This window comes from Bombina bombina, chromosome 9 (genome assembly GCF_027579735.1).
Source record: "Bombina bombina isolate aBomBom1 chromosome 9, aBomBom1.pri, whole genome shotgun sequence".
Taxonomy (NCBI): Eukaryota; Metazoa; Chordata; class Amphibia; order Anura; family Bombinatoridae; genus Bombina; species Bombina bombina.
In genome coordinates this window covers 128424389-128474881 of record NC_069507.1, presented here as the reverse complement: position 1 = coordinate 128474881, position 50493 = coordinate 128424389, and the positions used below count along the sequence as shown (strand labels likewise).

Sequence of the window (50493 nt, the reverse complement as noted above, 5' to 3'; positions counted from 1 at the left end):
CTTTCAAAGGGCAGACCTTATTCGGGCCCGGTTTGAAGGAAATTATCGCTGACATTACAGGAGGTAAAGGCCATGCTCTGCCTCAAGACAGAGCCAAACCTAAGGCTAGACAGTCTAATTTTCGTTCCTTTCGTAATTTCAAGGCAGGAGCAGCATCAACTTCCTCTGCTCCAAAACAAGAAGGAGCTGTTGCTCGCTACAGACAAGGCTGGAGACCTAACCAGTCCTGGAACAAGGGCAAGCAGGCCAGAAAACCTGCTGCTGCCCCTAAGACAGCATGAATCGAGGGCCCCCGATCCGGAAACGGATCTAGTGGGGGGCAGACTTTCTCTCTTCGCCCAGGCTTGGGCAAGAGATGTCCAGGATCCCTGGGCGTTAGAGATCATATCTCAGGGATATCTTCTGGACTTCAAATCCTCTCCCCCAAAAGGGAGATTTCATCTGTCAAGGTTGTCAACAAACCAAATAAAGAAAGAGGCGTTTCTACGCTGTGTACAAGATCTTTTACTAATGGGAGTGATCCATCCGGTTCCGCGGTCGGAACATGGACAGGGGTTTTACTCGAATCTGTTTGTGGTTCCCAAAAAAGAGGGAACCTTCAGGCCAATCTTGGATTTAAAGATCCTAAACAAATTCCTAAGAGTTCCATCGTTCAAAATGGAAACTATTCGGACAATCCTACCCATGATCCAAAAGGGTCAGTACATGACCACAGTGGATTTAAAGGATGCTTACCTTCACATACCGATTCACAAAGATCATTACCAGTTACCTAGACAGGCATTACCAGTTTGTAGCTCTTCCATTCGGATTGGCTACGGCTCCAAGAATCTTCACAAAGGTTCTGGGTGCTCTTCTGGCGGTACTAAGACCGCGAGGAATTTCGGTAGCTCCGTACCTAGACGACATTCTGATACAAGCTTCAAGCTTTCAAACTGCAAAGTCTCATACAGAGTTAGTACTGGCATTTCTAAGGTCGCATGGATGGAAGGTGAACGAAAAGAAGAGTTCTCTCTTTCCACTCACAAGAGTTCCCTTCTTGGGGACTCTTATAGATTCTGTAGAAATGAAGATTTACCTGACAGAAGACAGGTTAACAAAGCTTCAAAATGCATGCCGTGTCCTTCATTCCATTCAACACCCGTCAGTAGCTCAATGCATGGAGGTGATCGGCTTAATGGTAGCGGCAATGGACATAGTACCCTTTGCACGCTTACATCTCAGACCGCTGCAATTGTGCATGCTAAGTCAGTGGAATGGGGATTACTCAGATTTGTCCCCTACTCTGAATCTGGATCAAGAGACCAGAAATTCTCTTCTGTGGTGGCTTCTTGGCCACATCTGTCCAGGGGGATGCCATTCAGCAGGCCGGATTGGACAATTGTAACAACAGACGCCAGCCTACTAGGTTGGGGCGCTGTCTGGAATTCTCTGAAGGCTCAGGGATCATGGACTCGGGAGGAGAGTCTCCTGCCTATAAACATTCTGGAATTGAGAGCAGTTCTCAATGCTCTTCTGGCTTGGCCCCAGTTAACAACTCGGGGGTTCATCAGGTTTCAGTCGGACAACATCACGACTGTAGCCTACATCAACCATCAAGGAGGGACAAGAAGCTCCCTAGCGATGATGGAAGTATCAAAGATAATTCGCTGGGCAGAGTTTCACTCTTGCCACCTCTCAGCAATCCACATCCCGGGAGTGGAGAACTGGGAGGCGGATTTCCTAAGTCGTCAGACTTTTCATCCGGGGGAGTGGGAACTTCATCCGGAGGTCTTTGCCCAAATACTTCGACTTTGGGGCAAACCAGAGATAGATCTCATGGCGTCTCGACAGAACGCCAAGCTTCCTTGTTACGGGTCCAGATCCAGGGATCCGGGAGCGGTCCTGATAGATGCTTTGACAGCACCTTGGACCTTCGGGATGGCTTATGTGTTTCCACCCTTCCCGATGCTTCCTCGATTGATTGCCAGAATCAAACAGGAGAGAGCTTCGGTGATTCTAATAGCGCCTGCGTGGCCACGCAGGACCTGGTATGCAGATCTAGTGGACATGTCATCCTGTCCTCCTTGGTCTCTGCTTCTGAGACAGGACCTTCTAATTCAGGGTCCCTTCAAACATCAAAACCTAATTTCTCTGAAGCTGACTGCATGGAAATTGAACGCTTGATTTTATCAAAGCGTGGATTTTCTGAATCAGTAATTGATACCTTAATACAGGCTAGGAAGCCTGTTACCAGAAAAATTTACCATAAAATATGGCGTAAATACTTATATTGGTGCGAATCCAAAAGTTACTCATGGAGTAAGGTTAGGATTCCTAGGATATTGTCTTTTCTACAAGAAGGTTTAGAAAAGGGTTTATCCGCTAGTTCCTTAAAGGGACAGATTTCAGCTCTGTCCATTCTTTTACTCAAACGTCTGTCAGAGGTTCCGGACGTTCAAGCTTTTTGTCAGGCTTTGGCTAGGATCAAGCCTGTGTTTAAAACTGTTGCTCCACCATGGAGTTTGAACTTAGTTCTTAATGTTTTACAGGGTGTTCCGTTTGAACCCCTTCATTCCATTGATATCAAGCTGTTATCTTGGAAAGTTCTGTTTTCAATGGCTATTTCCTCGGCTCGAAGAGTCTCTGAGTTATCTGCCTTACATTGTGATTCTCCTTATCTGATTTTTCATTCAGACAAGGTAGTTCTGCGTACTAAACCTGGGTTCTTACCTAAGGTGGTCACTAACAGGAATATCAATCAAGAGATTGTTGTTCCATCTTTGTGTCCTAATCCTTCTTCGAAGAAGGAACGTCTTCTACACAATCTAGATGTAGTCCGTGCCCTGAAATTTTATCTTCAGGCAACTAAGGATTTTCGACAAACGTCTTCCCTGTTTGTCGTTTATTCTGGACAGAGGAGAGGTCAAAAAGCATCTGCTACCTCTCTCTCTTTTTGGCTTCGTAGCATAATACGTTTAGCCTATGAGACTGCTGGACAGCAGCCTCCTGAAAGAATTACAGCTCATTCTACGAGAGCTGTGGCTTCCACGTGGGCCTTTAAGAATGAGGCCTCTGTTGAACAGATTTGCAAGGCTGCAACTTGGTCTTCTCTTCATACTTTTTACAAATTTGACACTTTTGCTTCTTCGGAGGCTGTTTTTGGGAGAAAGGTTCTTCAGGCAGTGGTTCCTTCCGTATAAAGAGCCTGCCTGTCCCTCCCGTCATCCGTGTACTTTAGCTTTGGTATTGGTATCCCAGAAGTAATGATGACCCGTGGACTGACCACACTTAACAGGAGTAAACAAAATTTATGCTTACCTGATAAATTCCTTTCTCCTGTAGTGTGGTCAGTCCACGGCCCGCCCTGTTTTTATGGCAGGTCTAAATTTTTAAATTATACTCCAGTCACCACTGCACCCTTTGGCTTCTCCTTTCTCGTTGGTTCTCGGTCGAATGACTGGGTGTGACGTAGAGGGGAGGAGCTATATAGCAGCTCTGCTGGGTGATCCTCTTGCACTTCCTGTTGGGGAGGAGTTAATATCCCAGAAGTAATGATGACCCGTGGACTGACCACACTACAGGAGAAAGGAATTTATCAGGTAAGCATAAATTTTGTTATCTTTAAAATTTAAAACAGCAATCAATTGACCTTACAATCAAATCTTTATACATAAATTGACCCTGTGTAATTCTCTGCCAAAGGGCCTAATCAAAAACTTGCCGCCATGGAAAGCTCCATATGGCATTCACACACAAAAAAATTACTTTTAAAGTGGGTGGCAGGAGAGAAGGGTCTTTGAATTTTAATACTTTATTAAAAAGTAAGTTATAGCGCTTCTTCATTACAACTGATTAATTAAACCCCATCCATTGAAGATCACAGAAAAAGCCTTATGTAAACCACTAAAGTCCTTAGCAGAAACAAGGTCCATGAGACACTGGTGTATGATTAGAGTAGCACAGAATAATTATAAGGTACAGCAGGCACAGTTGATCTGAAGAAGGCTGTCAATGGTGTGGTACACACAGGTTTCTCAGCAGGCAAAGGATACCCAGTGGGCACTGTTGGTGAGACGGTTACAGGATACCAGATAGGTACAGCTGGATTGAAGAAGGTATGGTATGGTAGACACAGGTTTCTCAGCAGGCACAGGATACCCAGCGGGTACTGTTAGTGAGACTGTCACGAGATACTAGATACATACAGCTGGTTTGGAGAAAGCTGTCACTGGTATGGTTCACACAGGTTTCTCAGCAGGCAAAGGCTAACCACCGAGTACTGTTGGTGAGACGGTTACAGGATACCAAGATGGGTACAGCTGGATTGAAGAAGGCTGTTACTGGTATGGTAGACAAAGGTTTCTCAGCAGGCACAGGATAACCAGCGGGTACTGTTGGTAAGACTGTCACGAGATACCAGATACGTACAGCTGGTTTAGAGAAAGCTTTCACTGGTATGGTAGGCACAGAATACCCAGCAGGTACTGTTTGGGAGACAGTTACGAGGTACCAGATAAGTACAGCAGACACAGCTTCAGGAACAGGGTGAGCATACACCAGTATCAGGATATTCTGCTTGACTTTCAGAATCCAGGAGAGTATATGTGGGAGCAAGGTAAGAATACTTAGTCTCAGGAGCAAGGTGAGCATACACAGGTATCCAGGTGAGTATGCTTGGTCTCAGGAGCAAGGTGAGTATACTCCGGTATTGTCAGGGTGCCAGGAATCAGACTGAGACGAGAAGTGCAAAAATAATCACACCTTTATTAATAGCAAAAAATAATAAAAAGTCCACAAGTCAAATAACAAGCCAGGAATCAAAACCAGAGCTGGTAGTCAGACAACGCAAAGGCAAAGCATACTGAACAGAGGCCCTTTAAATAATAAGTAATGACATCACAATTCTGAGACTGCATCCTGTCTCACATGAATGATGCACACCAGTCTGGCCCTAAAAGGAAGTGCAGGAATTTAGCAGCATCCCCCACAATGCACCATAGTCAGGAAGAGAGGTGAGTAAATGGCAAACACAACAGGGAAAAAACCCTGACAGTACCCTCCCCTCAACGACCCCTCCCCCGCGGGAGGACAAAAGGCTTATTGGGGAAACGGGCATGGAAGGCACGGAGGAGGGAGGGAGCATGAACATCAGGGGCGCGATCCGATAAACGGCATAGTTTGCGGCGCAAGCGAGGGAACCCGCGTCGCCCGCAGTTTCAGCTCGCAACTCGAGCTATCCAATATGCAGCGCCGTCAGTTGCTAAAGTGGCGCAAGTCTGACAAAGTAGCGATGTCCAGAAATCTGCGTAAGTACAGATTTTTGGAGTCGCCAGTGACTTGCGCCACGTTAGAAACTGCCGGCGCCTACAAAACCTGACTAAAGTCTAAATCACCCGCACTGTCTAACACGCCTCCTAAACATAGCCCGACACGTCTAACCCTCTATCCGCTATCCCCCCTCACTAGCCTAACAATAAAAAAAGTTATTAACCCCTAAACCGCCACTCCCGTAGCCCGCCGCAACCTAATAAAGTTATTAACCCCTAAACCGCCGCTCACGTACCCCGCCGCCAGCTATATTAAATCTATAACCCCCTAAAGTGAGCCCCTAACACCGCCGCCATCTATTTTAAAATTATTAACCCCTAATTTAATCTACCTACCCCGCCGCCAGCTATGTTATCTATATTAACCCTAAGTATGTTATAGTTAATATAGTTATTACATTATATATATTAACTATATTAACCCTAAATATATTAGGGTTAATATAGTTACTATAGTATTTATATTAACTATATTAACTCTATCTAACCCTAATACCCCTAACTAAATCCTTATTAAATTAATCTAATTCATATTATAAACTAAAATATTCCTATTTAAATCTAAATACTTACCTATAAAATAAACCCTAAGATGGCTACAATATAATTAATAATTACATTGTAGCTATGTTAGGGTTTATATTTATTTTACAGGTAAATTGTTAATTATTTTAACTAGGTATAATAGCTATTAAATAGTTATTAACTATTTAATATCTACCTAGTTAAAATAATTACCCAATTACCTGTAAAATAAATCCTAACCTAAGTTACAAATACACCTACACTATCCATAAATTAAATAAACTACAAATATCTATCTAAAAATACAATTAAATAAACTAAACTAAATTACAAAAACAAACAAACACTAAATTACAAAAAATAAAAAAAAGATTATTAAAAAAAGTTCAAAGCTCTTTACCTTACCAGCCCTAAAAAAGGGCCTTTTGTGGGGCATGCCCCAAAGAATTCAGCTCTTTTGCATTTCAATAAATATACAATACCCCCCCAACATTACAACCCACCACCCACATACCCCTATTCTAAACCCACCCAAACCCCCCTTAAAAAAGCCTAACACTACCCCCCTGAAGATCTCCCTACCTTGTCTTCACCACACCGGGCCGAACTCCTCATCCGATCCGGGCGATGTCTTCCTCCAAGCGGCAAAGAAGAATTCTTCATCCCGGCAATGTCTTCCTCCAAGCGGCAGCAACGTCTTCTTCCTTCCGGCAGCATCTTCCATCAAGCGGCATCTTCAATCTTCTTTCTTCGCTCCGCCGCTGCAGAGCATCCATCCCGGCCGACGACTGAAAGACGAATGAGGTATCTTTAAATGACGTCATCCAAGATGGCGTCCGCCGAATTCCGATTGGCTGATAGGATTCTATCAGCCAATCGGAATTAAGGTAGAAAAATCTGATTGGCTGATTGAATCAGCCAATCAGATTTAAGTTCAATCCGATTGGCTGATTGTTTTTTTTTGTAATTTAGTTTAGTTTATTTAATTGTATTTTTAGATAGATATTTGTAGTTTATTTAATTTATTGATAGTGTAGGTGTATTTGTAACTTAGGTTAGGATTTATTTTACAGGTAATTGGGTAATTATTTTAACTAGGTAGATATTAAATAGTTAATAACTATTTAATAGCTATTATACCTAGTTAAAATAATTAACAATTTACCTGTAAAATAAATATAAACCCTAACATAGCTACAATGTAATTATTAATTATATTGTAGCTATCTTAGGGTTTATTTTATAGGTAAGTATTTAGATTTAAATAGGAATATTTTAGTTTATAATATGAATTAGATTAATTTAATAAGAATTTAGTTAGGGGTGTTAGGGTTAGATAGAGTTAATATAGTTAATATAAATACTATAGTAACTATATTAACTATATTAACCCTAATATAATTAGGGTTAATATAGTTAATATATATAATGTAATAACTATATTAACTATAATATACTTAGGGTTAATATAGATAACATAGCTGGCGGCGGGGTAGGTAGATTAAATTAGGGGTTAATAATTTTAATATAGATGGCGGCGGTGTAAGGGGCTTATATTAGGGGTTAATACTATTAATATAGGTGGCGGCGGTATAGGGGAATTAGATTAGGGGTTAATAATTTTTATATAGGTGGCGGCAGTGTAAGGGGTCAGATTAGTGGATAGATAAGGTAGATGGCAGCGGTGTAAGGTGTTCACATTAGGGGATAGATAAGGTAGGTGGCGGCGGTTTTAGGGGCTCACAGTAGGGGGTTAGTTTATGTAGATGGCGGCGGGGTCCTGGAGCGGCGGTTTAGGGGTTAATAACTTTATTAGGGATTGCGGCGGGGGATCGCGGTTGACAGGTAGATAGACATTGCGCATGCGTTAGGTGTTAGGTTTTATTTAGCAGATCGCGGGTGACAGCTAGGTAGACATTGCGCATGCGTTAGGTGTTAGGTTTATTTTCTAGCTAGTTTAGGGAGTTACGCGGCTCCAATAGTCAGCGTAAGGCTTCTTACGGCTGCTTTTTGTGGCGAGATGAAAATGGAGTAAGATTTCTCCATTTTCGCCACGTAAGTCCTTACGCTGCATATTGGATACCAAACTGCGCTGGTTTGGTATACCTGCCTATAGCCCAAAAAACTACGGGCGACGGCAGAAATATACGCGCGTAACTTTTAGGTTACGCCGTATATAGGATACCAAACCAGCGCAAATATTGGCGTCGCCGGCTTTTGCGGGCGACGATTTTTATCGGATCGACCCCCTGAGGAGGGAACCCAAGAACGCTCCTCCGGACCGTAGCCTCTCCAGTGAACCAAATACTGTACACGGCCCCTGGACATACGAGAGTCAATAATGCTGCTGACCTCATACTCCTCATGGTTGTCAACAAAGATAGGACGGGGATGAGGCAACACAGTGGTAAACCGATTACAAACCAATGGTTTCAAGAGGGAGACATGAAAAACATTGGAGATGCGCATAGCAGGAGGAAGGTCAAGAGCGTAGGCCACAGGATTAACCCGTCGGAGTATTCGAAAAGGACCAACATAACGGGGAGCCAATTTATTGGAAGGCACACGAAGGTTCAAGTTGCGGGAGGACAGCCAAACTCTCTCACCAACCTGGTAGGAAGGTGCGGCCAGACACCTACGATCAGCCTGGAACTTTTGGCGCTGCATAGAACGATGAAGGCAATCTTGAATCTGCACCCACGTGGAACGGAGTTGCCGGAGATGCTCCTCCAAAGCCGGAATACCCTGAGACAGGAATGAATCGGGCAACAAGGATGGTTGAAACCCATAATTCGCCATGAACGGGGATATCTTGGAGGAAGCATTAATAGCACTATTACGAGCAAACTCTGTCCAAGGTAACAGTTCAGACCAATTATTGTGGTTATCTAAGACATAGCAACGGAGGAACTGTTCCAGAGCTTGATTAGACCGTTCCGCAGCCCCATTGGATTGAGGGTTATATGCCGAGGAGAAGGAAAGCTGAATCCCCATTTGAGCACAAAAGGAACGCCAAAATCTGGAGACAAACTGGCTACCCCGGTCCGACACTATCTCCTTGGGTAAACCATGTAAACGGAAGACCTCCCGGGCAAAAATTGAAGCAAGCTCCTGAGCGGTAGGCAGCTTCATCAAGGGAATGCAATGTGACATTTTAGAAAAACGGTCAACCACCATAAGGATAACAGTATTGCCATTGGAAACAGGGAGCTCGACAATGAAGTCCATGGAAAGATGTGTCCAAGGACGCTCACCATTAGCAATAGGTTGAAGAAGACCCACAGGAAGACGTCGCGGAGTCTTATTCTGTTCACAAACTGAGCAGGAGGCAACATACGCAGCAACATCAGAATGAAGACCTGGCCACCAGAATTGTCGAGTGACAGACCAAATCATTTGGTTCTTGCCTGGGTGACCTGCGGCTTTAGGATAGTGGTAAGTGTGCAAAAGTTTAGTTCGAAGATTCTCAGGAACAAAACACTTACCACTAGGTTTCTCAGGAGGTGCATTGGTTTGTGCAGCCAGAATCTCCTCCCCCAAGGGAGAAGTCAAATTAGTATGTATGGTAGCCAAAATATGGTCAGGAGGTATAACAGGAGTAGGTACAGACTCCTCCGTGGACAGAGGCAAAAATTGTCGAGAGAGGGCATCAGCCCTAACATTCTTACTACCAGGCAGGTAGGAGACCACATAATTAAACCGAGACAAAAATAGCGCCCATCTGGCCTGTCGGGGCGACAAACGTTTTGCTTCAGATAGATAAGTTAAATTCTTGTGGTCAGTAAGAATGAGCACTGGCACACTAGTACCCTCGAGAAGAGGCCTCCATTCCTTAAGTGCCAAAATTATCATAATTGCACTCCGCTGGAGACAATTTATTAGAGAAGAAACCACACGGATGCAAGGAAACGTCAGGCGTAGGACGTTGAGACAAGAGGGCACCTACTCCAGTCTCAGACGCATCAGCCTCAAGAACGAAAGGCAGGACAGGGTTAGGATGAGCCAGAACTGGAGTGGCAGCAAAGGCAGTCTTAAGACTATCAAAGGCCTTAGTGGCAGTAGGTGACCAATGGAGTGGATCATTCTCTTTACGGGTCATGTCTGTGATAGGTTTGACCAAGGAAGAAAAGTTTTTAATAAACTTTTAATAGTAATTTGCGAACCCCCCAAAAATTGAATAGAGCGATGACCAACTGGGCGAGGCCACTGCAGAACTGCAGATAACTTGTCAGGATCCATGGAGAACCCTGCAACGGAGATAACATAACGGAAGGTTACTTGAGTCTGATGGAACTCGCATTTCTCGAGTTTACAAAACAGGCCGTTCTCACGTAGTCTCTGAAGAACCGTGTAACATCAGAACGATGAGCCTCAAGTGTGGGTGAGTGTATGAGGATGTTGTCTAAGTACACCACAACACACTGTTGCAACATATCTCGTAGGACATCATTAATAAATTCCAGAAAAACAGCAGGAGCATTACATAGGCCAAAGGGCATTACAAGATACTCATAATGCCCGCTCCTGGTGTTAAATGCTGTTTTCTATTCGTGGCCCTCCTTAATCCTAACGAGATTGTACGCTCCTCTCAAATCAAGTTTAGTAAAGACCGTAGCTCCCTTGAGGCGGTCAAAAAGTTCCGTAATAAGCGGAATAGGGTAAGCATTCTTAATGGTAAGACGATTAAGACCCCTATAATCGATACATGGTCTTAACTCGCCACCCTTTTTCTTCACAAAGAAGAAGCCAGCCCCTGCAGGAGAGCAGGATTTGCGGATGATCCCCCACGACAGAGCATCGGCAACATACTCCTCCATAGCACAATACTCTGCAACAGACAGAGGGTACACCCGACCCCGAGGAGGAATGGCTCCGGGTTGCAGGTCTATGGCACAATCGTAAGACCGGTGAGGAGGCAACGTACCGGCACGCACCTTGTCAAACACGTCTAGGAACTCTCGGTACTCCTCTGGCAATTGAGAAACCGAAGAAGTGCACAAGACTTTAACTGGTTTCCGAAGACAAGTGAAAATACATTGCGGGGACCACAACAAAATTTCGGACCTGCGCCAGTCGAGACTGGGATTGTGCTTTTGTAGCCAGGGATAACCCAGAACAACCGGAAAATGTGGAGAGTTTATCACCTGGAACTGGAGGGTTTCAAAATGGAGAGCACCAACAGCCATGGACAATGGAGCAGTTTCGTGAGTAACAATTGTTGGCTGAAGGGGCCAGCCATCAATGGCCTCAATAGCAAGCGGAACGGACCGAGGCAAAACAGGAATGGAGTGCTTTGATACAAAAGCACTGTCAATGAAATAGCCCGCAGCACCGGAGTCAACAAGAGCCTGGGTGACTATGGAGGAGTCCACCCAGGAAAGGACAACCGTGACCAAAGGTTTCTCCTTAAGCGGTTCCGGGGACGAGAATAAACCACCCAAGGTCTGCCTCCGACAGGACCTTAGGTGTGATCGTCTCTTGGCCGTGTAGGACAAGACTTCAAAAGGTGACCCTGTAACCCACAATAGAGGCAGAGCCCCTTCCTCCTTCTAAAGGCCCTCTCTGCCGCGGAGAGATGCGTGAATCCCAGCTGCATCAGCTCAGCAGTACCTGGTGACTCGGGACCTGGAGGCATGGGAGGAGAGGGAGGCATGGGTGGGAACGAACACGTAGGAGACAACGGAACAGGAGGCTTCCGCAAGCGTTCCTTGAAAGAGTGCCTCTCTCTGAGTCTGATGTCAATTAGGATAAAAAAAGACACCAATGCCTCGAGATCCTCTGGTAAATCTCTGGCAGCAACTTCGTCTTTAATCGCATCAGAGAGCCCATGAAAGAAGGCGGCAACAAGGGCTTCATTGTTCCAACCTACCTCTGCGACATGCGTACGGAACTCAATAGCATACTGAGCAACAGATCTTGTACCTTGCTGAATGGACATGAGTTGTTTAGCAGCAGAGGAGGAGCGAGCCGAAACATCAAATACCCTTCGAAAGGAGGCCACAAATTCAGGGTAATTTGAAATGACAGGTTTATTAGTCTCCCACAAGGGATTAGCCCAGGCAAGAGCTGTGTCAGAGAGTAACGAGATGAGAAATCCCACCTTAGCTCTGTCAGAGGGAAACGCCTGAGGTAACATATCAAAGTAAATGCCCACCTGGTTCAAAAACCCTCTGCACTGAATAGGATCGCCTCCATATCGCTGAGGTAGAGGTGCAGAACCGGACATGCTCCTTGTAGACATAGGTGCAGCAGCGGAAACAGGAGCAGCCATAACTTGCGGGACACTTTGGTCCAAATGTGCAGTGCGAGTCAGCAGGGTTTGCAGGGCTAGTGCAAATTGATCCAAGCAGTGATCCTGTACATTCATCCTGGAAATGATGGCAGGTAAAGGTGGATTATTAGCACCATCAGGATTCATGGCCTTTGCGTAATGTCAGGGTGCCAGGAATCAGACTGAGATGAGAAGTGCAAAAATAATCACACCTTTATTAATAGCAAAAAATAATAAAAAGTCCACAAGTCAAATAACAAGCCAGGAATCAAACCAGAGCTGGTAGTCAGACGAGCCGAGTCAGGAGCCAAAGCGAATAGTCAGACGAGCCGGAATCAGGAACAAGGAAAACAGCAGAGTCAGGAACAAGCCAGGGATCAGGAACCAGGAAGGACGTCAGGCAGCCAGGTAATACACAGGAACTCTCACAAACAGGTCTGAGACAACGCAAAGGCAAAGCATACTGAACAGAGGCCCTTTAAATAATAAGTGATGACATCACAATTCTGAGACTGCATCCTGTCTCACATGAATGATGCACACCAGTCTGGTCATAAAAGGAAGTGCAGGAATTGAGCAGCATCCCCCACAATGCACCATAGTCAGGAAGAGAGGTGAGTAAAATGGCTGCCAGCAGCACATGGCAAACACAACAGGGAAAAAACCCTGACAGGTATCAAGGTAAGTTTGCTTGGTCTCAGGAGCAAGTTGAGTATACACAGGAGCCAGGTATGTATGCTTTGTATAGAGCAATACCTCAGCTCAGAGTGAAGGACTTGTTGAGCTTTTATAGGAACTATCACACCTGAATCTTCCAGGTGGGAGTTCCTATAATTAGAGGATGGCCCTTTAAATTTAAGCAGCGCACGGCCATGAACGCCTAGAGATCTTCAGCTGATTCAGACAGATCTCGGCAAAGGAGCGTGGCACCCTTGCGTTTGTCGAGATCGTGTCCTCCAACCCGGTGCAGGTAAGAGTCCTGACAGTGGGGATCTTTCAAAAGCATAAATCTGGGTCCAAAAAGAGGAGCCGCCTACTTCAGCAACCAGTCACCGAACACCTAAGGAACCTTCATTGGCTCCCCATCAACAAGAGAATAACCTTCAAGCTCCTTACCCACGCGTTCAAGGCCCTACACAACATCGGACCCGAATACATAAACCACTGCGTAAATTTCTACACCCCCGCCAGAAAACTACGATCGGCCGACCAAGCATTCGCAGTCATCCCCCGCATCAGCAAATCCACAGTAGGCGGAAGATCCTTCTCCCACATAGCAGCAAAGACATGGAACACCCTTCTGCTGCACCTCAGACAATCCACCTTCCTTACAAAGTTCAGAAAGGACCTCAAAACCTGGCTCTTCGACTGAACGCCCATCCCCTCCCCCCTCCTCCTATCTGCTTTTCCTTAGCGCCTTGAGACCCTCACGGGTGATTAGTTTGCGCTCTATAAGTACCCAATAGATAGATAGATAGATAGATAGATAGATAGATAGATAGATAGATAGAACTAAGCTGCCAAATAGCCCTTTTCTAGAGCTTACAATTACAGAACATAAGTTCTACTGTCACATGATTTTTGCATCAAAAGTCCTCTACTGAGCATGAGCAATAAACTGACTAGCTAGAGCATGTGTCTCCTAGCAACCACATGAAAGGAACAGCTATTCTTCGGGGGGGGGGGGGGGGTTACAATTTTTTTTTGTGGGGCTTTTTACTGCTTACTGTAGCAAATTATATGTGGTCAATGCGTTGCCTTCCTGTAGAGACCACAGCCCACTTGTGGGGCTGTGACAGGAAGAAATGGACCCTGCATAAATGAAGTTAAAAAGAAATGAAATGTAAAATTATTTTAAAATTATAAATTATACATATTTAAGTATATCTCATTGCTTAGTGTTTTTTGATTACAATGAAACAGACTGTTATATATTCCTTTAAACCTTGTTCAAGCAGACCCGTGAAGTATCTTCTTTTGTAGTAAAGTATTGTCATTTCAAAGCTAATGAGGTTGCTTTGTTTTTATTTTATTTTTTGTCCTCTTGAACTTTTTAAAAGTTTTTTTTTTGTGCATATATTGGAGTGGGCTGTTTTATAGAGGGTGTGTTTTTTTCCAATTTGCATTCTTGAGGGTCAAAATCTTTATGCAGTGGGAAGTTTGCGAGACAGATGTATCTCCACTGATTATGATCTTTACAGTTTTTCACAATGGGCCAATACATATTGTTTGGCAATTTTGCAATTTCAAGTCTAGATGATGTGAGTAAGTTTTTATTTTAGCAAGATGCTAGTTTCACAGGCAAGTTTTATTGAATCAAGGTCAATGACTTCCTTTTCTATTGCGCTCCAATAAATTAGAACTGTTATCTGAATTAGTTAAGATGCTTAAAGGGACACTGAACCCAAATTTTTTCTTTTGTGATTCAGATAGAGCATGAAATTTTAAGCAACTTTCTAATATACTCCTATTATCAAATTTTCTTCATTCTCTTGGAATCTTTATTTGAAATGCAAGAATGTAAGTTTAGATGCTGGCCCAACACATTCGAAGAGCTGCCATCCAAATTGGTTAAGATGCCTGAATTGAATCACGGAAGCCATGGTTTTCATGCACTCAGGTTGAGTAAACGGGTTGAGTTAAATTTTATATATATATATGAAGCAATTTTTCTTTCTTTTTTTTAATATAATTTTTTTGTGGGGCTTTTCACTGCCTATATGAAGCAAATTTGCGTGCTGGCAAAAAGGGGTTTAGCACAGCTCTTTGAACGCGTCTGAAGTAGGTTGCTAATTACAGGTTGAAAGTAAACGTGTTCGCTCAATGGCAGTTGAATTACAGTGGGACAGGATAGCGCGACTTTAGAGCTCTTGTTAACTGTTACACTTGACTAAAAAGTTGCACAAAACACATCAAAATTATATCTAAACGTACAGTTACAATCATAATATCACTATCTAATAAAAATTATTAAAAAATTGCATAAAAATGTTATAAGAAATCAAAGATATGAAGACTGCGAAGGGCTTTAACATAGAGATACATACATGTCTAAATATGTATATATATATATGTATATATGTGTGTACATATTATGTATTTATATGTGTATACAGTATATGTATTTACAGACATTTATACATATATAAACATATTAATATATATGTATACATATGCAAAACAGAATGAGAAGCAGTCTGCCAGGAACGAACAGCAGCATCAATAGCTTGTTCTATGGCCCGGTTGCCACCTGGAAGTAGCTTCTTTCTGCCCAATTGTGCTTTTCACAGAGGAAAACTTTCCTGTAGTATATCAGTCTGATCCCGCCAATATGGTCAGTCCAGCCCCGAAATACCAGGCAATTCTCCTCTGAACAAGGAACATGACAACCCCAGACGATCATTTCGGCCTCCTTTGGGCCCCGTCAGTGAGGTGCAGCCATCTCCCTCTAAGCACATTGGGCAAGGAGTCCACGTCTGGTTTCCCCCATCACCCTTAGGGAGACTATCCCCAGGGTCATATTTACATATGCAAAACAGAATGAGAAGCAGTCTGCCAGGAACGAACAGCAGCATCAATAGCTTGTTCTATGGCCCGGTTGCCATCTGGAAGTAGCTTCTTTCTGCCCAATTGTGCTTTTCACAGAGGAAAACTTTCCTGTAGTATATCAGTCTGATCCCGCCAATATGGTCAGTCCAGCCCCGAAATACCAGGCAATTCTCCTCTGAACAAGGAACATGACAACCCCAGACGATCGTTTCGGCCTCCTTTGGGCCTCGTCAGTGAGGTGCAGCCATCTCCCTCTAAGCACATTGGGCAAGGAGTCCACGTCTGGTTTCCCCCATCACCCTTAGGGAGACTATCCCCAGGGTCATATTTACATATGCAAAACAGAATGAGAAGCAGTCTGCCAGGAACGAACAGCAGCATCAATAGCTTGTTCTATGGCCCGGTTGCCACCTGGAAGTAGCTTATTTCTGCCCAATTGTGCTTTTCACAGAGGAAAACTTTCCTGTAGTATATCAGTCTGATCCCGCCAATATGGTCAGTCCAGCCCCGAAATACCAGTCAATTCTCCTCTGAACAAGGAACATGACAACCCCAGACGATCGTTTCGGCCTCCTTTGGGCCCCGTCAGTGAGGTGCAGCCATCTCCCTCTAAGCACATTGGGCAAGGAGTCCACGTCTGGTTTCCCCCATCACCCTTAGGGAGACTATCCCCAGGGTCATATTTACATATGCAAAACAGAATGAGAAGCAGTCTGCCAGGAACGAACAGCAGCATCAATAGCTTGTTCTATGGCCCGGTTGCCATCTGGAAGTAGCTTCTTTCTGCCCAATTGTGCTTTTCACAGAGGAAAACTTTCCTGTAGTATATCAGTCTGATCCCGCCAATATGGTCAGTCCAGCCCCGAAATACCAGGCAATTCTCCTCTGAACAAGGAACATGACAACCCCAGACGATCGTTTCGGCCTCCTTTGGGCCTCGTCAGTGAGGTGCAGCCATCTCCCTCTAAGCACATTGGGCAAGGAGTCCACGTCTGGTTTCCCCCATCACCCTTAGGGAGACTATCCCCAGGGTCATATTTACATATGCAAAACAGAATGAGAAGCAGTCTGCCAGGAACGAACAGCAGCATCAATAGCTTGTTCTATGGCCCGGTTGCCACCTGGAAGTAGCTTCTTTCTGCCCAATTGTGCTTTTCACAGAGGAAAACTTTCCTGTAGTATATCAGTCTGATCCTGCCAATATGGTCAGTCCAGCCCCGAAATACCAGGCAATTCTCCTCTGAACAAGGAACATGACAACCCCAGACGATCGTTTCGGCCTCCTTTGGGCCTCGTCAGTGAGGTGCAGCCATCTCCCTCTAAGCACATTGGGCAAGGAGTCCACGTCTGGTTTCCCCCATCACCCTTAGGGAGACTATCCCCAGGGTCATATTTACATATGCAAAACAAAATGAGAAGCAGTCTGCCAGGAACGAACAGCAGCATCAATAGCTTGTTCTATGGCCCGGTTGCCACCTGGAAGTAGCTTCTTTCTGCCCAATTGTGCTTTTCACAGAGGAAAACTTTCCTGTAGTATATCAGTCTGATCCCGCCAATATGATCAGTCCAGCCTCGAAATACCAGGCAATTCTCCTCTGAACAAGGAACATGACAACCCCAGACGATCGTTTCGGCCTCCTTTGGGCCTCGTCAGTGAGGTGCAGCCATCTCCCTCTAAGCATATTGGGCAAGGAGTCCACGTCTGGTTTCCCCCATCACCCTTAGGGAGACTATCCTCAGGGTCATATTTACATATGCAAAATAGAATGAGAAGCAGTCTGCCAGGAACGAACAGCAGCATCAATAGCTTGTTCTATGGCCCGGTTGCCACCTGGAAGTAGCTTCTTTCTGGCTGCACCTCACTGACGAGGCCCATAGGAGGCCGAAACGATCGTCTGGGGTTGTCATGTTCCTTGTTCAGAGGAGAATTGCCTGGTATTTCGGGGCTGGACTGACCTTACTTGGAGGGATCAGACTGATATACTTCAGGAAAGTTTTCTTCTGTGAAAAGCACACTGGTCTAAAAGAGGCTGCTTCCGGGTGGTAAATCGCCATAGAACAAGCCACTGAGCTGTTGTTCGTTCCTGGTAGAGCGATTCTCTCTTCGTATGCAATATATGTATATATACAGGAAAAGGCAAGGTGTCCGTACACGGACACTGGTGTCCGTGACTAACCCTTGCAGTGTCCGCCACAACCTTAGTGTATCTTTTCTTTCTGATTAAATAATAGGAAAAAAAATGTAGTGTGAATAAAGTTAGTGGCTTGTCAACAGACTGCTAGCGATATTGGGTGATAAGTTATGGAATAAATAAAGCCTGAGTGAAATATTGGATGTGTATCTGCATCTGTATAATAACACCCAGCTCTATACAAAGACACAGTAGTGACACTGGCACATGCGTATAGCCAGACAAGGGCTGGTTATTGGGTCAGTGGTATCTGCATCAGTATAATAACACCCAGCACTATATAATGACACAGTAGTGACACTAGCACATGGATATCGCCAGAGGAGGGCTGGTTATACAATCAGTGGTATCTGCATCAGTATAATAACACCCAGCACTATATAATGACACAGTAGTGACACTAGCACATGGATATCGCCAGAGGAGGGCTGATTATAGGATCAGTGGTATCTGCATCAGTATAATAACACCAAGCACTATAAAATAATGTTTTTAATTTCAAATGTACCTTGGTGTCCTTCACTAAGGTCTGTACTTGGGAAAATGATCGCCACAGCCTTTGTCTGTGCCTATCCCTGATACATATATATATCTACAATTTTGGAATCAACCTTCTGAGAATAGATCACCTGAATAAGGAATAGGTTAGAAGAAGTCCTAACAACTGCCATAATCTTCTTGAAAAAAATAATCTTGACCTTTATGATGACCAAAATATATTCTGACTTTCTGATGTCTTTAGGGCTGTCCAAATAATAGTGCAGGCATTGAAGAACAACCAACATATACAGTGGTTTTCCATCTACGACTAGTGAACAAAAACTAGGGCAGTAATTTCTTCTATAAAGATAAGACGAGTCCACGGATTCATCCTTTACTTGTGGGATATTATCCTTCCCTACAGGAAGTGGCAAAGAGCACCACAGCAGAGCTGTCTATATAGCTCCTCCCTTAGCTCCACCCCCCAGTCATTCTCTTTGCCTACTCTAAGTACTAGGAAGGGTAAAGTGAAAGAGGTGATAAAATATTAGTTTTTAATTTCTTCAAGCAAGAGTTTGTCATTTTAAATGGTACCGGTTTGTACTATTTACTCTCAGGCAGCAGATGGATGAAGACTGCTGCCTGGAGGATGATGATCTTAGCATTTGTAACTAAGGTCCATTGCTGTTCCCACAGAGGCTGAGGAGTACAGGAAACTTCAGTGTGAGGAACGGTTTCATGCTATGCAGCAATGAGGTATGTTTTCATATTTTTTCTGGAGAGACTGTGTATTTCAGAAAGGCTGACATTATACCCAGGAGGGTAAGGGTAAGCAGTAATCCTAGAGCTAAAAGAAGGGCATTACTTAGCTTGCATATGGGGCCAATTACATATATGGTTGACACTGAATGGCAAATGTTTGTGAGCAAACGTTTTTTTGGATGGGAGTGCTTTAACGTTTTTGTGGGCAATAAACGTTTTGGGCAACTTTATTAGGGCACACATGGCTAAACTGTCGGGTCTTAGAACCCACATGGCTAGTTATAACCGCTCTGGTGCAGTTCTTTAAGGCTGAGGACACATCGAGTGAGATGGGCGGGGCCTATTTTCGCACCTCAGATACGGAGTTAGTTTTGTCAGCAAGCAGCAAGCTCTAACTCCTGAGGGCCCTGGTGTATGTTTTGGGCCAGATCAAAGCTTTTACCCCACACTTTCGATCCCTGAGGGCAGGTAGGGCCACAGCAGGGCTGTGGCAAGGTGCTGAGGTTTTTTTTCCGGATCTGGGCCTATTTTCGATCCGGTTTGGAAATTAAGGGGTTAATTGTTAAAAAAATTTATGGTGCAATCTTAACTACCTATAGTGTGTCTACATACAAAATTTTGAAAAATTTGGTGCATGTTTAGGCTGTTTTGCAGAATGTGTATGCTTTTTTTCTCTTAAAGGCGCAGTACCGTTTTTTAAGATTGTTATTTTTTTCACTAAATAAACTTTTTTCATGCTTGTTTGTAGTCATTACTAGCCTGTTCAACATGTCTGACATTGAGGAAAGTCAATGTTCAATATGTTTAGAAGCCATTGTGCAACCTCCACTTAGAATGTGTCCCTCATGCACTGAAAGGTCAATAAATTGTAAAGAACATATTTTAGCTACTAAAAGTATGTCGCAGGATGATTCTCAGTCAGAAGAGAATCAGGTTATGCCATCTAATTCTCCCCAAGTGTCACAACCGTTAACGCCCGCACAAGCGACGCCAAGTACTTCTAGTGCGTCTAATTCTTTCACCCTGCAAGATATGGCCGCAGTTATGAATACTACCCTGCAGAGGAAGCGCAGCAGGTCTGGTGTGAGAACAAACGCTGAGCCCTCTGACGCTTTATTAGCCATATCCAATGTACCCTCACAATGTTCTGAAGTGAGGGATTTGCTGGCTGAGGGAGCGATTTCTGACTTAGGAAATATGTTCCCTCAGACAGATTCAGATATGATGGCTTTTAAATTTAAACTAGAACACCTCCGCTTATTGCTCAGGGAGGTTTTAGCGACTCTGGATGATTGTGACCCTATTGTAGTTCCAGAGAAATTGTGTAAAATGGACAAATTCCTAGAGGTTCCTGCCTACACTGATGTTTTTCCGGTCCCTAAGAGGATTTCGGAAATTGTTACTAAGGAGTGGGATAGATCAGGTATTCCGTTCGCTCCCCCTCCTACTTTTAAGAAAATGTTTCCCATATCAGACGCCGTGCGGGACTTGTGGCAGACGGTCCCTAAGGTGGAGGGAGCTATTTCTACCCTGGCTAAGCGTACAACTATACCTATTGAGGACAGTTGTACTTTCAAAGATCCTATGGATAAAAAATTAGAGGGTCTCCTGAAGAAAATATTTGTTCATCAAGGTTTTCTTCTCCAACCTATAGCGTGCATTGTTCCAGTAACTACTGCAGCGTCCTTTTGGTTCGAGGCTCTGGAAGAGGCTCTTCAGGTTGAGACTCCATTAGAGGATATTCTGGATAGAATTAGGGCTCTCAAGCTAGCTAATTCTTTCATTACAGATGCCGCTTTTCAATTGGCTAAATTAGCGGCGAAGAATTCAGGTTTTGCCATTTTAGTGCGTAGAGCGTTATGGCTTAAGTCCTGGTCTGCTGATGTGTCATCAAAAGCTAAGCTTTTAGCCATCCCTTTCAAGGGTAAGACCCTATTCGGGCCTGAACTGAAAGAGATCATTTCAGACATCACTGGAGGGAAAGGCCATGCCCTTCCTCAGGATAAGACGAATAAGATGAGGACCAAACAAAATAATTTTTGTTCCTTTCGAAACTTCAAAGGTGGTCCCTCTTCCTCTTCCCCTGCCGCAAAGCAAGAGGGGAATCTTGCTCAATCTAAGTCAGTCTGGAGACCTAACCAGACTTGGAACAAGGGTAAACAGGCCAAGAAGCCCGCTGCTGCCACCAAGACAGCATGAAGGGGTAGCCCCCGATCCGGGACCTGATCTAGTAGGGGGTAGACTTTCTCTCTTCGCTCAGGCTTGGGAAAGAGACGTTCAGGACTCCTGGGCTTTAGAAATAGTAACCCAGGGGTATCTTCTAGATTTCAAAGATTCTCCCCCAAGGGGGAGATTCCATCTTTCTCAATTGTCTGTAAACCAGACAAAAAGAGAGGCGTTCTTACGCTGTGTAGAAGACCTATATTCCATGGGAGTGATCTGCCCAGTTCCGGAAACAGAACAGGGGCAAGGGTTCTACTCCAATCTGTTTGTGGTTCCCAAAAAAGAGGGAACTTTCAGACCAATTTTGGATCTCAAGATCCTAAACAAATTCCTCAGAGTCTTATCCTTCAAGATGGAGACCATTCGGACTATTTTGCCAATGATCCAGGAGGGTCAATATATGACCACCGTGGTCTTAAAGGATGCGTATCTACACATTCCTATCCACAAATATCATCTCCAGTTCCTCAGGTTCGCCTTTCTGGACAAGCATTACCAGTTTGTGGCTCTTCCCTTCGGCTTGGCCACGGCTCCCAGAATCTTCACAAAGGTGCTAGGGTCCCTTCTGGCGGTTCTAAGGCCGCGGGGCATAGCTGTGGTGCCTTATCTGGACGATATCTTAATCCAGGCGTTAACTTAACAACTAGCCAAGTCTCACATGGACATCGTGTTGGCTTTTCTAAGATCTCACGGGTGGAAGGTGAACGTAAAAAAGAGTTCACTTATCCCTCTCACAAGAGTTCCATTCCTGGGAACTCTGATAGATTCGGTGGACATGAAAATTTTTCTGACGGAGGTCAGGAAATCAAAGATTTTATCCATCTGCCGAGCTCTTCATTCCATTCCTCGGCCGTCAGTGGCTCAGTGTATGGAGGTAATCGGTTTAATGGTAGCGGCAATGGACATAGTTCCGTTTGCCCGCTTGCATCTCAGACCACTGCAACTTTGCATGCTCAAACAGTGGAATGGGGATTATGCAGATTTATCTCCTCAGATAAATCTGGAACAAGGGACCAGAAACTCTCTTCTTTGGTGGTTGTCACAGGATCATCTGTCTAAGGGAATGTGTTTCCGCAGGCCAGCGTGGGTCATAGTGATGACGGACGCCAGCATATTGGACTGGGGTGCAGTCTGTAATTCCCTGAAAGCACAGGGTTTGTGGACTCAGGAGGAGGCTCTCCTCCCGATAAATATTCTAGAACTGAGAGCGATATTCAACGCGCTTCAGGCGTGGCCTCAGCTGGCGTCGGCCAGATTCATAAGATTTCAGTCGGACAATATCTGTAGCATATATCAATCATTAGGGGGGGAACAAAGAGTTCTCTAGCGATGATAGAGGTTACCAAAATAATTCGATGGGCAGAGACTCACTCTTGCCATCTATCAGCAATCTATATCCCAGGAGTGGAGAACTGGGAAGCGGATTTTCTAAGTCGCCAGACTTTTCATCCGGGGGAGTGGGAACTCCATCCGGAGTTGTTTGCACAATTGATTCAGCAATGGGGAACACCAGAATTGGATCTGATGGCGTCTCGTCAGAATGACAAACTTCCTCGTTATGGGTCTGGATCCTCAGGCAGTACTGATAGATGCTCTGGCAGTACCCTGGTCGTTCAACCTGGCTTATGTGTTTCCACCATTTCCTCTCCTTCCTCATTTGATTGCCAGAATCAAACAGGAGAGAGCTTCAGTGATTTTGATAGCACCTGCGTGGCCACGCAGGACTTGGTATGCAGACCTGGTGAACATGTCATCTCTTCCACCATGGACTCTGCCACTGAGACAGAACCTTCTGATTCAAGGTCCGTTCCAGCATCCAAATCTAGTTTCTCTGCGACTGACTGCTTGGAGATTGAACGCTTGATCTTATCCAAGCGGGGGTTCTCTGAGTTGGTCATAGATACCTTGATTCAGGCTCGAAAAGCCTGTCACCAGGAAAATTTATCATAAGATATGGCGTAAATATCTTTATTGGTGCGAATCCAAAGGCTACTCATGGAATAAGATCAGGATTCCTAGGATTTTGTCCTTTCTCCAAGAAGGATTGGAGAAGGGGCTATCAGCTAGTTCCTTAAAGGGACATATATCTGCTTTATCAATTCTACTGCACAAACGTCTGGCAGATGTTCCAGACGTTCAGTCGTTCTGTCAGGCTTTAGTTAGACTCAAGCCTGTGTTTAAACCTGTTGCTCCGCCATGGCGTTTGAATTTAGTTCTTAAAGTTCTTCAAGGGGTTCCGTTTGAACCTATGCATTCCATAGATATTAAGCTTCTATCTTGGAAAGTTCTGTTTTTAGTTGCTATCTCTTCGGCTCGAAGAGTTTCTGAACTATCTGCATTGCAATGCGACTCGCCTTATCTTGTTTTCTATGCTGATAAGGTGGTTCTGCGTACCAAGCCTGGATTCCTTCCTAAGGTTGATTCTAATAAGAATATTAATCAGGAAATTGTTGTTCCTTCTCTGTGTCCTAATCCTTCCTCTAAGACGGAGTGTCTATTGCACAACTTGGACATGTTCGTGCTTTAATGTTTTACTTGCAAGCGACCAAAGATTTTCGTCAAACATCTTCTTTGTTTGTTGTCTATTCTGGAAAACGTAGAGGTCAAAAAGCTACGGCTACCTCTCTTGCCTTTTGGCTAAAAAGCATCATCCGTTTGGCATACGAGACTGCTGGACAGCAGCCTCCTGAAAGAATTACAGCTCACTCTACTAGAGCGGTGGCTTCCACATGGGCTTTTAAAAATTATGCTTCTGTTGAACAGATTTGTAAGGCTGCGACTTGGTCTTCGCTTCATACCTTTTCCAAATTTTACAAATTTGATACCTTTGCTTCTTCGGAGGCTGTTTTTGGGAGAAAAGTTCTTCAAGCAGTGGTGCCTTCTGTTTAACCATCTGTCTTGTCCCTCCCGTTCATCCATGTCCTGTAGCTTTGGTATAGTATCCCACAAGTAAAGGATGAATCCATGGACTTGTCTTACCTTTATAGAAGAAAACTAAATTTATGCTTACCTGATAAATTGATTTCTTCTATGGTAAGACGAGTCCACGGCCCGCCCTGTCATATTAAGACAGATTATATATTTTTTTATTTAAACTCAGTCACCTCTGCACTTTGTAGTTTCTCCTTTTTCTTCCTGTACCTTCGGTCGAATGACTGGGCGGTGGAGCTAGGGGAGGAGCTATATAGACAGCTCTGCTGTGGTGCTCTTTGCCACTTCCTGTAGGGAAGGATAATATCCCACAAGTAAAGGATGAATTTGAGGACTCGTCTTACCATAGAAGAAATCAATTTATCAGGTAAGCATAAATTTAGTTTTTAAATATGTATTAATACAAAGTGATTTTTTTTTTAATTAAGCACAGAGTTTTTACCAAAAGTCATGACAGATTTTTGTTTATCAAAGGATATTAATCCTTTGATAAACGAAAATCTGTCATGACTTTTGGTAAAAACTCTGTGCTTAATTTAAAAAAAAATATATCAATTTGTATTGATACATATTTAAAATTCTATAGGGCACAACTGGCCACAATCATTTGAGATAATTGTCACATGTTCCACCCTTAAGGCACTGCATCAGAGTTATCTGTATGAAACACAAGAAAAGGTTCATCCACTGATTATGCTTTTTGCTTGGAGACAAGTCTTGCAGAAATTATTTCAACCAAAAACCATAAAGAGACCAACTAAAGAGACTCAAATAATTGTTTCATAAGGACATTAAGAACCAAGGGCAGATTATTTCAAGTCATCCTGCAATTGGCTGGATATGTGACAAGGTTTACTAATCTAAGCCCATCTGATTCCAGATATTGCAGAAACCTGCACCTTACATGTGGCTGAGGAGAAAACTTGCTGAAGTCACATAGATTAAAGTATTTTGTAGGTAAATTATGCTGAAAATGTTAAAAACAAAGTTGAAAATGTGTACAAAATTGTGATGAGAGCAGGAAGTTATGTCACTAGTTTGGGGGTGGGGCTTAGGTCCGGTAGTCTGTGTCGTAGTTAGTTAGTGAAATCAACCTGACTAGATGTATGTTTCGATGCTCTGTAATAAAATAGAGTTGTACCATCATTGCTGTGTCCTGCATATGTCCTGCATCTCATGACATGGTGTCAGAAGTTCTTGCCTGCGCTTCTGTTCCTGATTGATGACGATGTCAAAGTTTACCCCACCTGAGCCTTTTGACTTCTCTCAGCCTGCAGCTTGGCCCACATGGCGTCAGCAGTTTCAGCGCTTCAGGATTGCTTCCAAGCTGGACAAGGAGAGTGGTGAAGTACAAGTTAATTCTCTTTTATACTCTATGGGGAAAGATGTGGAGCCAGTGCTTTTACTTTCCAAGAAGGGGAAGAATTTAACTTTGATATAGTTATGGATAAACTCAGTGCCCACTTTGTGCCCAAAAGAAATGTGATTCATGAGAGAGCTTGTTTTCACAAACGTAATCAGCGTGTGGGAGAATCTGTGGAGTCATTTGTGCGCAGCCTGTATGAACTAGCTGAATTCTGTGAGTTTGGTGTTGCTAAAGAAGAGCAAATCAGAGACAGAATAGTTATTGGAATTGCAGATGCTGAAGTCTCACTGAAGCTGCAGTTAGAGCCTGATTTAACATTAGATGGGGCTATCAGGATGGCCCGCCAGAGTGAACTGGTGAAAAAGCAAAGTGCTGATCTGAGGTCTGAGAGTATTGTGGATGAAGTGCAACAGTCCAGGAAAACTGCTAGTGAAAGGCACAGTGTGAGCGGTAGATCTAAAATAATGGATAGACCTAGAAGTGGATGGGCGCAGCATGCCCGATGCACACGGTGCTACCGTGCCCATGATCAGAGTGTTATATGCCCGGCCAGAGATAAAAGATGCAGAAAATGTAACAGAATGGGCCATTTTGAAGTGGTGTGTAAAACTGAATACATTAAGGAGATGCAGGTGGACAGTGACCAGGAGGGTCAGGAAGTGTCTTTTGTGGGGTCTGTTGTGGAGCGGCCAAGGAATATTGGAAGGTTACTTTTACTGTAATGGGAGCCAAAGTTGATTTTAAGATTGACACAGGAGCAGATATCACTGTAATGTCTCTTGCTGCATTTATGAAACTGCCTCGACAGCCCCAGCTGGCGAAGGTTACTACAAATGTCCATAGTCCTGGTGACCGCATTGATTGTGCGGGGAAATTTCTTGCCAGCTGTGAGTACAAGCAAAGGAAATTCACCATGTGGGTGCATGTGATTCGAGGTCAGTGTGTTAGCAATTTATTGAGCAGAAAAGCAGCCTGTGACTTGGGCCTAGTAGCCAGAGTGAATGAGATATCTGAAGATATGCTTGGTGAATTGGGCCTACTGAATTGCAAGCCAGTCCGTATAGCACTTAAAAGTGACACAGTCCCATACAGTATTTCTGCTCCCCGTAGAATTCCGTTCCCGCTCATGCCTCAAGTGGAGAAGGAGCTTATGCGCATGAAGTCTATGGGGGTTATTGTAGAGGTTGTTGAAGCAACTGACTGGTGTGCCCCCATTGTTCCTGTTGCAAAGAAAAATGGAAAGGTGCGCATCTGTGTGGACCTGAAAAGGTTGAATGAGGCAGTGAAGAGAGAGAGAGACATAGCTCCAAAGTTGGCTGGGGCAAAGTTCTTTTCCACATTGGATGCTTCTAGCGGCTTTTGGCAGATCCCCCTAGATCCAAAGTGCCGCAAACTGACTACCTTTATTACACCGGTAGGTCGGTTTTGCTTCTGCAGACTCCCCTTCGGGATATCCTCTGCTCCAGAAATTTTTCAAAGGGAAATTAGTTCCATTGTCATGGACGACATTCTAGTGTATGGGTCTACAGTGGAGGAGCATGATCAGCGTTTGAGTTGTGTGCTGCAGGCTATCAAAGAGTCTGGGCTGAAGTTAAATAAAGAAAAATGCCATTTTAGGAAAACTGAATTATGTTACTTTGGGCATATCATCAATGGGGATGGCATCAAACCAGACCCCGAGACAATTTGTGCTATTGAACAGATGAAAAGTCCTTCTGATGTACATGAGCTGAGACAAATATTGGGCCTTGTAAATTATGTGGGCAAGTTTCTTCCAGATTTATCCACAGTTCTACACCCTATCACAGAGTTGCTAAAGAAAGATGTTGCCTGGGTCTGGGGACCTTCACAAGAAAAATCTTTTATGCAGGCCAAGTCCCTGCTGGGGTCTGCCCCAGTGCTGGGGTTCTACAACCCTTCCAAAAAGACTGTGGTTAGTGCTGATGCAAGCAGTTATGGGTTGGGGGCTGCTCTCCTGCAGTTAAATGAAAATAAACTACAGCCCATCGCCTACTGTTCCCGCACACTGACGGCTGCTGAGTCAAAATACTCTCAAATTGAGAAAGAGTGCCTGGCTGCAGTTTGGGTCTGTGAGCGCTTTCAGCGTTATCTAGTGGGTTTAGAGAAATTTAGTCTGGAGACTGACCATAAACCGCTAGTCCCTCTAATCAACTGTTATGATATCGACAAAACACCCTGAAGATGCCAGAGACTTTTAATGAGACTACTCAGGTTCAATGTTCAGGCAGTGCATGTGCCGGAGAAACAACTGGTTGTGGCAGATACACTATCCAGGCTCCCGCTGGCTGCTGCTGAAGAATCGTCAACCGAATCCGATGTGAAAGTGTATGTTGATTCATTTCTGGCCTCAAAGTCCATTTCTTCAAGGAAACTGGAAGAAATAAAGAAAGAGACATATTTGGACACAGATCTGCAAGAGGTTATTAAGTACATAAAAGAAGGCTGGCTCGAGAGCCGGGCAGCCTGGATGTCTTTAGGTTCTTACCAGCCAGAGAGGTCGCAGCTCACGGAGCTGGAGGGGTTGGTGCTGTTCCAAGACCGCATCGTTATTCCTGTCAGCATGAGGAAGGAGATGTTAAACAGGATTCACGATGGCCATTTAGGCATTACTAAGTGCAGAGAAAGGCAGCTACAGCTGTGTGGTGGCCTGGGATCAGCTCCGACATTGCAAATCACGTGTCTCAATGTGCCTTTTGCCGGGAACGCCGGCCTACTCAGAGAAGGGAGCCCTTGATTTCTACTCCGCTGCCTGCAGGGCCGTGGCAGAAAATAGCTGCTGATTTGTGTGAACTGCACGGGAAAAAGTTCCTTGTTGTGATCGACTACTATTCCAGGTATTTGGAAATTGCACCTTTGAATGATATCACAAGTCAAGCCGTTATCATTCGTTTGAAGAGCTTGTTCGCCTGGTGGGGCATTCCAATGGAGCTGGTGAGTGATAATGGCATGCAGTTCGCTTCTACAGAGTTCAGTGCTTTCAGCAGGGAATATGACTTTGTACATTCCACGTCAAGTCCACATTACCCGCAGGCCAACGGAATGGCTGAAAGGGCAGTTCAAACTACAAAGTTAATTTAAAGCAATCTGAGCCGTACCTAGCCCTCTTGTCCTATAGGGCGACGCCCATTCAAGCCACCGGGTTTAGCCCGGCACAGCTGATGCTAGGACGCCAGATTTGCACCACTTTACCCTCAGTGGGTGTCTTCAAGCCGACTGGCTCTGTTCCTCGGGACAAAGTCCTTAGGAGGGATGAAGAGGCCAAAAAGGGCTATTGTTTCTTCTACGACAGGAGACATTCTGTCAGGCCCTTACAGGAACTAAATGCGGGGCAAAGTGTCAGAATTAAACTGGATGATGAGAAGAAATGGAAGACGCCTGCTACGGTAATTGGACGCTCTCCAGAACCAAGGTCTTATGTAGTCCTTACTGATGGAGGGACGGTTACACGCCGTAACCGAAAACATCTTCAGCCTGTACCTGAGAGTTTGGAACTGGATGCCTCAGTACCACCGCCGGTGGGATCCCCTGTTCTAAAAGGGGTGCCTTCCCCTCAGCAAGATCACAGTGGGGATATGTCTTTGCCTCCAGCGGACTCTTATTCACCTTCTTCTGTATCGGAGGATAGTTCATGCAAAGTTACATCAAGGGGAAGAGTGGTGAAACTTCCGGCCCGATATCAGGACTGACTTTAGCTAGAACAGTGACCGGAAGTATGGGCAGAATAATCCCATGGTCACTGTGGACTAGGGTAGTCCACCCCGATGTCCAAGTCAGGATGTAATTAATGTTGTTTATTTTTCTGTAACCAATTTGCTATATACTGTTCAAAAATGATGTTGTATGCTCTTTGTATACCCTGTTATTTGTTATATTTAAATGTATGCTTCGCCCTTTGAAAAGGGGGAAGATGTGATGAGAGCAGGAAGTGATGTCACTAGTTTGGGGGCGGGGCTTAGGTCCAGTAGTCTGTGTCATAGTTAGTTAGTGAAATCAACCTGAATAGATGTATGTTTCCATGCTCTGTAATAAAATAGAGTTGTACCATCATTGCTGTGTCCTGCATATGTCCTGCATCTCATGACAAAAATGATATCACAAATCTTGGAAGTAGAGTGCTTTCTAGTCTGTAGAAACAATAACTTATTGGAGATTAAATGTTTAATTGGAGATGCCTATTCAAAAATCAGGTCGTTAGGTAAAGAACCCACTGAAAAGTTTGGGTTTGAGAAACCAAGGAAGTTAAATAGCAGGCTGTTTCTGAATCAGAAACCAAGGCCTCCTTGTCTAATAGGGGGAAAATATGTCCCTTTTTACTCCTGATCCTGCTGAGCAAGTGAGGAAAAGCATATATCAGACCAAAGTCCCATATTTAAGAGAACACATCTATCTCCATACATAATGATGATGCAAAACAGTAGAGGAATTGTGCCATCATGTCTACTTTTGGAAAGCTCCATTTCCTGGTTACTGTCAGAAGTACCGAGGACTGGCAGATATTTAGAGAGAGAGTTGTGGGTTGGACTGAGGGCTTTTTTAGGTGCGGTTAGCATTTATAAGGAAATATGACAGTGATGAGAGTTGATTAGTTAGGGCAAGGGTTAATGAAGCAGAGAGGGAGGGAAGAAATGGTGTTGAGTTGACAGGTTGTCAGATGAGAAGAAGATAGGAGTGTGAAGACCTCTTCCTCTATTAGAGGAGTGTCCTACTAATACAAGTGGTAGGTAGAAAAGGTGGCTTTGAGGGGTGCCCGTTTATTATGTGATAATCTGGGCTGTAAGTATGGTAACGGGTGGAGGTGCAGAAAGATGAAGGAGCGAGTTAAAGGTTGAAAACATCTATTGTGTCAACTCCTTCATTCAACAACAGATGGCTGAAATTTAGAGTAGTTTTGTCAGGTTAAGGGTAGAGTTATATGACCTGAGTATGGTTGTTATTGTGTGTGTGATGCATGGCCAGCTGTGGAGGGTGCAGCTTTTTAAATTGTTGTTTTTAGTGCCGAATTGTATTGCAAAGCCACAAATTCTGAGCGAGTGAGGGAGGAAATGTTGGAGAGTAGAGGACTCAGGAATAAAAGTCTGGAATATCTTAAGTAATTTAAGTTCATGTAAGATAGTAGTTTTTTCGGGCTGACAAGGATGCTGTAATTAGAGAGAAGTTAATAGAAAATGATCAGAGAGGGAAAAGGAGAAGTTAAAAATTTGGAGATAGCACAGAGATCAGGGAAGACCAGATCAACCAGTGTTGCTTTACAGTGGGTGGAGATATGGTCCACTGTGACCTGTGAGAGACCAAAAGAGTTGGTAAGATAGAAAAATGTAGAGGCTGCAGGTGTGTTAACATTCAAAAAAAAAAAAAATGGCAGCTTACTGAGAAATAATAAATTATGAAGCATTAAGAAAATACTGTAAAAGTCAAGGTAGGCAAAATAAATGTGGTAGCGCTTGTATTACAAGTTTGCTCCTGCACTAACCAGACGCCAAAAGTTAGAATATCGCGACCACGTTCACATATTCCCCCATGGACTTCAATGGTGAAAAAAAAACCTAACATCCTACTTGCTCGCAAACATGATCACATTCTCTCAAGTGCGCTAACCCGACATGAAAATATTAATATTTCACATTCTAATGTTCTTCACATAGAAGAATATGTTCTAGTTATTCATTAATACATATATATATATATATATATATATATATATATTTATACATGAAAAAGTTTGAAGAACCCTGGTGTAGATTGTTTTGTGTTATGATACACATTATCATATTGAAAGTTGAAAAGTTCATAAGGGTATAGAACACACCTTAAACTGATTGTTAGACAAAGTCATCACACTAAATAGTGCTATTAACTAACCCTGCATTTTTTTTAAATAAAAACGAGTGCTGCCACTGACAGAAATATGTTATGCAAGCAGTGAATGAAGTTACTGACAAGCACAGGCATGTTCTAGTTTCCCTTCCATTCTCCTGTTCCCCATTAGGGGGAGCAGTTTGTTTTTGAGTAAACTTCATCATCTGACAGCAAGAGGGGAAGGAAACCTCTTGAGCTGCTGCGGCTTCGGTTGTAAACAGAAACAGCCCATTACCTTGTCGTCAACAATGGGGAAAAGAAGAAGACAGTTGACAGATTGTTATCCTGTTGTTAAACAGAAGAAATACGACCCTGTTGTGAAACAGAAGAAAGAAGACAGCATTAGAAAAAACAAGGAGACTAATAAAAAGACAGAAGGCAGAACAGCCAGGCGAATTGAAGATAAACATGAGGGTGAGACTAAAAACTTGTAGCATATTTCAATAGATGAAAACAGAGGAAGAATAGATCGGGCATATTCTGTCATTTCCTGTTTCATTTGTCACTTCAGAAAAAAAAAATTTGCTGCTTTTGTCAACCTCTCTTACTTGCTATCTTTGTTATTGCTTCCCATTTTAATGTCTCGAGATCGCATAAAACCTTTACTCTTGTTATACAGATGTCCCCAAATCAGGAGAGCGACCCTTGGACACACTCATTCAGTTTGACCTGGACTGGCATTTTGGTCCCTGCACAGGTTGGTAGTGGTACATTATGTAGCCAGTCACTGTTCTGTGGCTCAGCAGACTCACCTGTTCCTTATTTCTCAGGAATAACCAGATTGGAACGATGGCAAAGAGCACAAAGTTTGGGGCTTTCACCCCCCCAAATCGTTAGTGACCTACTCCTGAAATACAGTGTTGAACCTGTTTATCAGTACAGGTGAGTAACTAATGGGTTAAATATCTTGTGTATATGGAAACATCTCAGATACTTGTCCCATGAGGGGTGTGGCTGTGCATATGTACTGTACTTTTAATTGTGCAACGTAGTTCAACTATAGTGTAAAGGGACATTTAAGTCTAATAATAAAATGCTCTAATTTATTAGAACAATCTATTTTAAAAACAAATGTTAATTGCAAAGTATGTGGAATAAAATAATAGAATTAAAAGACCATTAAAGGGACATTAAAACCTGTAATTGGTACATTATCAGATAATTGTAACTGGCATCTTCAGACAACATAATGAGATCAGGCATTTAAACCTAGGATAATATAAAGGGACAGTGTAAAGCTCACAGTTTTCTGCATATTTAACCCATTCGCGGAGGTGGTGTTAAACACATAGCCTTGTAGGGCATTTCATGCAACATTTGCTCTATAATGTTTCTTTAAAGAGACAGTCAACTCCATCATTTTTTTAAAAAAAGATAGTCCCTTTATTCCCCATTCCCCAGTTTTGCACAGCCAACATGGTTAGTTTGCTTATTGGCATCCTTTAATAATATCTATTATTTATAGAGGACCAGCATATTTTAAGGTGCTATGCAGGGTGCATTGTGTACAAGAGACAGCAACATACCCAGGTATAAAAAGTATACATGGGTAGGCTCAAGAATATCAATCCACTACTGGGAGCTAGCTTAGTTGCTAAACATACATACCTGTTGTCATTGACTCACCCAATGTTTTTTAGCTAGCTGGGGGCCAGAGGTACGGGTGATCAAACGTACACCAGGAAGGCTAAGGGAAAGTAGGAGTTGTAGGGGAGTCCGAAACCCCCAGTTCCCAAGGGAGCTCCCTTCCGGTAATCACCCCACCTCTTGCCCTCCCTAGGGAGTACCAATCCCCAAAAGAGCGGAGCTCTGGGGTGAAGGGCTGCTGGAGCGACCTGGTGTGAGTTTCTTGTCCCTGTAACATTTCAAGATAGGTATATCCAATGCTTGTGGAGACCAGACAGTGTTGTTGAGGGACAAGAAACCGTAGACTTTTAAAAAAGGTAGAACGTTTTTATATAGGTACAAAACAATGCAGGACAGCGTGTGTACTAATCTGTACCGCATAATGCCCATTGTACATATGACAGCTGTTAACATGCAGCATGTGTACTATTATGTTTACAAATAGTTGTATTTCCAAATACAACATTTAAAATTAGGGGGAGATAAAATGTGAGTTTACAATCCTCCACTACGCACACAATATAGAAAAAATAACTCATTGTGTAGTTCATTAACAAATCTAGACAGGCCTGAAGGCTTGTTTTCCCACAGAAAACCTCTGAATTACATTGTTTCTTTCCAATGCAGCAAAGGATTCTGGGTAAAATATGCAAATTAAGTACACAATGACACACCTTTTTACTTCAGTCTGCTTTTCAGCAGATTCCCTTTATGCCAAAGTTACACAATGAGTTATTTTTTCTATATTTACAAATAGAAATGTTGCTAGTGTGTTCCGTTCACTATTGTGATGGGCTGTGATGTAGTTGCATTTAGAATGCTATGAGAAGAGCAGCACATGCGCGGTATGGATTTTTTTATCAAACAGCTGACAGAACGTCACTTCCGTTCGCTAGTCTGATGAATTCACTAGTCTGATAGAACACCTCCACACATTTTTCTCTTGTGATTAGCTAACTAGCTAGCTGTCAGTAGTGCAATGCAGTTCCTTCAGCAAAAAATAACAAGAGAATGAAGCAAATTTGATAATAAAAGTAAATTTAAAAGTTGTTTAAAATGGTATGTTCTATCTGAATCATGAATACAAATTTTGGGGTTTCCTGTCCCTTTAAGGGATTAACAGGGGATATTAAACAGTAAATGAATGCTAAATATAATGATGTAAAGTAAAGATTAGCCTTATAATGATGTGTAGGTGTACTTCTATTCATTTATATTAGTTATTTTAATATTGACGATAAGTGTAAAGCTTTAGTTTCTATAAAGTACTTTAGTTTATATAAAGTATTGGATGCCACCATGTTTAAACTTTAGTTTTTCATGTTATCAGTTTTTCCAGCCAAAGACAATTAGGGATAGATATAAAACAGGCAATAAAAAAGACATTCCAAGCAAGGCAAAAACCAATGCCTTGGACAGGAGATCTGATGGCTGACAAGGGGCTGCAGTGTCATGTGTCTGAAATGAGGTCTTATGTAGACTTAGAATGGACAGGTCTAGTATTGGCATATAAGGCACAGTGGTTGCAGGAAAATGAGAGCTTGAGAGAGATGTCTGTGTGATTGATATCCTTTCAAAAACACTTCTGTTTACATCCTTAAATGGACAGAATACACCAATTTTCATATAACTGCATGTAATAGACACATATAAAGAATATGGAGAGATGCTCATCTAAAAACCCACTATAAAACCTTTGAAAAACTTATTTAGAAGCTCCCAGTTTAGCACTGTTGATGAGGGTAGGCTGGGACACCTAGTGAAAGGGGCTGGGGGAAAAAATGAAGAGAAGACACCCCCCCACCTTCCATGCATATGACATAAAAGTCCATATAATATGTCAGCAATTAAGCACTATGTTTAAAGCACTTACAAGTGTTTTGTCAAATGACATTGTGTTTTAGGCTTGAAACAGCTCTGACCTCCTCTGCTGTTGCCAGTTTGGACAAATATAAATGATCTACTACACAATCCCTCTGTCGAATGTAACAGGATCAGGAAAAGGAGGGGGGGGGGATAAATACATAATGAAAGTATGTTTACCGCACCCAAACATTTTAGGAGGAAGTATTTTCAGTATTTTACCATGCAGGTTGCACAGTGACAGAAAAGCTACAAATTATGTGAGATGGACGGAACAAGAAGGGTATATAGAAAGGAAGGGGCCTGAAATCCTTTGCCTTTAAGGATGTTTATAATTTCTCCAAGTGTTTGTGAACAGCTTCCCTGGGGGTAATAGATGTGATATTGTACAAGACAGTTAGACAAAATTGACTGCTCTATACAAACTTTCCTTCACAAAAGTACAAGAGTATAAGAATCCCACCAAAATTAAAGGGACGTTGCACACAAGATTTTTCTTTCCATAAATGTTTTGTAGAGGATCCAATCATATAGCCAATCTGGGAGTGTTATTGTAACAAGGTATAGTTTTGCTTATTTTTTTTTAATAGCAACCAACCAAGCCCAAAAGACAGTGGTCTACAGATTCCTGCTGCAATTGTTTGTGTAATCTGTCTTTTCATATGTCTACATTTTCTGCTTTCTCAACCCCTTTCACTGGGTGTCCCAGTCTAAGCTCATTAACAGTGCTAAACTGGGAGCTTCTAAGTAAGTTTTTATACTGGATTTTGAGATCAGTATCTGTGCATGTTCTTCTTTATAGTAGTGTCTATTACATGCACTTATATGAAAATTGGTGTACAATGTCCCTTTAAAGGGATATGAAACCAAACATTTTCATAATTCAATTAACAACAGCATACAATTTTAATCAACTCTCCAATTTACTTCTATTATCAAATTTGCTTTGTTGTCTTTTTATCCTTTGTTGAAAGAGCAACAAGGCACTACAATGTTAGCGGAACAAAAGTGAGCCAATGACAGGAAGCATATGTGTGCAGCCACCAATCAGCAACTAGCTCCCAGTAGTGCATTGTTACTGCTGAGCCTACCTAAGTATGCCTTTTCAACAAACGATACCAAGACATAAATTGACATAATAGAAGTAAATTATAAAATTGTTTTAAATTCACTCTCTACCTAAATCATTAAACTTTAATTATGACTTTCCTTTCCTTTTAACCTGTAGCCCCTAAATCTTTCTAACAGTGTAACATACCTATATGAATGTGCAGCCTTATTGTCCCTTTAACTTTATCTAGTTAAAGGGACAGTCAACACTATAATTGTTATTGTTTAAAAAGATAAACACATATACTACTCATTGCCCAACTTTGCACAACCAACATTGTTATATTAATTTACTTTGTAAGATATTATAAAGATTTCTGCCTGTTTCTAAGCCTCTAAAGACAGCCTCTTATCACATGATTTTTTTATTAGCCTTTTCACAACAGGAGAGTGCTAGTTCATTTGGGCAATATAGATAACATTGTGCTCTCTCCCGTGGAGTTGTGGATGATACTGCACTAATTGGCTAAAATACAAGTCAATAGATAATAAATAAATAAATAGCCATGTGATCAGGGGGCGGTCAAAAGAGGCTTTGATACAAGGTAATCACAGAGGTAAAAAGTGTATTAATATAACGGTGTTGGTTATTGAGTATGATTGTGTATATTTCCATTAACACTGAGGCCCTGATATTCAAAGCATCAATACTGTCAAGAAGCTGCCTTTTGGGCCTCATTGTAGGTCTTTGGAGGTGGTCTGCGGGCTGTTTTTGTCTGTTCTCACCATCCTTTGCCTTTGCCTCTCTGATATTTTACTTGTTTTTAAACAATAACAATTTTGGAGTAGACTGTCCCTTTAATTAGTTAGTAACCCTTTGTATTAATTGATATAATTTACAATTCATTTTAATGGTTGTTTTTTTTTCCAGTCCAGTTGATGTAAATTTCAGATATTATATGTCTGTGTTCTGATCAATGTGCATGTTTATTTGTAGAGAAAATCGACACAGACACCACTTTACAACTTTTTTTTTTTTTTTTACTAATGCTATAGCCTTTGGCATGACTACTCACTGTAAAGAAAAGCAGGGCATCTCCCCTAGGATTGGATGACTCCGTAAATTCAAGAGGGTACATCTTGTTTTATCTTGAAATAGACATAAGAGCGCAATGGATTTGGAGTGTGGCACATCTGAAACCGGATTTGACGTGGTACTGAGAAATGGCACTTTATTGGCCATCATGGTTGGCAGTCAGTTTTACCTTTGGACAGTTCTCTTCCATGATGTTTATTAGCATTATCCTAAGTTTTTTGTTTTTCACACCTTCAATGGAGCCAGCAAGGAATTATGTGATTTATTTAAGATTTGGGGCACTTTTTTTGTTTTGTTTTTTAATAAAAACAGAAAATGAAATTCTTGTCTCATATGGATTTACAGGTGGTAAACACAAGTACTGTAAAATGATTACAAAATGTCTGGGACAAGTATAAATATATGTTTTTAAAGTTTTCACTGCACAAGCCATATAGGTAGACTTGATGGGCCTTTTGGTTCTTATCTACAGTCAAACTCTAGGGGGTCAATTTATTAAAGTCTGGCGGACATGATACGCTGTAGCGTATCATATCTGCCAGACATTGCTGAATTGCGCCCAATCGGCCACTAGCAGGGGGTGTCAATCAGCTCGATCGTATAGGATTAGGCAGATTGCTTTACGCAGCCTCAGACCACTGCTTCTTAACTCCTGTTTCCGGCGAGTCTAAAGGCTCGCACGGAAACAGGGTGAATTGGCCACAAATCAGCAAGCGCTACCCAGGTGTTGAACCAAAAATGTAAAACAAATGTTTTCTTTTCATGAAGTGATGTGTTTAAAAATTATGATGCAGACAAGAAATTGACCTGCTGGCTTTTCACTTGAACAGTGTTGCCATGGTAGGTCCTCACCTGAGCGCTCAGTTTGATACCACTGTCATTTAACACCCTTCACATGTTTTTAAGTGAAAATGAACAATACCTGCTACTGTTGGTATGTTCCAACAACTTTACATGATTTTCAAAGGTATTTTACAGTAAAATCAGGCAAAATAAATTACAAATGTATTTTCCAGGGTTGTTTTTCCTTGATAACTGATTTAATGGTAGATTAAAACAAATTATGTAGTCTTAGAAGAAATGTCAAACATTTTTTACACTAGAAATTCTGCACTGATCGGGTGACATGGCTTTTGGTGCCTTTCTGGTTACATTTCTACCTGGCTAGCAGGCAGTGTGGCAACCAGGTATGATGTGGGTATGGCACTGAAAGAGGGGTTTGCCGGACCAGTGCTTTGATCTTATGTGATGTGTGGGTAATGGTCTGATTGAGTTCAAGAACCAGGAACCTGATCTACTATGGTTATGTGACTGGGAAACTGGATGCAGGGCCAGAAGTTTGAATTGAAGTGTGTATGTAACTGACAAGGAACTGGTGTTGGTTTATTATTTATTTAGTAAATAGTTTATAGTAATTACTCGTCAGGGTTAACTACACATATATAGAATGTAGTCTTGTGCTTGTCAGTGCTCCATTAGAAGAGTTTGGATGCTGCAGCTTTATTTTTTTAACAAATATAAACTAATTTTCTCAGGACTGTCAGAATTATGTACTTACAGTTACTAAATTTATTCTGTAACATAACTGTTTTGCGTTTCATGTTCGCTATTTTCAAAGATGTAGTATGGCCATGCAATGTAAATTTAACCCCCAATATGTGGGTGAGTGGGAGCTGTACCACATCTTTGGGGAGGGTAATTCTTTTCAGAAAAACATATCATTATACAAGTTTTACTCAGATTATTTAATCTATCAGTGATCACGTACTCCTTAGGAAGCTTTGGATTTTGTAATTTTTTGAATCATGATATAGGTTTAATTTCTCTTGTAAGATGTATCGAGTCCACGGATTCATCCATACTTGTGGGATATTCTCCTTCCCTACAGGAAGTGGCAAATAGAGCACCCACAGCAGAGCTGTCTATATAGCTCCTCCCTTAGCTCCACCCCAGTCATTCTCTTTGCCTACTCTAAGTACTAGGAAGGGCAGAGTGAGTGTGGTGACAAAAATGTTAGTTTTTATTTTCTCAAGCAAAGTTTGTTATTTTAAATGGTACCGGCGTGTACTATTTACTCTCTGGCAGAAAAGGGATGAAGATTTCTGCAAGGAGGATGATGATCTTAGCACTTTGTAACTAAGATCCACTGCTGTTCTCACAAGGCCTGAAGAGTACAGGAAAACTTCAGTTGGGGGAACGGTTTGCAGGCTAAACTGCATTGAGGTATGTTTAGTCTATTTTTTTCTAGACAGACTGTGATTATTCTAGAAAAGACTGGCAATATCCCCATGAGGGAAGGGTAAGCTGTATTCAGACACTTAGTAGGAATCCCAGCTTGCATTAAGGGCTCATTAGTTACTGGTGACACTGATAGGAAAAAAACGTTTTTGTTTTTTATTTAAAATAAAATGCAAATATAACTTTTTTGAGGGACTTTAAGGGGTCATTATGGCTTGGTTAAGGGTTATTAATCCACATGGCTAGTTTAGGAAACACTCTGTTGTGTTTCTTTTAGGCCCCATAACATCGAGTGAGGTGGGAGGGGCCTATTTTCACGCCTCAGTTGCGCAGTTTCTTTTCCTCAGAGACACCCAGCTGCTTCTCCAGAGGTTCCTACTGTGTTTGAGGGCTGTAAAGAAGTTTTTCCCCACAAATCGTTTATTAAGGGCTGTGGCAAGGTGCTGAACGTTTTTTACCGGTTTTTGACGTTTTGTCAATCCGGTTTTTACATTAAGGGGTTAATTGTTTATTTGCATAGCTGTGCAAAGTTACTAAGGCTTTATGATGCTACTGTAAAAATTTTGTTGAGTTTACTGCTTTTTTACACTGTTTTGCAGAGTTTGTGCAGCTTTTTTTTCTCTTAAAGGCACAGAACCGTTTTTTTCTAAGTGTTATTTGCTTTGATTAAAGTGTTTTCCAAGCTTGCTTGTTACATTACTAGCCTGTTTAACATGTCTGACACCAAGGAAAATCCTTGTTCAATGTGTTTAGAAGCCATTGTGGAACCCCCTCTTAGAATGTGTCCCACTTGCACTGATATGTCTATAAATTATAAAGAGCATATTTTAGCACTTAAAAATATTGCAATAGATGATTCTCAGACAGAAGGAAATGAGGGTTTAACATCTAGCTCTCCCCAAGTGTCACAACCAGTAACGCCCGCACAAGTGACACCTAGTACCTCTAGTGCGTCAAATTCATTTACTTTACAAGACATGGCCACAGTTATGAATACAACCCTCACAAAGGTTTTATCCAAACTGCCTGGTTTACAAGGAAAGCGTGACAGCTCTGGGTTAAGAACAAATGCTGAGCCTTCTGACGCTTTAGTAGCCGTATCCGACATACCCTCGCAATGTTCTGAAGTAGGGGTAAGGGATTTGTTATCTGAGGGAGAAATTTCTGATTCAGGAAAGACGCTCTCTCAGACAGATTCTGATATGACGGCATTTAAATTTAAGCTTGAACACCTCCGCTTATTGATCAGGGAGGTATTAGTGACTCTAGATGATTGTGACCCTATAGTGGTCCCAGAGAAATTGTGTAAAATGGACAAATACTTAGAGGTTACTGTTTACACTGATGTTTTTACAGTCCCTAAGAGGATTGTGAATATTGTTACTAAGGAGTGGGATAGACCAGGTATTCCGTTCGCTCCCCCTCCTGTTTTTAAGAAAATGTTTCCCATATCTGACACCATGCGGGACTTATGGCAGACGGTCCCTAAGGTGGAGGGAGCTATTTCTACTCTGGCTAAGCGTACAACTATACCTATCGAAGACAGTTGTGCTTTCAAAGATCCTATGGATAAAAAATTAGAGGGTCTCCTGAAGAAAATTTTTGTTCATCAAGGTTTTCTTCTCCAACCTATTGCGTGCATTGTTCCTGTAACTACTGCAGCTGCTTTCTGGTTCAAGGCTCTAGAAGAGGCTCTTCAGATGGAGACTCCATTAGAGGATATTATGGACAGAATTAAGGCCCTTAAGTTGGCTAATTCTTTCATTACAGATGCCGCTTTCCAACTGGCTAAATTAGCGGCAAAGAATTCAGGTTTTGCCATTTTAGCACGCAGGGCGTTATGGCTTAAGTCCTGGTCTGCTGATGTGTCATCAAAATCTAAACTTTTGAACATCCCTTTCAATGGAAAGACCCTATTCGGGCCTGAACTGAAAGAGATTATTTCAGACATCACTGGAGGGAAAGGCCATGCCCTCCCTCAGGATAGAACAAATAAAATGAGGACCAAACAAAATAATTTTTGTTCCTTTCGGGAACTTCAAGGGTGGTCCCGCTTCGGCTTCCCCTGCTGCAAAGCAAGAGGGGAATTTTGCCCAATCCAAGTCAGTCTGGAGACCTAACCAGGCTTGGAACAAGGGTAAACAGGCCAAGAAGCCTGCAGCTGCCTCTAAGACAGCATGAAGGGGTAGCCCCCGATCCGGGACCTGATCTAGTGGGGGCAGACTCTCTCTCTTCGCTCAGGTTTGGTCAAGAGATGTTCACGATTCCTGGGCCTTAGAAATTGTGTCCCAGGGATATCTTCTGGACTTCAAAGAGTCCTCCCCCAAGGGAGAGATTTCACATTTCTCAATTGTCTGCAAACCAGACAAAGAGAGAGGCGTTATTACGCTGTGTAGAAGACCTACATACCATGGGAGTAATCCACCCAGTTCCAAAGGCGGAACAAGGGCTAGGGTTTTACTCAAACCTGTTTGTGGTTCCCAAAAAAGAGGGAACTTTCAGACCAATCTTGGATCTCAAAATTCTAAACAAATACCTCAGAGTACCATCATTCAAGATGGAGACTATTCGGACTATTCTACCGTTGATCCAGGAGGGTCAATATATGACTACCGTGGACTTAAAGGATGCGTATCTACACATCCCTATTCACAGAGATCATCATCAATTCCTCAGATTTGCCTTTCTGGACAGGCATTACCAGTTCATGGCCCTTCCCTTCGGGTTGGCCACGGCTCCCAGAATTTTCACAAAAGTGCTAGGGTCCCTTTTGGCGGTGCTAAGGCCGCGGGCCATAGCAGTGGCGCCTTATCTAGACGACATCTTAATTCAGACGTCGACTTTCCAACTAGCCAAGTCTCACACGGACATAGTGTTGGCTTTTCTGAGATCTCACGGGTGGAAGGTGAACATAAAAAAGAGTTCTCTCTTCCCTCCCACAAGAGTTTCCTTCCTAGGGACTCTGATAGACTCGGTAGAAATGAAAATATTTCTGACGGAGGTCAGAAAATCAAAACTTTTAACCACTTGCCGAGCTCTTCATTCCATTCCTCGGCCATCAGTGGGTCAGTGCATGGAGGTAATCGGACTCATGGTAGCGGCAATGGACATAGTCCCTTTTGCCCGCCTACACCTCAGACCACTGCAACTATGCATGCTCAAACAGTGGAATGGGGATTATGCAGATTTATCTCCTCAACTGCATCTGGACCAGGAGACCAGAGATTCTCTTCTCTGGTGGTTGTCTCAGGACCACCTGTCTCAGGGAATGTGTTTCCGCAGGCCAGAGTGGCTCATAGTAATGACAGATGCCAGCCTGTTAGGCTGGGGTGCAGTCTGGAACTCCCTGAAAGCACAGGGCTTATGGTCTCAGGAGGAAACTCTCCTCCCGATAAACATTCTAGAACTGAGAGCGATATTCAATGCGCTTCAGGCGTGGCCCCAGCTTGCTGCGGCCAAATTCATCAGATTTCAGTCTGACAACATCACGACTGTAGCTTATATCAATCATCAAGGAGGAACACGGAGTTCTCTAGCAATGATGGAGGTAACCAAAATAATCCGATGCGCAGAGGATCACTCTTGCCATCTCTCAGCAATCCTTATCCCAGGAGTAGAGAACTGGGAGGCGGATTTCCTAAGTTGTCAGACTTTTCATCTGGGGGAGTGGGAGCTCCATCCGGAGGTATTTGCCCAGCTGACTCAGCTATGGGGCACACCAGAATTGGATCTGATGGCGTCCCGTCAGAATGCCAAACTTCCTTGTTACGGGTCCAGGTCCCGGGATCCCCAGGCGGTATTGATAGATGCTCTAGCAGTGCCCTGGTCCTTCAATCTGGCCTATGTATTTCCACCGTTTCCTCTCCTCCCACGTCTGGTTGCCAGAATCAAGCAGGAGAGAGCTTCGGTGATTCTGATAGCACCTGCGTGGCCACGCAGGACTTGGTATGCAGACCTAGTGGACATGTCATCGGTTCCACCGTGGACTCTGCCAATGAGGCAGGACCTTCTAATTCAAGGTATATTCACGCATCCAAATCTAATTTCTCTGCGTCTGACTGCTTAGAGTTTGAACGCCTGATTCTATCAAAGTGTGGTTTCTCTGAGTCGGTCATTGATACCCTGATTCAAGCTAGAAAGCCTGTCACCAGGAAGATCTATCATAAGATTTGGCGCAAATATTTTTATTGGTGTGAATCCAAGGGTTACTCATGGAGTAAGATTAGGATTCCTAGAATATTGTCCTTTCTCCAAGAAGGATTGGAGAAGGGATTATCAGCTAGTTCCTTAAAAGGACAAATATCGGCTTTGTCTATTCTTTTACACAAACGTCTGGCAGATGTCCCAGACGTTCAAGCGCTTAGTCAGGCCTTGGTTAGGATCAAGCCTGTATTTAAACCTGTTGCTCCGCCATTGGAGCCTAAACTTAGTTCTTAAAGTTCTTCAAGGGGTTCCGTTTGAACCTATGCATTCCATAGATATTAAGCTTCTATTTTGTAAAGTTTTGTTTTTAGTAGCTATCTCTTCGGCTCGAAGAGTTTCTGAGTTATCTGCTTTACAGTGTGATTCACCTTACCTTGTTTTCCATGCAGATAAGGTGGTTTTGCGTACCAAACCTGGGTTTCTTCCTAAAGTTGTTTCTAATAGGAATATCAATCAGGAGATTGTTGTTCCTTCACTGTGTCCTAATCCTTCATCAAAGAAGGAATGTCTGTTGCACAATCTTGATGTGGTTCGTGCTTTAAAGTTCTACTTACAAGCAACTAAAGATTTCCGTCAAACATCTTCATTGTTTGTTGTTTATTCTGGTAAACGGAAAGGTCAAAAGGCTAGGGCTACCTCTCTTTCCTTTTGGCTGAAAAGCATCATCCGTTTGGCTTATGAGACTGCTGGCCAACAGCCTCCTGAAAGAATTACTGCTCATTCTACTAGAGCAGTGGCTTCCACATGGGCTTTTAAAAATGAGGCTTCTGTTGAACAGATTTGTAAGGCGGCGACTTGGTCTTCGCTTCATACTTTTTCCAAATTCGATACTTTTGCTTCTTCGGAGGCTATTTTTGGGAGAAAGGTTCTACAAGCAGTGTTGCCTTCCGTTTAAGGTACCTGTCTTGTCCCTCCCTTCATCCGTGTCCTAAAGCTTTGGTATTGGTATCCAACAAGTATGGATGAATCCGTGGACTCGATACATCTTACAAGAGAAAACATAATTTATGCTTATCTGATAAATTTATTTCTCTTGTGATGTATCGAGTCCACGGCCCGCCCTGTTTATTTAAGACAGGCAGTATATTTTTATTTAAAAAACTTCAGTCACCACTGCACCCTATAGTTTCTCCTTTTTCTTCCTAGCCTTCGGTCGAATAACTGGGGGGTGGAGCTAAGGGAGGAGCTATATAGACAGCTCTGCTGTGGGTGCTGTCTTTGCCACTTCCTGTAGGGAAGGAGAATATCCCACAAGTATGGATGAATCCGTGGACTCGATACATCACAAGAGAAATAAATTTATCAGGTAAGCATAAATTATGTTTTTTACACATGAAGTCAATAAGAATGTTATCCATTGTTAAATGTATAATTGGTTGGTGATTCTAAGAAATCTACAATAAGCCCATAATGGGTGTATGCAGCTAGTTGCCATACACCACAGATACTCTAGGTGGTTGGGACTGAATTCTAGGGTGGGGTGTAATTACTCGAGAAGATAGCTATAGATGAGAAGCAGATGACTAGGGTGGGGTGTAATTACTCGAGAAGATAGCTATAGAAGAGAAGCAGGTGACTTAGCTCAAAGTTTAATTAATATATACGGCATATATATACTGTATATACTAGTGTTCACAAGTTTTGGGTCAGTTAGAAATTTCCTTGTTTCAGAAAGAAAAGCAATTTTTTTTTGTCCATTAAAATAACATCAAATTGGCCAGTAATACAGTGTAGACATTGATAATGTTGGAAATGACTATTGTAGCTGGAAACGGCTAATTTTCAATGGAATATCTACATAGGCGTTGTGACGATCAGGGTTACCCACCACAGAAAGGGTTATCAGACCCCTTCTACTGTCACTAATATATCACAATCTAGCCACACCAGGCCAGCTTGTGATTTAGTTCAGTGAGTGCAAGGGTTAACAACACTCTCTAGTCTGTACTAGACTTAAAAGAAATGCCCAAAACTCCCCTTTAATGCCACCCACACTTAAGTAACTATAATATCTAGCTCAAAAACTGCCACCACTTATGATTTATTATAGGGAAAATCCTAAGTAAAAACCCAGACTTACACATTAACTCTCAGAATACAATTTAGCAGAGAATAACCTAAATTATACAGTTCTAATACTCCAGTCCTTTCAGTAACGTGGTTCAATTATTAGACAAAGGCCAAAGCTTAATAAAGGAATTATTTATTATGCCAAAAATATTATGCACAATGCATTATTAATAAAAATTTGTTACAAATAAAATTACACACAGCAAATAGTTTTTAAAATAAAAAAGGAGAAAAACAGATTGAATACTTTACTAGTCTTTGGAATCTGTTACCAGAGAGATGGCATGAAGCAATTGGGTCCTTACTCTGTGTTGTCACAACCTCCCTTGTAAGAATGACAATCTTATAGTTAAAAACAAAATTCTTATACCTATTTTCCCGAGATCAAGTTGCCTGACCACACCCTCCTGGGCGGGCTAAGAAACCTCCCTGTCTTTATGACCTTCAATAAACTAAGTCTTTGCCTGAAATTATAGAACCCATTATAATTTCTGCTAGGTAAATCTATTTTCATATATATAGATAGATAGATAGAGAGAGAGAGAGAGGAACTCTCTTAGTTTCATTGGGAGAATCAATTTGATATAAAATATGACAGGGTTGTCATATTTCCCTTAATTTAATGTCATAACAGTTTTAAACACATATATACATTATACCCATGTCCCTTTATTGACCTTATCAGTTTCTGTGACTGAGGCCCTGTTTTGCATCATGCCCGCTGCTGACAGTCTGAGCCATAAAGGTCCCCCCTGTGTAAGCATTTATGAGGCTTCTGGCACTTCAAAGAAAACACAAACAGAAACAAACTTGAAAAACAAATCTTTTTTAGCTTACAGGCAAAACAGAATTAACCCCTTAGCAGCTAAATTCATGACACCTCCCCCAATAAGAGACGCAAAAGGGGGTGGCTACAAGCCACTCCCGATGCGTATCAAAGGGAGCTTCCCCTCGTGGTGATAACGCCATTGCCAGACAAATTGCACATAGCACTTTTGCCATCAGTATGCCCTCCATTTAAAAATGACACACTATTCACTCTACCCAGCTGATTTAATATATTGCAGGGACCCTCCCATGCAGCCTGTAGTTTGTTCTGCCTCATGGGTGTTAGTACAAGAACATTTTGGCCCATCTCATACACTCCCTCTCTGGCAGTAAAATCCTGCAACTGTTTTTGTAGGGATATGGCATTAGCATCTCTGGGTAATGCAGGTACCTTCCCCAATAAGGCTTGCATCTTATCCCTGAATAACACATAATTCCCTGTTACAGAGGTGTCCGTGGAGCCTAGGGTCTTGCTACATATTGTGTGCTCTCTGAACATATTGTGTGCTGTCAGTTGCTGCTTAACTATCCAGGGCTCTTGCCCTCCCACTGGAGTAGAATTCCTGTACTCCTGCAACCCTAACAGGGTTGGTAGGAGGTTGACTAATAGCCCCCTCTTTTCCACTGTGGGACCTAGCTGCTGGCCCTGCGGGGGACTCTAATTCTGCACACCTATCAGTGCATCTGTTGAATGGCACTGTTGGGCTGTGTAAATACACTTCTCTGTACTCCTCCCCCAGTGTCTGCAGTCTGTGTCAGTCTCTGTCCCCTAGTCTGTGCAGTCTGTTTATAGGTCACAGCTGAAGTTACTGGGGTCTCTGTCACCCACAATCTTTCACTCTTACTCTGGGGGTCCCTCAAAGAGTATCATGTACCCTCCTCCCCCACACACTCTGAAATCTGTGGCTCTGTTGCTTTTATCATAGAGTGGCCTACCTTTTCCCCCTGCTCTCTCTCACAGTCATTCTGCCACTTCACATCCCCACACGGAATTTGGGATCCTTCTGACACTGGTGCAGACAAGCACATATCTTCCTTCTGCCATTTATCCCATATATCCTGTCTTTCCACAGGGGACTCAATTGGTCCTGGCCCACATCATCCAGCGGCCCAGTCAGTCTCACCTCCTTCTATAGAATCCATTGATTCAATCACAGACAGACACTCTCCACTCATCTGCCTCCTTTCACAGACAGTTTCTCCCTGTACAGTTAAACTCGGTTCAGGCACAGACAGACCCACACAGTCTATCTGCCTTTCTCCCCCATCAGTCTCACACTGTATAGTTAACTTTAATTCTGCAGATACTGCTGGTTTAACTACAGGAAGACACACGCCATCTATCCGTTGTTCTCCCCAGTCAGTCTCTCCTCTTACAGGTTCACATCTCAGCACAGACACCCCCAGTTCAGGCACAGCACTTTGCACACATGCACTCTGTCCTCCCTCCTGGTCATACTGTCTCTGAGCATTTTCACACACAGCCCTTTTCACATAAGGGTCTACAAGTAATGTCCCTAGGTCACATGTAGCATTGTCAGGCACATAAAGAGATAACAATCTAGCCAGATCAGTACCCAGTAGAACATCATTAGGAATATTTTCAGATACCCCCACATTTTTTAAACCTCTCCCCACTCCCCAATCAAGATATACTTGTGCCATAGGCACTGCAAGTTTCATTCCCCCAATCCCTTTAATTGCTACAGTCCTGCCAGGAATAATGTCCTTAGAGCGCACCATCCCTGGACGCACAAGAGTCACTGCTGCGCCTGTGTCCCGAAGCCCAAGTGTTACCTTAGTTCCGACGAGCACAGGTTGCAAGTTCTCCTGGTTGCTTTCCTCTGGACGTGTAACAAATAAAACAGATGCCGCTACTTCTGAGGGATTACCCCCTCCAGCTAATTGCTCCAAGTTAATCTTCTCTGGGCAAGTGGAGCTGATGTGGCCCACTTTGTTGCAAGCAAAACACCTGCGGGTATCCCCCTGCCCAGGTGCAGCACTCACCCCTCCTTTCCCAGAGAGAGCAGATACACTAGACAAAGGCACAGCAGGTTTTGTGAAGGGGGGTTGGGCAGCAGCTTCTTTCCAGGTGGATCCCCCCTTAGCAAAGTATTTTCTCCCATTCCCTGGTGACCTGTTGGCTGTGTAAAAATCAGTTAGCTCACCAGCTTCCAATGCTGTTATGGGTTTACAATCCAAAACCCATTCTTGAACTTCTGCTGGGCACAGCTGCAAAAATTGCTCCTTCACAATCAGCACTTCCAGCTCCTCCATAGTGGCAACCTTTAGCCCTCTGACCCACTGTTTAAAGGCTGTCATCAAGTTCCCAACAGCTGCAGTATAGCTCTCTGACGTACCTTTCTGCAGAGAGCAGAATTTCTTCCTGTACACCTCAGGAGTAAGATTATATCTCCTCTGCAGTGCAGCTTTGATGGAATCATAGCCCTGATCAAATTCTGGGGGTAGTTCAGCAAAAACCTCCAGTGCAGGACCTTTCAGGCCAGGGGTAAGGTACTTGGCCCACTGCTCCCTTGGAAACTGGAACTGTCAGCAAACTTTCTCAAAGCTACACAGGAATACATCCACATCGCCATCTTTCTCCAGAGTGGAAAAATTCTCTGCACGCACTCTGGGAACAGGTGGGTCTCTAGGTTCACTAACAACAGGTGAGACCATCCCTCTCTCCAACCGTACAAGCTGTAGCTGATACTCTCTCGCAGCCTGTCATTCAGCAGCCTGTCTCTCAGCTGCCAGAGACCCTCTCTCAGCTGCTAGAGACTCTCTCTCAGCTTCCATAGCCGCCTGCCTCTCAGCTATAGCCGCCTATCTCTCATAAAATTTTGTAATCAGTTCCATGCACAAACTTGCATCCACTGAGCCCATATGTTTCAGAACAGTTTGCAAATAACAGTTCAATGATTCCCCAGATCCTGATGAATCACTGCCCACAGCTGCAGACACGTCTCCTGATGCTTCAACTGGTGTGCCCTGGCTGTTATCATATTCGATAAGAAGTTGTATTAGTCCATCTTTGTTCTTTCCACGGGATGGGATATCTCGCTCCTGGCATAATAGTGCCAACATTTCCTTCATTTGTTGCTGATATAACTCCATAGTAAAAATAAAATAGAAAAGAAAAACAGAGAATAGGGAAGGGGACTGTTTGCAATGTGTGACTATATAATGCACTGAGTTTTAGCCTTCGGAAATTGTGCGTTACAATTTCTTTTTAGTACTGAGATTTTCACGCTAGCAAATCCGCAAGTACTAAAAGCTAATAACAAAAATGATCTACACCGCTGCCCACCAATTTGTGACGACCAGGGTTACCCAACCCTGCGTCAGTCACTTATTTGGCACAGAAAGGGTTATCAGACCCCTTCTACTGTCACTAATATATCACAATCTAACCACACCAGGCCAGCTTGTGATTTAGTTCAGTGGGTGCAAGGGTTAACAACACTCTCTAGTCTGTACTAGACTTAAAAGAAATGCCCAAAACTCCCCTTTAATGCCACCCACACTAAACTAACTATAATATCTAGCTCAAAAACTGTCACCACTTATGATTTATTAAAGGGAAAATCCTAAGGAAAAACCCAGGCTTACACATTAACTATCAGAATACAATTTAGCAGAGAATAACCTAAATTATACAGTTCTAATACTCCAGTCCTTTCAGTAACGTGGTTCAATTATTAGACAAAGGCCAAAGCTTAATAAAGGAATTATTTATTATGCCAAAAATATTATGCACAATGCATTATTAATAAAAAGTTGTTCCAAATAAAATTACACACAGCAAACAGTTTTTAAAATAAAAAAGGAGAAAAACAGGTTGAATTCTTTACTAGTCTTTGGAATCTGTTACCAGAGAGATGGTATGAAGCAATTGGGTCTTTACTCTGTGTTGTCACAGTCTCCCTTGTAAGAATGACAATCTTATAGTTAAAAACAAAATTCTTATACCTATTTTCCAGAGATCAAGTTGCCTGACCACACCCTCCTGTCTTTATGACCTTCAATAAACT

The 50493-nt window shown here is 42.8% G+C and overlaps 1 protein-coding gene across 2 annotated transcripts; it reads left to right on the top strand.

Annotated features, from left to right (window-relative positions):
- The first annotated feature begins 31630 nt into the window (after window positions 1-31630).
- On the top strand, window positions 31631-37441 carry POLD4 (DNA polymerase delta 4, accessory subunit). 2 transcript variants are annotated; one of them, XM_053692362.1, is made up of 4 exons: window positions 31631-31899; window positions 32105-32182; window positions 32256-32367; window positions 37022-37441. In XM_053692362.1, exons 1-4 carry the CDS (start codon window positions 31734-31736, stop codon window positions 37137-37139), a joined length of 474 nt encoding a protein of 157 aa, XP_053548337.1. In that variant the 5' UTR covers window positions 31631-31733; the 3' UTR covers window positions 37140-37441. The 2 variants fall into 2 exon arrangements, with proteins under 2 accessions (XP_053548337.1, XP_053548338.1); XM_053692363.1 differs by having other exon boundaries at window positions 31633-31899; window positions 37081-37441.
- The last annotated feature ends 13052 nt before the right edge of the window (window positions 37442-50493 follow it).

Excerpts from the sequence above, each read along its gene's own strand:
- POLD4 (XM_053692362.1), top strand. The coding sequence starts at position 31,734 with ATGGGGAAAAGAAGAAGACAGTTGACAGATTGTTATCCTGTTGTTAAA. Across the intron at positions 31,900-32,104 it reads AATTGAAGATAAACATGAGG|ATGTCCCCAAATCAGGAGAG; the intron begins GTGAGACTAAAA and ends CTTGTTATACAG. Across the intron at positions 32,368-37,021 it reads GAACCTGTTTATCAGTACAG|AGAAAATCGACACAGACACC; the intron begins GTGAGTAACTAA and ends GTTTATTTGTAG.